Raw genomic sequence first — 72,089 nt, forward strand, 5'->3', positions numbered from 1 at the left:
GGCTTTTCTTACATGCTGCTGACCCAAATATTTTAAGAAACAAGAGGCAAAGCTATGCCCTGTACAAAGAGTTACTATAAACAATAACTTGATTTTGAAACTAAAGAGATTTTATAAGGCAGACAAAGAAAGGAAATGGCCTGAGAACAGTGCTATTGCTTGGCAATTGGCCTTCTTGTTATCCTGTGGAGTAGGGAATGGCAGAATCTACTGATTGTGAAGATTTGAGGACTATACAAAGAAATAAACTCATGGACTTATCAACAGTCGTCTTATGCCAGTCCAAAGATGGCCTTTAGCAGTTTTGTTTTATTCTTTTAGTATTTCTCTTCCACCATTATTACAATATAAATATGTTACAGAAAGTTTGGGGAAAAAAGAAAAAGGTCCTCATTACAGTATCACTGCCCTGTCCCCTCTTCTTAAGCAACTACTGTTATGTTAATTGTGAATCCTTCTAGAAAATAGCCAGTCATTTACATACATTTATATCCATTGTTTTACATATGGAGCTGTAGTGTGCTCATATTTACTTAACAATATTAGCACATGTATTTTTTCATCCTTCTCTTTGAAAGTTATCTTTATTGATTTGTAAAAATGATACACATCCCTCCAAAAGTGTGAGAAATAAATTTCTGTTGTTTAAAAGCCAAAAAAAAGATATATATCTATAGTAAATCACTCAAGTAATTAAAAAAGATAATAAAATTTCAAATTACTTAAAATCATTTCAACCAGAAATAATGGTTACTAACATTTGAATATCTTCACCGTAGATACCCTTCTATGTATATATAAAGGCAGGAGGAGGGAAGGAGGGATGGACGAAAAGGGAGGGAGGGAGGGAGGGAGGAAAGGAAGGAAGAAAGGAACGAAGGAAGGAAGGAAGGAAGGAAGAGGGAAGGCAGGCAGGCCGGTCAACAGATTGATAAATCAATTTATAGATATACAGATAGGAAAATAGGATTATGTTATGACAGCATTTTGAAACAAAAGCTTTAATTATGATTTTCCTTTAATAATGAGGAAAAAGGGGTACCCGGGTGGCTCAGTCAGTTAAGCATCTCTTGATTTCAGCTCAGGTCATGTTCTCAGGGTTGTGAAATCGAGCTCTGTGTCAGGCTCTGCACTAGGTGTGGAGCCTGCTTAAGATTCCCTCTCCCTCTGCCCCTCCCCCACTCTAAAAATAAATAAAAATGAAGATAAAGAAAGCCAAAGAACTATTTAACTTCAGAAAAATATTGTTTCTTCACAAAAATGAAGTGGTTTCTAAACTCTCTAAAAGAAACAACGTGAAACATTGTGTTGCATAGTATCTATTGACTCTCTTTTTGTGAAAAACATGTAAAATCGCATTCCTAATTTTACTACATATGTTCTTTTTTATATTGGAGTTTCAGGACAGTTACCTTTTGTTCTGTGACAGCAATTCCAACAGTTATTCCTTTTTATTTCTACATGTTAATAGTGCCAATGCCTATCACCAATCTTTTATCGTGGTTGCTTCGTTTCTAATTTTTAAATATTTCCTTTGACTTACTGACAAGATTAAAAAATTCAGTAGTTTGTTTGACCCTTTTTTTCCAAGAGGGGCTCTTGGTATTCTAGTATATGAATTGTTGCATATTTGAAAATGTTCATGTGTTGACCTTATCCTTGAAGGACAACTTACTTGACCAGACCTATAATTCCCAGCTCACATATTTTTTTTCCCTCAGAATTCTGTGGACTTTGTTCTATTGTGTCTTCTGGCATTGAGTATTTTCTGTATAGATTTTTGCAGACAATCTGACGTCTCTCCAATTAGTGATTGCTTTTTTTGTCTAGATACTCATGAAGGTCTTTCCTTACATTTGTGTTTTAATAACTTCACTAGGATTTACCTTAGTGGTGATTATTATATCATTTTTGTTTTGGACATGTACCCATTACATCTGAAGGTTCAAGTCTCAGGGAAACTTTCAGGAAACTGAAGATGCAAAGATGTTAAGTGACTTGCTCACTATCACATGGCTAATAAATGGCAGGGTCTAGATTCAAATCCTGCTGTCTGATACCAGAACCCAATCCCTAGTCCCCGCAGCAGTTTATCCTGATGAAGAACTGTGCTGGATATTTTCTCTCTAAGCCAGGTAGTCACTGACTACACACAGTTTACTCCAAGGATGTCTGCATTTGGCTGGCACTGAGTATATAGACAGTCCCTTACCATTTGCAAGTCACTGTCCAGAGAAAGGAGGACACAGTGGGTTTCAATCATTGTGGTACCGTATTCTTTTGAAGAAAAACGAAGCAGAGGGAAGAAATGGAAAGACAAAAGTAACAGATCAAAAGGAAGCAGAAAAGAATTACCAGAGGGCGGGGCGCCTGGGTGGCTGAGTCATTAAGCGTCTGCCTTTAGCTCAGGTCATGATCCCAGGGTCCTGGGATCGAGCCCGCATGGGGCTCCCTGCTCTGCGGGAAGCCTGCTTCTCCCTCTCCCACTCCCCCTGCTTGTGTTCTCTCTCTCGCTGTGTCTCTCTCTGTCAAATAAATAAATAAAATCTTAAAAAATCTTAAAATCTTAAAAAATCTTAAAAATCTTAAAAAAAAAAAAAAAAGAATCACCAGAGGGTGCAGACTGATAGAAGCAGATATGCTTCTTGCCACTACACATGTCAAGGACAGCAGAACAGAACTGGCTCCCTCTCCTGACTTCATCCTCAGACAACCTTTCCCTTTACGACACACTTCCCCCAACAGTACTAGGTTTCCTTAATTTCTGGGCTCGGTGCAGCACTACCAAGAAAAAAGGAGACAGTGTGCAGGTGTCTGATAAGGTCAGCCCTCTAGCAAACTAGCATAGATGGCAATTCACAAGATGTGTCTGAGCAGCACTGACCAGGTTCCATACCCAGCTCTCTTTGACCTAATTGGTCAGAGGCCCTGAAATCTCCACTTTGAGAATTGTTCATTTGGGGTGACATTCTCTCTACAAAAGGCCACTTGTTATCAGAAAAGGATAAGCTTTTCACTAGCCTTTGACCTACTAAGAGAACACAGTAGATTCACAAAGTTGGAAGGAGCTTTAGAGAACAGTGAGTCTACCCTCTCATTTTTGAGGCAAAGCAGCTGGAGCTTGAGTTTTAGATTAGTGAACTGTGAAATTAGAAAGCCAGAGACACAGAGACATGGGATATAGTGGCCTGAACACTTAGGAGCATGACTAGAGGAATACCTGAAGCAGGGCAGTGGGTGTTGTGGGTGGCCTGCCCTTTTACTGGGCAGGCACAGGTATCTCCCAGCTACTATAAGTGTTGGTTGCTATGGCTCACCCTCTGCCCTTCACTCCACCTTCTCTAGAAATTTGCTATGAACACAGGGAGCCACCCTGCCCAGGAGATTATGACCCCATCCAGGGCAGCCCAGAACTAATGACTGATTGAGAAAGGAATATAAAAGAATGTCCTTTCTTACGTTAAGGTGGGACCATTTCTGTGGTATAACTCATAATCCTATGCTCCCCATGGATCAGGCTGAAGCCTGATTATAACTACATCACTTCTTTGCTTATTTCCTATCACTGCACCACCCTGATTCCCCTACTTTTCCTTCTTTTTAGAGCACTCCCTCAGTAAACTGTATGTAGCTGAACTTGTCTTGAACTTTGCTTCTAGGAAAGCCAACCTAAGACAAGCAGGACACTGACTGGGAAGAGGAGCAACTAAATTCTTGGCTTACTTAATAACTGGCCTGAAGGAGACTGTTCGCAGAATAACCAAAGACTGCCCTATTCTCTCTTTTCCTCTCTCCAATGTTTCAGCCAGGAAAAGACCTACAGGGTCTGAAATTCATCCCTTAATATACTGTCATAGTAGGTGTGTGCTTAGGTCCAAAAAAGGGTTCAAACTTCTGTGTTTGGTGAGACAGTGACCATTCACTGAGTCTCCAGGACAACAGGTTTTAGGTGATGCCTCCAGTGTGAAGAATCCCAGGACCTTCTAGGGCTAAACATACAGCCCATTAGCCACACTGCCCCATCCAGTTTAGAGTAAAATGATTCATTCATCTCTGCTTTATTAATTAGTGCCCTGGATGGAAACTCTTCTACAAGTTGAGATGAGACACAGAACTGAAATACTTAGAGACAATAAGTATTTTATTTAGAAGTAAGACAATAACAGGGCCATGTTTGGGAACTGCAGGCTGGAGTTTTCTCTGTAAGTAAGAGGTGTCATTTCAAAGTTCAGGACTTCTCTTGTCCTGCCAAGTGACGAGATTAGCTTAAAGTTTTTCACTTTTTGCCTAGGGACAACTCACTGGGATTATCATCTTCCTCCTCCACTTCTTCCCTCCTCAGGAATCCTTCAGTTATACCCCTTCACCCAAGACACCCCTGTGATGCTGCTATATCCTTGTCAAATCAGTTCAGTGTGGTAAGCCAGGAGACACAATTAGTTCTCAAAAACAAGGGCTAAAGAGAACCAAATGATCCAACAAACATCAATCGGTGCCAGCCAAGGAGAATTACACAATGTCCTTTAAAATCTGTTGCTTCATCTTCAGTTGCTACCTTTGCTCAAAGGGGAAGCTACCTGGAGCAGTTTGATTGGCATTCTTAACTTATTACTATTATTAAAGATTCAATGAATGTTTTAACAGCAGACACTCTGACTCCAGACATTAAAACTAAAGATCACCACTGATTCAAGACATGAATATAATACTGACCCTCTTTCTTTTTGGCTATCAAGAATAAACATTAGTGAAATATAAGGTAGAGAAAGCTGGAGCAATGGCCTGAAAGCCAACCTAAAGTCAAATAGCCGTGCTCTAGCAGTCAGCAGGGGCAAGCATTCACGTCAAATCAGGGGCAGATCAGCAGCACGCTGTACTGCCCTGACAAAGAATCCCCAAGCCTCAATGGCTGAAAACAATAAGGGGTTATTTGTTGTGCAAGCTCTACATCTATTGCAAGTGAGCTGGGGACCCAAGCAAATAGGAACAGTCTCTAATCACTATGGCAGAGAATAAAAAATTACTCTGAAAACAAATTACTCAGGTTGGAAGGGACACATGTCACTTTTATTCACAACTCAATGGCCAGAACTGGTCTCAAGGATGGCTAGACATATTCAGGCAGGAAATCTAGTGGCTCTACCAGAACTGCATTGTGACTCTTAGACTAGCCCCAAAACAAATCTATTCATCTAAAGAATCTCTTACCATCGAATTGTACTCTACTCACAAGCACTGATGAAATCCCTATGATGTGCCCAGGACTATGCTACATATAATATAGGTCACGGAATATGCTTAAACATTTTATCTGTCTTCTGAAAGGTCCTAATATAATTGGAAGATGAATCAAGAAAAAAACTTAAAATTTTTTAAAGGAAAACAACAAAAATAACACAAAGTAGGGCAAAATTATATGCCAAATCATGTGATACACAAATCAAACTTATCACATTGCTCCTTTTTCTCTACCTGCACACAGAAAACTTGATCTGCTGCATCAGTACTACATCCAACAGAAATACAATGCAAACCACCTTTGTAATTTTAAATTCTCTAATAGCCACTTTACAAAAAGCAAAAAGAACAAGTGAAATAAAATTTAATCATATTTTATTTAAACCAATATATCTAAAATATTATTTCAACATGTAATAAACATTAAAATTACTAACGAGAGGCTTTATATCCTTTCTACACATTAAATTTTCAAAAATTCAGTGTACATTCTATACTTACAGCATATCTGAGTTCAGACTAGCCCTCCAGTGCTCACGAAACTAATGGCTATTGTGTTGGACAGAGCAGTCCTATACAACAACCAACATTAACATACATACTGCTAACCTGTGTGGCCAAGGCTTTTTTTTTAAACTGCTGGCACATGCCTGAAGATTTTTCTGGACGTTTAAAATGATGGCTTTTCTGGGCACCTGGGTGGCTCATTTGGTTAAGCGACTGCCTTCGGCTCAGGTCATGATCCTGGAGTCCCAGGATCGAGTCCCGCATCGGGCTCCCTGCTCAGCAGGGAGTCTGCTTCTCCCTCTGACCCTCCCCCTCTCATACTCTCTCTCTCTCAAATGGATAAATAAAATCTTAAAAAAAAATTTTTTTTTTAATGATGGCTTTTCTTTATGGCCTGTATTAAAGTAACTTAAAGCAGTTAGGACTGCATAGAGTGTACCAGGAAGGGAACACTCATCCACCCAAAGTTAAGGAATTTAAGCAACAAAATAAAAAACATGTTCTACCAGGGCTGCAGGGAAGGGGTTAAGGGGAAGGGGTTAAGAAGAGGGGCAGGAGTGTTGAGGATGTGCCTAATAAAAAGCTGCTTGTTGAGACTTGTGGGAGTGTAGCCCTTTTCTTAAAAGGTTAAACAAAAAGCAGAACCACTGTATTTCAGCAGACTAATTACTAGAAGTGACTTTGACCTTTTCCGTTCCTGGAGATTTATGCTAGAACATTTTCCTTTGACATGGTGCAGGGCTCTTTGAATGAGTGTGATCAGGTGTGCTTGTAGGGGAACTCTTTTTTTTTTTTTTTTTGCATAAAGGCATGTCTGTGCTTCCCAACTGTACTCAGAAGAGTCATGCGATGGAAGACCCAATACCAGGGTGCTGTCTGTCAATTCCTCTGCAGCAGCCTCACCCTTCTGAGAACCGCATTTACCTATACAGTTGAGGAAACACAGAAAGAGACCATTTCACAACGGAAACTTCTGTTGACAGTGAGGGCTGTGGAAACTGAGCCTTGAAAATTCTACCAGAGGCCAGTTAACCTAATAAAGCTCTTGACATTAATAGGTTTAGCTGGTGGGAAAGTTTGAAATACCTTCTTAAAGCCAACAGGGTCCCTGGGTGAGCTATACTCTTTCAGGTGGTTTTTGCTTTGGGCCCTAACATGCCAATTTCACACCAGATGGCCCATGGCTTCAGGACAGTCATTTATCCTTCAGTTCTGGTTAATTCTGATAGGCTCACCCTTCCAAGCCAGGTAGACAAATTCACTGACCTTAGCTGTTGACTGGCTTGGTTTCATTAGTGCTAATGAAGTAAAAGTATCTTGGGGTGCCTTGGTGGCTCAGTCGTTAAGCGTCTGCCTTCAGCTCAGGTCATGATCCCAAGGGTCCTGGGATGGAGTCCCGCATCGGGCTCCCTGCTCCACGGGAAGGCTGCTTCTCCCTCTCCCACTGCCCCTGTTTGTGTTCCTGCCCTCGCTCTCTCTCTCTCTCTCTGTGTTAAATAAATGAAAATCTTTAAAAAAAAAAAAAGTATCTCTATAATATCCGAGTGGATTTGTTAACCGACTGATTCTAGTTGCCTTAAAATGCTTGCCAAACAAAAGAGGGGAATCGGGTAGAGACAGGTCAATAGACCCAAATACTTTTTCACTTCCAGATACACAAGTTGAAAGGTAAATCCTGTTTTGTAAATGGGTCATGGGTGCCTCTTTATAATCAAAGTTCTTGCTTGCATCTGCCACTACAGATGCCAGACCTTCTCTTCTCTAAAAATTGTCCCTTTCAGATGGAGCCAGCAAATCTTATTTTACTGTAATGTACATATAAATCATTGGTCAGTCTTGACCCTTATAGCCACCTTCTGAAACCTAGACTCAGGTTAATTGGTTTGTATTAATAACCTTGCTTAGCTATAATGAGAAAGATGAAAAATATTTATTTTGGAAACTCAGTTGGTGTTAGAGGTCACCAGACCAACCTAGCGGTTGGACTGATGGAAAATATTGGTGATTTAGGATTCTTTTGACTTCCTTACTTTTATTACCTATTTACCCACTTATTTTACTGAAATTCTGGGGTTGAACACAGGGCAGTAGCTTCTTTGTTAATTATCCACTGGTAAAGGGCAATCAAACCTGATGATAGAAAAAAAGTAGCAACGTCCTTTTCTGATTTTGACATTCAACATATCCAAGCTTTTGCAAAGACAAATGGAAGCAATGTTACTTTGCTACTAGTTCCATTTTTTAGATCCACTCCTAAGAAGCTACTGAAAAGAAACTCTTAATCCAAACAAGAATGGAACAATGATGTCTACACCCCCCCACCCAGGGATAAGCAGAGCATATGGCTATTTATAATACGGACAACTGACAGCAAGGGCTTTAAAAAATGCTTTCTCTCCTGTTGTCAGTTTTGGAATGGAGTTGGAGGCAAGCAAAGTCCTGATAACATTGGTGTATTGTTCCTGCGGGTCCTAACCTCAGCAGGCCACATCAGTATCTTCTGTCTGAAGAAGTCGCTCTCTTTTCATCAAACACATTCCAGAAGTCAGCAGTAAAAGCACTGATGGGGGAGAGCAGATTGATCCATTAACTCTCACCCAGTTCCTTGGCTGAACCCTACTTCACATTCCAGTTATAAAGATTTGGTGAGTTATCAAACAGGAAACAAGCTCTGAAAGGAACTGCATTTTCAGAGGTTCCGGCCAAGGCTCTTTCTTGTTGTCTGCGTATCCTGGAGAGGATGAGAGACTCTCTTCCCTAAAACTTCTCTAGACTTCTCCATTTCTGTGTGCCTAAACTATGTGGGGACCTTCTGAAATGCATATTCTATGTACTGGTAGAGGCTAAGAGTCTGTATTTCTGAACTCCCAGGTAATACTAATGCTTCTTTCTGGTCCTTGGGCCACATTTTGAGTAGTAAGGAGCTAAAAAATGCTTTGGGAATCTGACTGAAGTCAAGATAGCCGCATTTCCACTCATGTGAGCTTTGGCTTCAAAAGTTATCCAACAATGCATCTTATGTGCTTGCCCAGTGACATCGGGTCGGATGCAGTGTGAATGAACACATAAGAAACCATTAAGTGGGTGGTTATCCAAACACCTACCACTCAGTGTTGTGATGAACCACACACTCCAGCTTTAATCCCCACAGTCTCAATGAGAGGGAAGAATCCAGGCAAGAAAAGTGTGTCTCCAAGGTGAGAAGACAGACAGAGGAAGAGAACTTTCCTACTAGCTGTATTCAATTCAAAGCTTAAAGAGGAATGGTGATTATTTCCCTTTGGCTAAGCTCTGCTCCAGGGTGACTTTAAAGCTCAGGAGGCATTACAGGTCGATTTAAGTGGACATCCCTACTGGGGTGTAGCCTTTTAAGGCACCATTCCATGTGACTAAAATGAAGATCAAGGTTGTGATTCAAAGCACAAAAAGTCCTGCCTTAACAGATTCAAACTTGTGGCAAGTTGTACCTTTTCACATAGCCCAGGTTTAGCTTCTCTCTCAACTGAAGGGCCTGGGGTGACAGCAGAATTTAATTTTAGTTTTCTCCAAGTCGAGTGACCTCCCTACCCAGAAGTAAACTCTCTGAGAAGGTTTGCTATCAGGCAGAACAGCCATGTCATTGTGGACATCATACTTCCCTTCTACAAATTTCATCTTCTTTTCTGTAAAATTGGAACGATGAAAACCTATCAGGGCGCCTGGGTGGCTCAGTTGGTTGAACGACTGCCTTCGGCTCAGGTCATGATCCTGGAGTCCCGGGATCGAGTCCCACATCGGGCTCCCTGCTCAGCAGGAAGTCTGCTTCTCCCTCTGACCCTCTTCCCTCTCGTGCTTTCTGTCTCTCATTCTCTCTCTCTCAAATAAATAAATAAAATCTTTAAAAAAAAAAAAAAAAAAGAAAAAAAAAAAGAAAACCTATCAGCACTGCTCTGAGTCCTAAGTAAACTAATGGATAGATCAAGTATGTACACAAATTAAATAATAAATTAAATAAGCCAATAAATGCACCTGTCCTGCCAATTGTGGAAAAAAAGTAGGACATCTTTATCTCCAGAGAAGCTCAAATCCTGTGTGTAAGTCCATTGCTACTAGGAGTAGAGCAAGCATTAAAAATACTGAAGGATTTCCTTCAGTGGCTAATTGGATGGCTAGGACATATTTTAGGAGAGAGAAAACCATAATTTAAAGTATCCTGACATCAATAAATATTTCCTTAGCATTTAGCTGTAAAAGCTCTGAATCCTCCATCTGTTCAGAAATTTCTAATTTCAAAAATAATACGGTGCTTCAAGAGTTTGTGAATCCATACGAATGTCAGGAAGACCAAGGGCCACTGCAGTTTTCCACACTTAGGGAAAAGTGTACACTACTCTTGTTTCTTTGTGGAACAAAGAAAGAAGACAAGTTGATCTCCATTACCCCTTCAGCACCGTGTCCCTTAATTATATTTGGAAGATTCTCAGAAAGAGCACTAGTTCTGATCATGGGGTGAGACAGGCATTGGGGTGGGCCACTGCCCAGCTACCCAGGTAACACCTTCCATGTTCACTTGGCTGCATTCCTAAATAACTACAATGCACATCCATTGCAACCACTGTTTTCAAGCTCAAAAGATCTTGGGAATCATAAAGAATTGGACTGAGTTTATTGCTAAATGATTGCTGAGGTGGGTAGTAATTCCTCAAAATAAGTTCCAGATAAGCACTGAATTGAAAATCAATTTCTCTTTTCTATTCACCTCTACTCTGGCCTAAACACAAATGCCTCATGTAGATGTTCTACTCCCACCCCTTTCCCCTACCCTTACAGAGGCTCCATTCTTCTCCTTTTACTCTTCTACGCCCATTCCAGACTTCCTGCACTGAAAGGACCAGGGAGGGCGACATCTAGTTGTCTAGGAAAAAGGCCACTAAGACAATGTGCAAGTAAACATCTTAAAATAACAATAGCTTTGCCTGTCTTCCACCTAACCAGTCTCCTTACTTCCACTCCATTCCATCCTCCACTGTGAGGCCAGAATGATATTTTCAAGAAGCAATGCTGATTGTGTCACTCTCCTATTTAAAACCCTTCACTGGCACCCTGCTGACCCTGAAATAAAGTCTGAATGGCACACAAAGTTCTTTATGATCTGGCTTCTGTTTATCTTCCCAGCCTTGTCTCTCAAACACCTCCCACCCCTGCTAGTACCCAATTCTCCACTGGTAAGCTCAGATGCACTCTGACCTGCCTTCAAACACACACACACACACACACACACACACACACACACACACACACACACACACACACACACACACTGCCACTTGTTATAGTCTTTCCTGTCCTGCCCCTCTCCCCCAACATGGACTTACACACACACACACACACACACACACACACACACACACACACACACACACACACACACACACACACACACTGCCACTTGTTATAGTCTTTCCTGTCCTGCCCCTCTCCCCCAACATGGACTTACCCTGTGGTTAATTCTAACTCATTATTAAGTTGTCTACTTGAACATCACTTCCTGAGATCAGTGCCTCTCCTATGTATTTCTGAAGGTGACCAGCACTGCTTGCTAACTGTACACTCCCTTTCTAAGCTACCCTTTTATTCACTATTATATTCTCAGCATCTAGAATGCTATATGTTACATAATAAGGGCTCTGCAACTATTTGCTGAATGAATGAGTGAAGTACTTTCTATATACTAGAGCAGAGGTTCCCAAAATATGGTCCACAGACCAACGGTATCAGCTTCACTTGGATACTTAGAGCTGCAAATTCTTAGGACACCCTGAAGATCTACTGAATCAGAAATTTTGGAGGTAGGGTCCAACACTATTTTAGCAGACTCTCCTATGATTCTGAGGCATGCTTACATTGGGAAACCACTGTCTTAGAGCAGTGATACTCATCTCCAACTGCAGAGATGAATAAATGATATTATTTTATAATTATCTGGGATTTTTTTTAATGCTTCAACTATCCCCCCTAGAGTTTTTTATTCAATTAGGTTAATGTGGATTCTACAGTACTTTTTTAAAGCTAACCAAGTGATACTGATACGTATCTGGGGTTGAGAATCACTCTCCTTGACTTTACATTTCCTATCTCTAGCCCTACCACATACACATAAAATTACTGATAAAATGGGCATTGGTTTAGTGCCACCCCACCAGTGCCTCTAGCCTCCCCCTGGATAATGTGGTAAGGATGCATCAGATCCAGCCTAGCAGCCAAAATCTCACTATTCCAAGTGTGGTCCCTGGAACAAAGTTTGCATCCCCCCCCTCAACCCGCCGAGGGTAGCTTGTTGGAAACTAAAACCTCAAGCTCCACCCAGACCTGCTATATCAGAATCTGTATTTTAATAAGATCCCCAGATGATCTGTGTCCACATTAGAGTTTGACAGACACCAGCCTAGGAGAGAGAGCATTGAGCATGGTTTTACAGAGTACAGCAGTAAAATCATTTCTTGAGGTCTTTTTATAGTTCAGGTATGTAGCAGCATATAGTCAAAGGTATTCTGCCATTAGACTTTTCAATAAAACTTCTTGTCAGGGCCAGAAATTAACTCTCAAGGTCAAATGGCCTCCTTGGTTAATAGCATAGAAAGGACTTCAGGCGTCTTGGCTTCTGTTGACTGTCGGGTAGGTTATTTCTACATAAAAGTGTTTGAAAACTAGGCCATCTAAAAAGACCCACACATACATAACTCAAAATAATGAATTACGGGTGCTTATAATCCAGTCACATATACTGAGTCCTTGCTATGGGCCAGGCATCATGCTAAGTACTCAACACATATTAATTTATTTAATCTTCCCTACAAGCTCATGAAGCAGGTGCTGTTAATTATCCCCATTATGGAAATGAAGGAAGCAGAGGCATGGAAAGTCAGGCACAGCTTAGGAGTATGACCCAGAACTGACACCCAAACCCATCTTTCTCTGGAACCTGTGTTATTAACCACAACACTATGTTCAACAGTTACTCTAAAGGAGAAGGAACAATGACCCCAAACAACTGTTTTTTTAAACATTAGTTTAAAAGCCCCTGACTGTTCCTTCTACAATTAGAAGAGCCAGAATTAAATAGAATGGTTGCCGTGCCAACCCACAGAAGTCAAATATAACCAGGCAGCAAATTAGAGTAAACATTTAGGAATCCCTTGCATGTGGCACACGACTCCACCCACCCTTCTTGGCACAAGCCAGGATGTTGATTATATGGATCCCGCTGGCATTTCATGTCCTCATGCAAGTCATACAGAGTATCCTCCTTACTGCTGAATGTGAACATGACCAGACTTATTTGAGTAATTTGGCACATTATGGTGATGACTCAATAGTGCAGACAAGGGCAAGAGCCCCAGCTTATGCATTTCTCCATCCCCCTTACCTTTTTAATTCAATCACCCCGTGTAAATGGACCCAAACAAGATGATTGGCATGATGGTCAGAGCTGAAGATCAGTTCCTAAGGACTAGGATTTCTTGAGGATAAAAGTAACCAATTGGCCTGGAGCCATTAACTGCAACTGGTTAATAAGCTCTGGGAAATGTACCTTATCTAAACAGTTTTTGCCATGGTAAGATAAAACAGAGAAGGGAGGAGAAGGAAACTAGGTGCCTATATTTGGAGCAGAATTTATGCCCCACATACGCCAGTCGATCAGTTTGGCTCATCTCTTCTGGCATTCCATTCTACTGACTGTCCCCCATTAACACAGCGGGGTTTTCACACGTTAACCTAATTTGTAGGCATGGGAGTTTCCCGTGAAAATTCCCTGAGCACAGGTCAGAGGTGGAAGCCTCTGACCCGTGAACATTTATATGGTCCTTCTTTGTACTGGATCAGAAACACTAGTGTTGCCAGGCAGCCTCTGACCAGAGAACTGCTGGGCCGTGGTCACGGGACCTCAACTGATGTATATGCATAGAGTAACTCTAAGACATTTCATATCAGAGTTTGCGGCCCTGGGAGCATATTCTTAACTCAGAACCTATTATTATCAATGCCTCCAATTCACTCTCTAATTCACAACTTGCTTTGAAATAACTAAAAGGATCATTCATAACTTCATAAACATTATTACTAAAAGAAACTTAGAAATAATCTTATCTTAGTTCTTTGTTTTTTATAAATGAAGAAATTAGGGTCCAAATTACTTGACAATTTTCCAATTTTATGTAATAAATGACAGAGCCAAGGGTTTGGGGCTTCTGACTTCCATGCCAAGTGCGAGTTCTACCACTGGGTTAGATCAAATCTAGCTGTTCAGAATCATCTAAAGATCATTTAAAGATACAGATCTCCCGGCCACATTTCCAGATATGCTAATTTAGTAGAAATCTGGACAAAGCAAAGCCCAGGAATCTGAATATTTTGATTCATGCTCAGGAATGGGCTAGAGTATGCAAAGTAAGTTTCAGAATCAGGATTTTCCTAAGTGTATGAACAAAAATCACGAAATATTCTTATATCTTTGGGTTATCTGCACTTATGATTATCTCTAATCAACCAAGGCTTCCTACATGTTGACCTTCCCGAGAGTGAATTTTTCTTTTTATCAGAACATCCATGTGATCAAAATAGGGCCATTTCTGTGCTCATAAGCTCAGAAAAGTAAAAGGACTATCTAAAATCCCATAGTTAACCAGTGATAAACCTAGATTTGGATCAAGATATTCTGCATGTACTTTTGTCCTCCTGATTTATAGGAAATTAGGATGCAAACACAAAACTGATGACAGAAAAAAAAATCTCGGAGCCCCAGTGCATGAATACTCCACAGCTCTGGGGACTTTCCTCTTACCCCCCTTTCCCCTTCCTCTCCTCTTCTCCCACAGGACGCTGAAGATGCCACGGGGCATTCATACTAACTTTACTTATTGGAAGACCATGCCTTAAAAATGACCCACTGGTCAATGTAGGTGGGTTAGGTAAAGGTGACCACCACCACTCACTGATCGCCAAAAACTACATAATTTCAGTCAGTTTTGAAAGTCCTGGAGACCACACTCATATCTTTAATGTAAAATCTTTAGTCATTTATTTCTATATTTGTTTTATGTGATAAACCAAGCAGAGTGAAATGTTTGATAATGGAAGCATCTTAAAAGCAGAAGATTACACAACTCAGTAGTGTTTGTTATGAAGAATATCTTGGGATAGACCGGGATTTGGGGGGAGGTCCTAGATTCCCATCTCTGTACAGGGACTTTCCTCTGTTCCATCTCCTTGGTCTTTAGGAATTCTTTCAGAAAGAGATCAGGAACACATTAACACCAAGGAATTAGGGACTGATGACAGACTGGAAGGCAACAGCCCTTAGCCTAGCCTCGAGTCATGGATGAATATTCCATTACCATTTCATTTCTGACTTCCCTTTCTTTTTTTCCACTTTGGGACCCTGTCACCACTTACTAGCATCTTAGCCAGGAGTTAAAACCTCATCTAGCAAATCTATTTGTTTTGTTTTTTTCTGGTTTGGGGATCTATGGAGTTCTGCAGACCCCAACTATTCATACAGAGTTCCAAGGGTCAGAACAGATGACTAAAACTAATCCAGTCAATGCATTCCCTTCCCCAGCAAGAGTGACTGGTCCAAAGTCCTGCACCTAGGACAGGCCAATCAGAGTTAATCACAGGGCTCTTTTTTGGAGAGGCAAGGGAAATGTGAAATTCTGGAGCCAAATGCCTTCTCTTCTGTGCTGGTTGTGAATAGAATAACGAGGCATGTAAAGCTTCCAGAGCTGCTGGGCTCCACACTGGGGCCGCAGGAGAGGCAGAACTCATTTGTATTTGGATTGGTAGGAATTTTAACTTTCAAAAACTCTTCATTTTAGCCTATTTGCATTATCATATTTATTCTTTTTGTCTTTCTCTTTTCCTCTTTTTGACATCTATCTATCTAAATTATCATATTTATTCTTTTTGTCTGTCTCTCTTTTCCTTTTTTTGATATCTAAGCTGTAGATATGATGCCCCTTGACCCTAAAGCCTTCATCATGTATCTATGAAAAAGGACATTCTTATTTTCATACATAACTGTCCAAATAACACCTTTCAGAGAAACTTCATTTTTTCTGTTAATGGAACTCACTGTGTTTGTGCATATTGCGTGGAAGTTCTAGGTATAGTCTTTGTGCATATTTTGATTATCAGCAGAATATACGGTTTGTAAAAGTAGGCATATACTTATAATATATTATGTTATTACGTGAGGAAGAGAGAGGATAACGAATAGTTTTGGAAAAAATGCAGTCTGACAGCCTATTCCCTACATTCCCCCCAAATACTGACAAACGGAGGAAGACCAGGAATTCTGACTCCTATCTTAAGATGGGTGTGACACATATTTACATGCATATAATCAAAAAGCAGCTATATTTCACTGTACTCCCCAGTGAAAGGGACAGGATCAAAACATTAGAAACGGGTTTTAGAACCAAAAGGAGAGATCGGTAAGAACGATGGAACGGTGGCAACAACATAATAGCTGAGTGGTAAAGTTCTAAAAGGTGTGGACTAGGAGTCAAGAAGCCAGGACCCTTGTCCTAGCCGGGCTACTCTCCATGAATGATCTTTGGTGAGATGCCCTCACTCTCTGGAGTACAGTTTCTTTATCTATCAACCAAGGCAGTTGGACCAGATGCTCTGTAATGCCCCTTCCTGCTCCATGGGTCTCTGGAAAGTTCCCATCTACATCAACCAAACTCTCATCAAATGCCAGACTGAGCAGCAGTTCAGAGAAAGGGACAACTAACACATAGGGCAACACTGGGAGGTCCCCTCTGACAGCCAGGGGTGGGAGGTAGACTCACGAGGAAGAGGAAGGAATCTGGCAAGTGGAGGGAGAAATAGTACATGCTAAAATGGAAAGCAGTCCAAGCGAATGCACAGTCTCAGAACTGAACACAGAATGTTATTGAAACAGACCTGCCTGAATAGTCTCAAAGTGAGAGTTGAGGCCTGAGTGGACAGACACTTCATGTGCAACAATCAGCCTCTCTATTGTGGCTACTTTTCGGACCATGAACACTTTCACTGATTCACTCTGCAATGATGAATATGTATATAAAAGAGTCAATGGATACTATATACCTGGTAGCTTCCAATGGTTTCATGAGAAATATTTTTACTTCATTTTGTGCTTATTATCTATATGGGAAGTTGCCTTATCTGTACATACCAGCACCCCCACCCCCCACCTGAATTATCTATCTTCTCACAGATAAAGAATACAGCACTGTTCAGACAATTCTGGCTTGTGCATTGAGTATTACTGCTACTGGTGGTTGGTTTTCTTGGCAGTGGAGATTATGCCCTTTGTTGAAAACTGATCACAGGTACATTAGCTCCTTTAATTTTCATTAGTTCTTTAGGAAGAGCTATTATTTTCCCAGTTTTACACATGGTAAAACTGGGCTCAAAAAGAGTTTATAAACTTGCCTAGAGCTGGGATACAGATTTAAAATTATGCTTTTAACTTCTGTGTTGATTTATACACAGTATTTTCCTTGATCCTTGTAAATAATGCTTCTTTGCTGACATAGATGGGGCTTAGGAAGTGAGAAAAGAATCAGCTGTCTTCCAGAATCCCTCCCCCAAGCAGGCCTGTCTAGCACTAATCAGACTGTTGATATCAACTTCAAATACTATGAGCATGATTTATACAGGCAAAAAAAGGTGATAATTAGAAAATGTCAATAAGCTGGTTACAAATGTTGCCAGCTAAACAATATTATGAAAACCATTACTGAAAACTATTTGCAAGTAGTTTGAGATGCCTTGACATGGATTTGGGACTTTGTATATATTTGGGACCAGAAAGGTTATTTTTATGTATCTTGGCAATAAAAAAGAGAGAGAGAGAGAGATTCAAATGCATTTTACACATAGATCATGAACCAAGGTTATGTATGGGCAGCAGAAAGTATGAAGAAAAGGAAATTACCTAAAGGGGATGGGTGATAAATTCCACATGCCCCCTGGGGTAGTGTTTGAATGAGTATTATTTAATGGTAGTACTGGTTATGGGCATGTGTGTACTTGGAGAATGTGCATGTGTGTGCATACACTTTGAGGGCTTTTTTTTTTTAATGTTTCATATCCTTTGTAGTGTTTTAAACTTCTACAGACTTAATGGAAGAAGATTATTAAGTCTGCGTGTATTTTGGGGAAGAGTTGTAAATTGTTGGTAATGGTTGTAAAGTTTGTTCTTACTTGTAAACAGGGTTCCCTTTCTTTTTTTTCCCTCTTTCTCTCTCCCTCCCCTCCTATCTTCCCCCCTTCCTTCCTTCCTTTTGATTCACTTTCCAAGGTGGTGAATTCTATTCAGTGGAAAATAAAAGTGACCAGAACGTGGTCTGCAGTAATGCCCCAAAGTAAAGGGCCATTCAGTCTTTCAGAAACATCAGACCAAATCCAGAGATGATAAAAGAATTCAAAGATTGCATTTTATTTTTAATCCAACCAGGAGATTTCATTACCTCCCTAATGGAATATTCTATTGTAATTAGAAGACGTGGGAATCTTACACTTATGTCTTCAATATAAAGAAAGTCAACTTCAAAATACCCATTACTGAGTTTTTAAAAATTTAATTTCTATTAACCAGAAACTGATAGGATTTCTTTAAAGATTTATTTGTTTATTTATTTTTGTAGAGAGAGAGAGAGAGGGAGGGACAGACAGAGAGGGAGAGGAAGAGAATCTCAGACTCCCCGCAGAGCACAGAGCCTGACATGGGGCTCAATCTCATGACTGTGAGATCATGACCTGAGCGGAAACCAAGAGTCGGACAAGCGCTTAACCAATTAAGCTACCCAAGTGCTCCCGATAGGATTTTTTTAAAAAAAGACTTCAAATGGGATTTTTGAAAATGAAATTGTATTTTTCTACTGTTTTTTTATGGTAATATTGGAGATGTATTTTTACAGAATAATTTTGCCCATGATTTGCTGAACTTTACCAAAATCTGTATTAGTTTCCTATAGTTGGTGTAACAAATTACCACAAATGCACTGGCTTAAAAACCGTAAGTTTATTCTCTTAGTTCTGTGGTCCAGAATCCCAAAATCAGTGCCACTGGGCTAACGTGAAGGTGTCAGCAGGGTTGTTTCCTTTGTGAGACTCCAGCTGCCTCAATGCCTTGCCTTTTCTAGTTATAACCTTTATATACCTCAACTCAATAACCCCAGAAGGCTGGTACAGTTACTTCCACTGTTTTACAGATGAGGAAAATGAAGCACCAAATGGCAAAGTGACTTGTTTAGAGTCACGCAGAGACAGGGAAGAGATGGAATTTGAATACAGTCAAGGTCCTGGAGTCTGTACTCTAAAGCCCACACTTCTTTTGTTCATAAAATATTATCAAACTTAAAACCATAGAAACCTTTAAAAATTGCTTACCTAAAGAAATGCTACTTAGGATTAAATTGATATAATATTTTCAAATAATGCAGGGCATATTTTCAAATATGACACAGTTGTTTTAAATATCTAAATTTTAAAAAAAGATCTAAATTCTAAAGGATATAAAATATAGCAGTTGTAATAACATTAGCCAGAAGGTCATTTCCTCAATATTAGCCTTAATCGTAAGACAAATTTAACTGGAGCAATTGGAAAAATAATAAAAAGCTCCAATATAAAATATTGTATTACCTTTAAATAGACAAATGAGTGATTAAATGCAGATATGTGAATAAAGCTTATTTATTATTATTTATATACAAACTGGTGCTGTTAGTGTGCAATAAGGTAGTTAATTTTCCTTAAGCAGGTCAGAGTTTCTACTACAATCCTGTCTGCACAGTTAATTTGAACATGATTTATTTTTTCCTCAAAAAGGATGGTAACATCAAATTGTCCTGGTTGATTTATCACATATGCGGAACTCAGGGTTCTAGTATTCTTGGCTATACTGAAGCCGTATTTGTCCATTGGATTGTAAAGGAATTCTGACAAGGTCATTTACAAACAACAACAAACCAAAATCTCTTTCTTACTAAACCAGTAGACAGTCAACATTTTGGTTAACTGTGTATATATATATACTTCTTTGTGAGGAAACAGTGGCTATATTTGACTAAGTTCTCTGTAATAAACTTCTAAATCAGCTCTCAGCATCTTCATTTATGGCATTCTGTCACCTTCTTACAGTATAACTCAGTCCCAAACATCTCCTGTTGTTCACTGATTCATCACAGTAAGACCTGCTATTGGATCCGGTGTTGTGCTTGATGCTGAAGATCAGTAAGACGTGAGCTCTGTTCTTAAGCAAGTCACAGACAAGGGAGGAAGTCACTGAGAAGACAAACACCGTGTATCGGCTAGAGCAGAATCATGTACAGAATGCTATGAATGCTTGCCAGGAGTATTGCTTAAGGGAAGTTTGGGAGCCATATTTTCCAGAATGAGTAGTAGTATTGAGGGGCATGACATCTTCAAGGATATGCCAGGAGCACAGTGTGCCCTCTAGGGTTGGAGGGGTCAAAGGGGGACAGATGATGAAGATCTTTTTTCCATGCTAACAAGTCTGAACTTGACCCTAAAGGCAATTAAGAACCATGAAAGGTTTTTACATTGGAGTATGACTCCACCCACTTCAATATAACCCACACCCAGACAGCTTCTGCTACCCCAGATAAAACTTCTCTACACCTCCATTATATTCTCCTCCCTGAAAAATCTTCCCAAGGTAGTTGAAGAAAAGAGATCCCAAAATTCTTCAATTAACATAGGTCAGCACACAACACTTGAGGTTTGAAGGCCCATTAGCAGGGTTGTTACTTTCTCTATCTTGCAGTCTTGGGGCCCAAGAGGGCTGAAAACTCTACTCATCTTCAACCAGAACAAGTAGCTTTGATTTGTTATATGTATTGATTTTCCTCTCTGAAATTTCTTCTGGGAAGAAAAGAAACTTGACTGCTGAAATACACATTCTCACACCATCCTGTCAGTGGCAAGGCGAAGCACCCCCTAAAGACCTGGCTTCTAGTTCTCACTCTACCAACTAACGGTGTGACCCTTGTCAAGTGGTTTGAAAGCTACATGTAGATCAATTTTTTTTTCATGGTTCTATAGAATTCTAGAGCAGGAAAGGACTTCAGAGGCCCAGAGAAATTAAGTCTTGTCCGAGGTTAGTGCATAGCAGTGCTGGAGGAGACTCCGGTTCTCCAGGTAACAAGCCTAGAGCTCGTTCTACCATTCTCCATCTCCACACTACTTCTCCCCACTGCTACTCTTACTGGCCTGTAGCCACCACCATCATCTGCCTAGACCACTACAGTAGCCTCCTCACTGGTCTTTCTGTTTCTAACCCTGACTATTCTCAACAATGGCAGCCAGAGTCATCCTATTACAACTTCTGGGCTTGAGACCTGAAATAAATGAGATCTGTATTCTCTCTCTCTCAAGGGATCAAGAGATGAGATGAGTCGGAATAACTCTTTGAAATATGGAAGACAGTGCTGTGGTTTTATCTGTAACCCAGCAGTTAAATAAAATAAACCTCCTTCAGAAGCAAGGTGAGGCTCCTTGGCCTCCCCAAATATTCTGGGGGGACCCTCTGATCACTCATCAATTCCTCCCTAGATTCCCTCTTCTGTGATCACCTCTAGGGAAATAAAGAATGCAAGCTTTGCAGAAGGGCAGCTGGCCCAGTCCCTCCAAGCCGGGGAAAGAAGTACCACGGGGAAACAAAACTGAATACTGCCATCTACTGGGAGAAAAAGGCACACAGTGGAGAAAGCTCATGACGCCAGTAAGGATGACAAGAAATCAGAAGTGACAAAAGATACTGCTTGAGCTAAGCTGCTAAGGGGGAAAGAGGTAGGGAAATGAAAGGAAATAACAAAGGCATAGGTGGCATAGTGGAAGCCAAGTGCAATGGATAAACTTAAATGGTCCTTAGATGGCAACTTTCCCACTTACTCCATTTTGTAGGGTAGAAAGTAGAAGTCCAAGAGATTTGAATAACTTGCTTGTGGTTACTCAACTACTAAGTAACAACACCAGAGCTATAGCCTTTGCTCAATCCTGGTGCACTATTTTATATCACACTTCCAACTGAGCAAACACATAAACAAATGCAGAGACCATTATACCTACATTTTTGGTTACTTGGGAATGAACTATGCATCTATCTATCAATCCAGGAGTACATATAATTACTCACATTCCAGTGAGGTGCAGAAAGTACTCACAATGGCTAAACGAGAAGGAGGTGAGGAGTGGCACCGAAATCATTTATGGATGATATGTATGGAGAGGAAGTAGGCACACAGACAGCCTAAGACTTGAGACGGAAAGGCGCTGCAGAATTGGGAGGTGGAAGGAGATGAAGAACTGTGCCTCACACAAACTTCTTATCAACAGCATTCACTGGAGGAAGCAGTTTCCGCTGGTTATTTTTTGTTCTTAGATGAGTACTAGTGACTTGGACTAACCTCAAAGTGACTGCATTATCCTCCAAATGGAGAAGAAAATCAGGAAATCTCATTGAACCGATGTTCAAAATATATCCGGATGATGGCCACTTCTTCCCACCGTTAGCACTCTGGCCTGTGCCACCACCATCCCCTGCCTGGATCCCTGCAGTAGCCTCCTAGCTAGTTTTCCTGCTTCTAAACTTGGCTATTCTCAGAATGGTGACCAGAGTCATCCTGTTACAACTACTGGGCTTAAGACCTTCCAAAGCTCCTTGCCTCCAATCTCACTCATCAGCGAGTGAGAGTCCAAGCCCGTACAATGTCCTGCAAAGCCTCACACAATAGGGATACCATGTCATCCCTATCCTCTCCTCATTGCTTTACTAGGTTCCAGGTACACTGACCTTCCTGCTCTTCCGCTAATCAGATGAAACCCCTCTTTAGGGAGTTTCCACTGGCTGTTCCCTCTGTTTGGAAGGTTCTTCCCCTAGACATCTACAGACAACTACCTCACTTCCTTCAATCATTTGTTCAAATGTCATTTTCTCAATAAGGCCTACCCCCATTTAAAATTGCAAACTCTTAATCTGTTACTGGGCTTATGGAGTTTTATGGCACATTCAAATATATAAGTACTTATCATCATCTCTTACAGTTCGTCATCTGTCTCTCCTGGTTATAATGTCCGATTCTTGAGGGGAGGGCTCTTTACCTCTTTTTTGACTGTTGTGTCTTCTGTTCCCAGAAGAGTGTCTGGCACATATTAGGCACTCAATAAATTTTTGTTGAATGAATAAATGAAATAGAACCATGAAACTTGTATCAAAGATAAAGTTGCAAATGATTATCATCTACACCATCCTCCTAAGAACAAAACTACGTAAGGGGTCTTTTAATCAAGTCCTTTCATTTTGTAGGGAGAAAAAAGAGGCTTAGGAAGACAAAAGGACCAGGACTTGGTGACATGTCTTCTGACCCAACGCCACGTGTTCTTCCATCCATTTTTTCTTGTCTCTTCAACGATGCTGTCCACTTAGGACAGTAAAAATCACACATTTTGCTTTTGGTCCTCCATGATATAGTCCAAATTCAATAAGTAGCAAACTTTCGTTGGTGGATATTCAGAGAAGTTTAACTGTATGCTTTATGGAAGTCCAAAACAATATACCAATAGAGTGCTGAGTGTTGCTCTCCCATATACTCATCTGGCCCTTCAGAGAAGAGTGCTTCCTTTTTCAAACCAAAGGAATTTAAACCTCAACTCACAGGGCTGTTCTAGCTCGAGTTCAGTCTTCTCATAGCAGACCATACATTAATCTTCAAAAGGACAGTCCCCCAAATCTGAATTATTCAAGTCAGGGACAAGGTGGAGGAGGTGGTAAGGCTGGAGACTGATAGTCCAGGGTGGACACTGGGATTCTATGCCCAAGATCTCTCCACCAATCAGAGAAGTGAAGTAAGAATTCTTCCTGGTCATTCGGGGATAAGACCAAATAAATATCTCCCAAACCAATATCTCAGGATACTAAAGTCTACATTAAGGAAGAAATACATTTCCCTAATGTAATGTAATTGGTCCAGATGCTGCCCACAATGGAAAGAAAGCCTCCATGTGAAGACAAGTAGACTCCATTTGTCTAGCCTCTAGCTTCTAAGCTATGATCTGCAGCCTAGAATAGTATTAAAAGTGATGTCTCTTGTGTCAGACTGGGTGTGAGTCCTGCCCTTGAATCTTACTGCTGTGTGACCTTGAGCAAGCTGCTTAATCCCTCTGTGGTTCTACATTCTTAAGTGGAAATAATAATGGTACCACCCTCATAGAGTTGTTGGTTCATAGATTGAACAAATTAATGCCAAGCTCTTGTGAGAGCACCTGATCATTGCTAAGTTCTCAATAAATGTAGCCATTATTATTTTTAAAAATGGCAATCTATTTCAGCATTGGTTCGCACATCTTTTGGCTGATTCAGTAGATCCTTCTAAATTACTAGTTTTCTGCATTGTAGGTACAATTATATTCTAAGTGAAGACTTCCCCTCATCATTCTCTGTAAGGTAAAATGAGCCCAAATGAGGGTTCATGATTCTCCCTCAGAAAAGGCAGTTTTCTCTTCCAGCAATAATAATTTAAATAATTGAAAAAAAATAATGCATCTAGAATGCACTGAACACTTAGTATATATCAGGCCCTTGGCTATGACTCTTACATTATCTCATTAGGCATCCTCATGTCCTATGACCTCTAACTTTTATTATTCCCATTGCACAGATGAGAAGACCAAGACACACAGAAGTTATTCACCTAGCTAGAAGGTTTGGTGGGGCTGGCGTGAGTGCAGGCTATTAAATCTACTGGAGCCTGCTGGCCTCAGTTCCACAGGTTAGTGGCAAAGCTTCAGAAACACTCTTCTGGATCTCACCCCTTCCGCTTAGGTCAGATTAAAAAAAGACTTTATTTTCTAATCATAATGAAAGTTAACATTTCGATGCATGACTACAATTGATGACCGAGAGGCCTTTACTAAGGGAGTACTTGGAATTCAGCTAGTGCCCCATCGATCAGAGAAGCCAGGAGCTGGTGTTCCCAGGAAAGTGAGAAGGGTAAGGGAAGACCTTTGGGCAGTGATCTTTGGTGAAGAAGGAAACTGAGGCCAGTGCTGCTGGAACCTGGGTGAGAGCCAGGCTCTGAGAGGTTCTCTGAGGGCTCTCCCTGCCTGTGGGAAACAAGAGGAAAAGAGAACTTTCTGGTCCCTGCTGACAGCCTGGTGAGAGATGACCATGGTTCCCCCGAAGCAGCCTAGACATGACCATGGCTGAGGTGTGTGAAGACCACCCAGAGGGAAAACACAGACGTTTTACCAAGATCAAGGGGGATTCAAATTGGCGAAAAGAGATGGAAGAGGCTGAGTCTCAAACTCCAACCTCTTCTCACTGAGCATGTAAACCAGGCTATCAGCTAAGAAACGGCTGGGCGAGGGAAAGAAAAAAGGATCTGGGTTTCACCATCTTGAGTTGTGTTTTTGGACACATAAAGTTCCGGGAGGGGAGGAGCATGTGTAAGGAGAGCTCTGCTGCCTGGGTGGGCTGGGCGTGGTTAAGGAAACAGTGATTGATCTGGGGAAAAAAAACTATGGGCAGAAACTATGCCTCCTCAGAGAAAATGGAGGGGAAGGGGAACCTCTGAAATGACCCAGGAGAGTGAAGCAAGGTAGCTGCTTTAACTGTGTAAATGAAATGGGCATTGGCCCATTGTCCTGGGGGAACTACCCAGGCCAAAGCTCGTATAGGGGAAGCGTCAGTAGAGAGAGAGCAAGTCCTCCTGGGCGTGGTCTGTACTTCCACATGGCTAAAGTGCCCATGGGAGGAAGGTAGAAATTGGATAAACACCACAACTGTCAGGAAAGACAAAATATTATCTCCAGTAAGACAGATAAGACACATGACTTTGATTTGCCACATAAACTCCTTCTGTCCAAATTCCACTCCCTAAGTGAAGCAAAACCAGGAAAGCTAAAGGCCATAAAGGATGGCAGGTGACTCTCTCATTCTCAAGAGGTAAACCAGCCACTTAATTCATGTCCCCTTGCATTCTGGTTCTTCTAAGATCCTGTTTGCTGGTCACAGAATGTTCGGGCATAGGAAGGAAAGGATTTCCGAAGTCAGGTTGGGTTCAGATTGTAGATGACCTGGCAGAGAAGCTGTGTTTATTTCAGAGGACAATGGAGCCGTACACAGCTTTGACTGCATCTAGCACAAACAACTCCAGTAGGAAGAAGGAAGACACAAGAAGCCAGGAAACCCCTTCGTAAGTTGGTGGCAGTACCAAGCCTAGACGAGGAAGTGGGGACCTCTGCCCTGGGTCCCTCCTTTTAGCGAGCTCAACTCTGGTCTTTCTGTGGCTGAACCCCTCCCCACATGGCAAAGAATCTGCAGGGCCAAGTGGATGTACCCTCTAGGAGCCCACACCTCTCCTTTCAGACCACACCCTACGCATCATGGAACCCGAGAATTCCTTGACCAAAGAGATCTGCACCTGCACTCAGGACCTGCAGGGATCTCTTTCCAGGTTCTGTCTCCTTAAGGGTGACTCGTGTGTACAGGTACAGGCCCGAGGGGCGACAGGAGACTGCTATTTGAGGAGGGGCTGGGAGGGCGAGATGGAAAAACAGGAGAGGGTGTGTATACACGTGTTGGCCCTCGCATGAGGACACAGCCAGAAAGTAGAAAGACAAGGAGGTAGGCCACAGACTGGGGGGCTCCATTTTACTCTTGCTCTAGGCTCAAAGTGTGAGGGGCAGGCCTGGCTGGCAAGGCCACTTGTGGAAGGTAATAAGTGGATGAACACAGGACGGCCACAGTAAAGGGATGTTGTAGAAATAAAATCTTACAGCCTGGCTGCTTGCTGGGGGCTGCCCTGCCCCTGTGTGGTATCTCTGAGGCTGCTTTTCAGGTCCAGTAATTACAGGTCTGGCCAAGGGATGGGATGGGGTGGGGCTGAGGTAAAGTGGGTGAGGTCCTTTCGGAAAAGGTGGTTAAGTGTCTGAGGCTGCAAAACCCAGGCACTGGCCAGGTACAAGGAACAATGTTTGGCAGAGAACAAGGGGTGGGGCCACTCCTGGCTGCCAGGCCTGGCCAGGTGCTGGTTCTGCTGCAGACATGTGGGCATGTATTCCCGCACTTTCCCTAAGATGAGCCATTCTCTGGCTCACTGCGGGTGAGGGCTGAGGTAAGAACACATCTGGGGATGCAGCTGACCTTTAGGGAGATGACCTCATCTCTGCCTATTACATGTGTTCAAAGTGGCTTTGGGAATCGCAGCCTTTTGCTCAGAAGCTATTTTAATAGTGTGATTCTTAGAAGCATCCTTGGAGAATTACAACCCACACCACCACAGGCAAAGTTTCCCTGCTTTTTGGGAGACAAAATGCTTTCCACCAAGGGAATGCAGGTTGAACCACATGCCCTTGAGGTTTCTTCCAAGGCTGAGATGCCAGGTTAGTTGCTGTCCTGGCCTTCTTTACCCAACTGTCCAAAATCTTTATCAGTGTTTCTCTACTGGCTTAGCATGCCTAGAGAGAGGAAGTGAAACTAGTGAGTCATTGTGTTGCTACTGACAAGGCACCCTGATAAATTCTGCGATCGGAGGCAGAGGCTGATAAAGTAAGATTTGGAGCATTTTCGTTGGTTCCATTTAGACTAATTAGTACGTTTAGATCATCTTTTCTATGTAAGACTGTGGATGATTATAAGCCATCTTCAGTCTAGTTTGTGTTAAGATGCCGCACAAGGAGAAAAGAAGTTAAACCCTGAAAACTTTGTAACACAGAAGATTCTTTCTTTTGGAGATTATTGTAGATTTGGCATAAAACCATGTATTGAAATATCCCGTCTTCATGGGAAGATTCCTTTGGAACTCTCTGATTCTAGACATGCCCTAGGATCTAAAAGCAGAAAGGCTAATCTTGTAGACCAAGACAGAGACTCTGGAGAAGAAGGAGCAATAAGAATATGCAGATCCAGGGTGAGGAAGTCCAACTTCAGGGGAGAAAAGAGAGGAAGCAAAACTTCTCAGAGGAGGTGAGCAGTGACAGAAGACTTTTAACTACTACCAAGTGGATGTGAGGTTTTTCTGCCAAGCAAAGAAATGCAGGGAGAAGCAGCCAGAGGCCTTAGTCCCTGGACGATAAGATTATTTCTTCCTGGATTCACTGGATCTTCATGATACAAAGAAAAGAAGTAAAGTGATGTGGCCACTGCCTTGGTAATGTGGGGACAACTACCCCTCTCCTGATGCCTGGTACAGTGACGGGGAAGGGCCTGCACAGCGGGCTTGGGCAGTGGCCAACAGAAGTCTTTGTCAGAGCATGGGGCACAGCGCAGGATCCTTAGCAGCATGGTGGTAATTACAGTGTTCAAAGGAGGCAGCTATGGTATGCTGGCTGACAGAAGTTGCCAGAAAAAATAACTAAGAGTGTACTATTAGTTGTAGAAGGGCAAGGATTGAGTTCAGATTCCCACAGAAACTGGTAATGAGACGAGGCTTTGAATACAAGTAATTTCTTTGGAAGGTGATGGCAGAAAACATTGCTATAGGAAAAGGAAAGTGATACAGGGAAAGGAAGGTAGTCAGTTCAGGTGCCCTGCCAAGCAAATTACCATTGTGTGCAACTGAAGCTCAGTTCCACTGGGCATCTCTGGGAGCTAATGTAGAACATACACCTCAGGGTTATCTTGCTCAAGGGGCAAGGGAGTATCCACCAACTGCCATCAGTCATTGGTTGAAGGTTTCTCCTAGAGAACTTTAATTTCTCAGCACTTTTGGCTTGTCCTGAACCGGTGATATTTTTATCAAATTCCTGTGGCCATCCATCAGACAGTTCCTAGTCATGGTGGCATGCCTTCTTCTTCAACCAACTCTCTCTCTCTGGCCACCCTTGAAAAAAAACATCTCACTTGATTTCTTACAAGTATCTACTCTGCCAAGTGAGTTAGCAGGATATTTGTTAGTCAAAAGAAGTATAGTTGCAAAGACAGAGGTCTTAGGCTATTTTCAGTTGATCTTAGATACACAACCTTCATTCATGGCCATCAAGCCACTCACTTCCACCCAGACCCTCAGTTAATGGCCAAGCGCTTTAGAGGAGTTCCACATTTAATCCTCACTCAATTCTACAAGTTAGCTGCTACTGGAATGATCACCCTCGCTTCAGAAATGAGAAAAACATGACTTGGGTTCAAGAGCTTCCCAAAGCTACAGCAGTTCACCCCAGGCCTGTTTCCTGATCTAAGATTCTTAATGACCATATTCTCCTGCCTCCAGTTACTCGCAGAGAATGCATGTTTCCATCACAGGATGGCACAGACACATTTGATGGACTTCAAACAAAGATGACAGAGAAACAATAAGAGTTGTTCTTAGAAAACTATAAAAGTTTTATAATTTTTATAATTTTATAAAAATTATAAAATTATAATTTTATAATTTTATAAACATGCATAAGGAAAACTGCCCAAATCACAGGTGTCTAGCTAGCCGAATTTCCACAAAGCAAACACACACTGCAGGCTTCCACAACGAGGACATGAACCCAGAACATCGCCCCTTCCATTTTCCACCATCCTCAAGGCAGCCACTATCTTGCTTCTAACCCCATAGATTATCTCTGCAAGATTTTGAACTTTTTGTAAGTGGGATATATTGCACTGTGTGAGAATCACCCTATTGTTGCATATAGCTTTAATTAGTTCATGCTCATCGTCTCATATGTAAATATGCTATAATTCATTCATCTGCTCTGTGGTTCATGGACTTCTGGGTAGTTTTTAGGTTGGGACTACTGCACATAGTAAATTTATGAAACCCCTTGTACATGTCTTTTGGTGTACTTACGTCTGTACTGTTGGGTACGGATGTAAAAATGAAATTGCTAGGTCTGGGTATGTACGCCTTCAGGGGAAACTTGGGATGCAAAAGTTAGCATTTCCTCAATGAGCTCCCTTCTTTTCAGGATCTGACTGCTCAGATAGCACTTGAAGGCCTTCACACCCATGATTTTTGTATTTTATTCAGCTTTTATAGATTTTTATCAGCAGGGCATTTGTATGCCACAAGTTCCTCCCTCATATAGGAAGCAAAAGTATACTCCTTATACATTTTAATAATTTACATATACGCATTTAATTTTGTGTCTTGTTTATTAAGACAGACTAAGTCTTACCAGAAAAAAAATCTAAGTATAAGGGATATTACTGTTACTCTGTGACCATATCTCTCCTTACTCCAGCTTGTTGTTTGGATTGTATTTTCCACTGTCTTTAGAAAACTGTTCACAGTCTGTTCTGTAATTTCAGATTTAGAAACAGACATATGTTGGAGTATAGATGTTAAACACAAGCACCTTTCACAGTGGCTATTGACCATTAACTGTCCCCAAATCACTGCTCTTTAGCCTCTGGCCTTTCATGGTTCCTCTGGCTTGCTACTCTTTCCCATGGTCTAGGTCTCATGTTTAACCCCTTTTTGTATGTCAGAATCTGGCAATTCGGGGGTGGGGGGGTGACTACCTGTGAATGTGAAAACACAGATTGCTGGGTCCTGCTTCCAGAATCTAATTCTGTAGGTCAAGTGAGGCCCCAAAATTTGCACTTTAAACAAGTTCCCAGGTGAAGCTGATGTGGCTGGTCCAGAAACCACATTTTGAGATATGCTGTTCTAGTGCCATCTCTATTTTTCTTGAGTAATTGTGAACTGTTTTTAAAAAGAAGTTATTGTGTCTACCCCAGCTGTTTCTAATTTCCTCATGCTGGATTGCGCCCATCAACTGGAGAGTGATAAAACATAGAATTTTAAAGGGGCTGGACCCATGTTCCTTCTGCATCGATTTTAAGAAAACAAAGCAATGGTATAAATAGTTAAACAGGTCTTTCCCCAATAACTAGGAATCAAAAGCTCCTTTTCAACTCAGAGTTATATTTAGAGGAGGTTTCTTTAAATTTTGGACATATTTGGGAGGTGGGGAGTTAAACGGAAGGTTCCTGTATGACTGAAATCTCCCTCCTTCCATCATTTAAAAAAATGTCATTTATGACTGCAGGCCTGTGAAGCCAAATTTATTTATAAATCTCAGTAGCCCTCAGGTTCTGGGGCAATCTAAAGACACAAACCTTTCTTTGTTTTTAGGTGAAGTATCTGCTGAATACACATTTTATGCATATTTGTCCAGATTTAGTCAAAGCAACACAAACTCTCAGCTATCAGGAAGTGTACTGTGATGTACAGTAAGAAAAACAAACATGAGGTTGACTTCACACAATGGCATTCATGGCATTTTGTCAACTTTTAAAACTTTAAGGTACGGACTATACAATAGCAGCCTCAGGTTTTAATACGCTGCCCTTAATCAAAGCCCCGTCTACCCGCAGTGGAAGTGGGGGGGTGAAAGAGACTTTTCCTTTGCATCCGAGGTGAGACAGGCAGGGCTGTTGCTTGGTTTCACTATGCATACTCAGGGCAAGGCAGTTTCCATGTAAGGGAAAACTGCTGCTTTTAACAGAAGATAAATTAAGCCCTCAGGTTAGGGTGAAGCCTTTTAGGTCAGAATTCAGATGATAAAAGAAAACGGAGGCTTCTCCAGTTGTGTGAGAGGACTGAGAGAGAGGTGAGGTTTATCGGCTTTCCTGCTCTGGCGCTAATGAGTGATAAGGAGCTCTAATTTGAAGACACCCGGGAGCTGTTAAAGTGTGAGATGCAGACAATTCATCAACAGAGCAATAATCTTCTCCCCACACAAATGGAAAAACCATTTTGGTGTCTTCAGAGTTTTTCTTAAAGTCTGAGGGAAAAACCAGGGAAATGGAAACTAAATTTTATAACACCTTGTGTGTGCCAGACAATATTCTAGTTCTTTATCAAGGGTCAGTCATCTGATATAATCCCCATAATAACTTCTGCAATATGGTGCCATGTTTTCAGGTGAGGGAACTGAGGCACAGAGTAGTTAGATGATGTAAAGTCTCTGCCTCAGTTTCCTCATCTGTAAACAAGGGTGCTCAAGGAAGAAATAGATGTTTAAACCCACAGCTACCTGATTTCAAACCCATTCTTCCCCTACTAGCAATGATATATCTATATATATTTTTAAAAGATTTTACTTATTGAGAGAGAGAGAGAGAGACTGCGAGCAAGCAGGGAGAGGGGCAGAGGCAGAGGGAAAGAATCTCAAGCAGACTCCATGCTGAGTGCAAAGCCTGATGCAGGGCTCAATCTCATGACTCTGAGATCATGGCCTGAGCCTAAATCAAGAGTTAGTTACTTAACTGAGTGAGCCACCCAGGTGCCTATATATATGTGTGTATATACACAATAAATACACAGTATGTGTATACACACACTCGTATATATAATATACCTACCTCTATATATTTATATCTATATTTGGACATAAATCACCCAATTGGTGATTCTTTTCAGGGAGTGCATTTCAGAATTTCTAAGCAAAGCACAAATAGGTTCAAAAAGACCTGAGGTGATTCTGAACCACCTCCTTGATCCAGGGCATGCCCTATTGCTTTCTTATCCCCTGGACCAATTGAAAAATCATTGGATAAATAACAAAGGTACTTTAGTGAAAAACCACTGGGGTGGGAATTTGGAAATTTGGGTCAGCGCTGTCACTGATACCTGTCACTTTAGGTAAATGACTGAACCTATGTTCTTCATTTAATCAATATCCATTTACTGAGCAAAGATTCAGTAATATCTCTAATGTTGCAGGCTCTGTACAGATAGATGTTTGTATAAGCCATGCCTTCTACTTGTAAGTTGCCCATAGTCTAGTGAGGAATCCAGACATGTGAACATGTTTGACATTCATAATTAAGTCTGAAGGCACAAATTCCTATAAGGGGTTATAAGAATATGGATCCAACTCTTGCCTCTGCCTGGATGGCGTAGGAATCAGGAGAGAGGAGAGGACTGAAGGAATTTGCCAGGCTGATGCAGTGAAGCAGAGAGGGGAGATTCCAGGGTAAGGGAACCACATATGCAAAGACATAGGGTTATATGCATAGATCTGAATGCCATGTAATAGAACTGAATCATAAGGGACATGCGTATCATGCTAAAGAGTTTGAACTTTCTCCTGCAAGGGACAGTGAGACATGGAAGTTTTTGTAGGGCCAAGAGGTAGCTAAATTTGCGTTTAAGGAAAAACAGCAGTATGACAAATGAATTCAAGGGAGATGAGACTGGAGGCAAAGAAACCAATTACAAAGCTGTTACAAAGATTCAGATAAGATATGATGTTGGCTTGATCTAGAAAAGGTGTGTGCGTATGAGAGGGGTAGTGGGCAGGGAGAGAGAGGTGCTGGTTCAAAACATTCTTAAAGTAGACTAAGCAGACAAGTCTTGGCAGTCAACATAATTAGAGTAATGAGAATGACAGCAGAATAAACTCCATGAGAACATGAATTATATTTGTTCTCCATTATATACGTTATGTATGGTGTGCTTGCCATGTAAGAGTTGCTCTATAAACGAAATGAATGCATGAATGACGACTGCCAGAATGTACATGTATATGTATAAGAAATTGCATATGTATTGGGGCACTTGGGTGGCTCAGTCGGTTAAGTGTACAACTCTTGGTTTCACCTCAGGTCATGATCTCAGGGTTGTGAAATCAAGCCCCATGCCGGCCTCAGAACGCAGCAGGGGGTCTGCTTGAGATTCTCTCCCTCTGCCCCTCCCACCTGTGCATGGTTGCTCTCTCAAAAAAATCTTTTTTAAAAAAAGAAATGCATATGTACTGATACATGTATACATCATTTACATGTTGATATCAACTATGAAGTACTGCTGAATAACAGGAAATTTGGACTGAACTCTAAAGACCTCCAACATCCCTTTGTCTTCCATGTTTATAATGCATAGTATTTTAGTTCCACTTGGTTTTAAGTGCAAACTAAATCAGTTATTACTATTATCAATATTACTAATTGCAATGGATTTACCAAAATATTTCATAATTTCTGTGCTTATAACCAGATCTTGCATTCTATTTCCTTCCTACAGAATCGTTTCTTTCTTACCAAAATGCATCCTTGCAGTTTGTTCAGAAGGGCTGTGGATTTTTATGAATGTCAAGCTCTGTTTCACCTTCATCTTGAGTGAGAGTGATGGTCCAAGTAGAATCTAAGGTTAACAGTTAATTTTCTTTAACACTTTGAATATATTAGCCCATTATCATTTGTTGCTAATGAGAAATGCCCCTTGTCTGCAATTGGATTCTACCACCCTGAAATTCTCATCTCTACTTACTTTACATTTGAGACTTGTGACTTTGTCATAAGCCATGAAAATAGCCAGGTAGAGGGGTGCCTGGGTGGCTCAGTGGGTGAGCATCCAATTCTTGATTTTGGCTCAGGTTATGATCTCAGGGTCATGAGACTGAGCCACGTGTCAGGCTCTGTGCTCACTGTGGGAGTCTGCTTAAGATTCTCTTTCTCCCTCGGGCGCCTCGGTGGCTCAGTTGGTTAAGCGACTGTCTTCGGCTCAGGTCATGATCCTGGAGTCCTGGGATCGAGTTCCACATCGGGCTCCCTGCTGAGCAGGGAGTCTGCTTCTCCCTCTGACCCTCCCCCTTCTCATGCTCTCTCTCTCTCTCATTCTCTCTCTCAAATAAATAAATAAATAAAATCTTAAAAAAAAAAATTCTCTTTCTCCCTCTCCCAATGCCCCTCCCCCCCAACTCGAACTCTCTAAATATACATACATACATAAAATCTTAAAAAAAAATAGCCAGGTAGAAAATCAAAAAGCTTAAGGCTATGCATGTGTGGGGGAGCAGTGATGGAGAAATCTCTGAACCTTCCCCTCATTTTGCTGTGAACCTAAAACTACTCTGAAAAAAATTAAAGTCTTCAAATTAAAAAGTGAAAAACCTTAAGGATTTATCTCAATTTCTGAGAAACATTAGAAAAGATAAAAATATCTTGCCAAAGCATTTAAGGCATTCCATATGCAGAATATTCAAATCCATGGCATTTCCTGTGGTGGTTTTGGTATGGAAGAAGCAGTTTAGACACTGTTATAATACCAAAAACTACTGTCATATTAAGTAGATATTATTTATCAAAAATTGTGATTTACATATTTTGTACTTATTTCAAACTGTAATTAATTATTATTACCCAGAATCTAATTACTGTCACTAACATCAGTGGCACCACCCCAGTTTTACCTAGCATCCTTTTTTGTATTATTGCGGAAGCTTGAAAACTGGATTCTTGTCTCCTTTCATTTTATTCCCAACCAGCAGCCCGAGTGATGCTTTAAAACATAAGTCAGTCGACTGCTCAAAATGTTCCAATGGTTTCCCATCTCATCAGAGTAAAAGTTTTATTTGACAGAGAGAGAGAGAGCGAACAAGTAGGCAGAGCAGGCAGAGGGAGAGGGAGAAGCAGACTCTCCCACTGAGCAGGGAGCCTGACGCGGGGCTCGAACCCAGGACTCTGGGATCATGACCTGAGCTAAAGGCAGTCGCTTAATCAACTGAGCCACTCAGGTGCCCCCAAAGTTAAAGCTATTTTAATGATGCACGGGACTCTACTTGATCAAGCTCCCTGTTGCCTTGCTCATTTATTTTTCTCTTCTCCTTCCCGACCCCTCTCCAACCATGCTGACCTTCAGGGTATTCTTCAAACTCATTAAACACACTCCAATCCCAAGGCCTTTGCACTTGGTGTTTCTTCTACCCTCCTCCTCCATCTTTGCTCATGGCTAACTCCCTTGCCCCCTTCAGATCTTTTATCAGATTTACATTATCAGTGAGGCCTGCACAAAAATTCCCATTCCAGTATTTCCCATCCCCTCCCCACTTTATTTAAACTCTTTCACTAGAATGTAAGCTGATCCATAGTAGGTACATGATAAATGTTTGTTAAGTGAACGTATAAATGACTAAATGGATTTTTTTTTTTCCTGAGCACTGTGCAAGCTGGCTTATACAGATATCATTTAATGCTCAAAATCATTCGGACATGTAGATACTATTATCTTCATTGTACAGGAGGGGAAACAATAGCAGAAAAATCAAATAACATTCCAAAATTCACTCAGCAAAAGCAAGAGACTGACATCATGACCAATGTTCTTTAAGCCTCTTCACTTTCCCTTGAGCTGAAAAGCTGAAGGTCAAGGTTGTCCTCCCAAACAGGGTGACATATAAAGCATGGCCAAATGAGGCACATTTCTAGAGCAGCATGTGAGCCTATGCAATACAATGCACAGCACTCTACAACTCAGCATAAGGGAAAGCAGACATCTCTCTCCTAGTTCTTATTACCATGCTGCCTGAACTCCAAATATCTGTCAAACATCTACATGACATAGATTAACCACCTTAGAAATATACCACATAATGTGTTATGTATATACGTTACAATTGCCTTAGAAAATAACAAGATAAATATATCACATATACGTATTTTTCCATATGTAACAACACACAGACCCATTTGTGTGCATATTCTTTCATACTCATATGTTATCTGTGCTTCAATTGACACTTAATGGGGTCTTGCTCCTTGTTGAGGGAAAGATATCACAGACCTTTTCTGATGTAGAAATGACCTTTTCGTCTGACCTGATTATAGACATTCTCTTGCCAACAACGTCTAAAGCTGTCTCTGGGCAGGATGTGTTGGGAGAGGAGGGCAAGGGAGTGAATTCCTTTCCACACTTGGCTGTACAACACCCTTGGGTCACACTGGGTCAAGGAAGTGAGCTGAGGAAGCATGTGACATTCCTGACCCCTTTCATCTCAGAGACCCAGTAATGATGGCATCAAGAAATATGAGATGTACATTCCATCACGCATTCAAGCATATATTGAGCGCCTACTGTATGCTCAGCTGTGTGCTAAGCACAATGAGGATTATGCTGCAGTATATGAAACATGATTTAATCATGCAGCATGCTATCAGAGAAAGCACATGATCTAGACAAGTTTGTCAACTTAGAAATTAACTGATAACTTGAATATAATCCAATAACAAACTGCATAACCAAGTTGCACTTTGGGTAGTCAGAAAATAATAACATAATTGTAGCCTAGAATTTTCAGAAAAGTTTTCATAGTGAAGGTTTGTCTCAAAAGACTGAAAAGTACGTGGATTTGCAAAATGGAAAAGTCAGGTTATTTCAAGAGAAAAAACAGTTTAAGTAAAATTAGGCAAAAATTAGTATAATTTGATTAGGAGAGAGAAATCCATTTGCCTGCTAATGAGAAGATTATAGGGATGCTTGAATGTCTGCATAAGAAGCTGATCTCCCACATTTATGCATTAATCTAGAAAATTATAACAATTTGCTCTGCAGTAGAGGCAAAAGACTCATTATCCTCCACCACTGGGGAAGTTCTAAAATGTGTTTCTAAATATTTCCCCTCAAGAAATATTTCCATGTAGATGATATCCACAGGAGTTAGAACACACCAATGATGTCATGCCTGATTCTTATTAAATATATTAATGAAACATTAATTCATTCCAGAACTTAGTATTATGATTGTCATAAGACAAGCATGAACATTATAAAAACCAAATAGAGGTTCACTTGATGACTGCATCCTAGTGGTTCCTGTAGCAAATTTTGGGGATATTCAAACCAAATCAATAACATCTCAAATTGCTGCTGTGGAGAATCATGGCTTGAAGCTGACTCTGATGTTTTAAATCTTACCTCTGAAAAACAAGGCCAATTCTGGCTTTCCCTTCCTATCTCAGGAAATGCTTTAGAATGAAAATAAGGAGAACAAGAGCAAACAGTCATGACTACTTTGCCATGTCCCAGACACTATGCTAAGCTACTACACCAATTAATATTTTATTTGATCTCCAGTTTACCTATGCTAACTGCTCCTGGATGAAATGCTATGGTTCATTTATGATCTTTGGTTAAAGAAGACTTCCCGATGGTTAAAAACATCAAATATTCATCCCCATCTTTCTGCTTATTATATGGAAGAGAAAACCTTCCCTTACAGTAGAGGATCACAAAAGGCCCCTAGGTCATTAGTACAAAGTCCTGAAATGTGGAAGATTTGGGAAATTAAGAAGCATTCACTGATGTGGGGAAAACTCTGGAAATGATTTTTTATTTTTTATCTAGTTGCAGTCATGGCCCAATTTTCTAAATGTTTGCCTCACCCCTGAAAAAATGAAGAAGGGATACATGAAGATTATGTAGTCTCTCAATCTTAGAAAGTAAGGTGCCCCATAGTCTCAGGCCTGGTTCTCTAGGGATTCCAGTGCACATGGCTTATTGCAGGTGTGGGGAAGATGCTCTTAAGAGAAGGGGAATGAGGGCGCCTGGGGGGCTCCGTCGTCAAGCGACTGCCTTCGGCTCCGGTCATGATCCTGGGGTCCTGGGATCGAGCCCCGCATCGGGCTCCCTGCTCCACGGGAAGCCTGCTTCTCCCTCTCCCACTCCCACTCCCCCTGCTTGTGTTCCCTCTCTTGCTGTGTCTCTGTCAAATAAGTAAATAAAATCTTAAAAAAAGAGAGAGAGAGAGAGAGAGAGAGAAGGGGCACGAGAGAAGCAGGATGGGGCAAGAAAGGAGAGGAGCTACAGTTTAGTCTCATCCCACGGGGGACCTCAAGAGGGAGGAGTGAACCACAGAGTTGATCCCACCCTGGGAATGACCTCTCCTACTCATATGTCAGTCGATGATTGGCCGTCATCTGTCCCCTTGGTGGGAAAAAAGTCATTTAACCTCCGATGCAAGGTGTCTTCAATTTGGCCAAGGGCAGTTTTCCAGAGAAAAGAGCAGCGATGAACCTTTAGCAGCCAACATTCACAGCAACTTGTAGACAGGTACACCAGCCTGGTGAAGGTGATCAAAGTGGGGAATCAATTGACAGCATCCACACATGCATTATTCTAGAACAGGGAGAATGGGATGTGCTTTACAGGGGCTATGTAGGCTCCCTGGAAAAAGCAGCACTTAATATTGAATCTCGAAGAAAAAATAAAACTACCATAAGCAGAGATCTATTTGGAAAGTTTCTTCCTTGTTCTTTTGATATTAGACAGTAAGCACTACAGCCATTACACATGAAATTCTGGCACTTCCAATTACTCCTGTGGCAGCAGCTAGGTGCCCATTTCCATCTTTTCTCCTTTTCCATAGAACACAGTCATAATCAGGAGGTGGCTGCCCAACCACAGGACACATTCCTTATTCTTCTTGTAGCTGGGTCTCACTCTGGGATGAATTCTCACCAATGAGAAAGAAGTGATAGTGACAAGACAAATGTATTCCTTCTACCCTTTCTTTGCCATTTCCATCAAATGCCTATGGGATGGCAAAGCTGTAAAGTAGTGGGAGCCTAATTCCTCATTCTCTGTGTTGAGAAGGACCATCTGCTAATTAGAACCACAGACATGAGCCATTATACATTCCATTGAATTAAAGCTTCTATTTGTCCTATCAGTATCTTAACTAATATTCATTATTAAGAAATTAACAAAAATCCTTTTGCCAGATGAAACTAGAAAACAGTCTCTCTTCTGATGCAGTAAGTATTTCTTTTCTAGTAGTATCTTGGATTTTGCTCACCTTCTTCTGTGTACTTCACAGTTTTGCCATGGGCTGGTCACTTCCTTGCACCAGGACACATTTGAAGTTATAGAAAATTCTGTTTCCCACCTATAGCTGTTCAAATTTTGCAATAAAGAGAGTGACTTTGTCTATGTAATGTGAAGAAGGCTTTACTTTTTCTGATACCCTACAAATTCCTGTTGTCAATGTTAGGCTTATGCCAGGCATGCCTCTATTTGTGAAGCCTTATAGTGCTTTGTAATATCAAGGTGGAGGCTTCTACATTTCGACTCCAAGTTCTTTTGAATAAGGAGAGGATACAGAGGGACTGGCCTGAGGAGGGAGTGTGTTTTCCTCCAGCATTTTGGCAAGAAATGCTACTTCCCATTTGTGGATCCTGCTAAAAATGCATTCCCAGTTAGAGAGATGCATTAGGTCTATGATACCTCCAGAGAAAGGAGTAGCTCAGGGATTTGACTGTTTATCAATTTTACAATCAGTGTTACACTATGTTGACATGCATTGAATACTATAATTCAGTCAGACTTGAGTTTTAAAGTTTCTTTCAAATTAATAGTGATTTCATCCTATTGTCAGAGAAAGGAATGTGACAACGTTGCTTTCAAACTTGGGTAGAAGCTAAGTAAACTGCATGCAGGAAAAATAATTAGAAATAGTTTAGAATGACAAATCTTTCACATTTATAAAGCTTGTGAGTAATTAAATGATAATGTCAATGCATTCATAAGTATTAACTTTAAATAGCAGACTATACCTGTAACATATGCTCACTCTAATAAAACAATGGTTAACGCAGGTCCATCTACTTGTAAGGTTTTGCTCAGACAGAAATGGAGTAGAACATATTGTGTAGCACTGACATCACAATCCTTGGAGATATGAGTTCATATTTTATATTTAATCCTCATGTAAATTTTGTATTTCATCCAGAAAGAAACAGGCACAAAGGAAATAAAGGCCAATCCATGTAGCAGGAGTTAACAAGGCGCACATGGAACCTCAGCCCAATGGATCTCTGATACCCACATTATTCTGAATATTTCTACTGGGTTCTAAAATTTACCAATAACATAAGTTACTATTACCACATATGAGCTAGGAAAAAAATCCAATCGTTTAGTCTTCCACATTAGAAATTCTCAGTAAAACTCATTAGAGTGACTTCTTTTGAAGTTCTAGAAAAAGAATTCTTTAACTAGAAGCAGATACTGTATTTTCTCTGTCCCATGAAGGACACTGTAATAGCAATTTGCATTTCATAAGACACCAGAGTTTTCTAACAGTTTAACTTAACCACGAATCACTAAAAGCAGGTTATGTTCTCCCCCCAGTTTCTACTCCTCCTTGTCACATAACTTATTCCTTCAGACCTGTTTAGCTTTGAAAAACATGTTTCCTAACACACAGCTTGTCTTCGTAAAAGTCTATTTGAGTAATCCATGGTGTCTGAGAATGTCCTATGACCGCTTTTTGACCCATTGACAGAGCTGTAGGTTTTACCATTTTCCTACTACAATGCCCTGGATAGCATTTCAAATACAGAGTCATGACCTTTATTGTTTGCCAGATGGGCTGTGAAATGTATGCTAATGTTCATAATAGGATTATACAAGGTTGTTTATTGTCTGAAAAATAATGTGAGCATTATCTTCTCTTCTCCCCCCATCCCCAACGGGTTTTCCCTTTAATAGGTATTAGGAAGTCTAATTTTGATTAAGTAAATATCAGCTTTCAGCTTTACAAATGATGGTTCATTTAGGCACATACTTTAATGGTATTAAGGGTGGAAAACAAGAAGAATTAGCCAGGTAAACTAAAGTACAAAGAAGGCATTATAATATGGATCCATGCATGGCAACTTGCAGCACGTACATATTTCATGCTAGAACTGAATACAGTGATTCAAATTAATTCAAATATGGGACAAAGGACAGTAGGTATGCTATGAATGTGACACTTAAAAATACAGAATACAGGGTGTGACCACGGTGTCACTGTCCTTCAAACGTTTGTTTGTTTTTTAAAAGATTTTATTTATTCATGAGAGACAGATGAGGAGAGAGAGAAAGGAGAAAGAGAGAGAGAAGCAGAGGGAGAAGCAGGCTCCCAAGGAGCAGGGAGCCCGATGCAGGACTCGATCCCAGGACCCCGGGATCATGACCTGAGGCAAAGGCAGACGCTTAACCATCTGAGCCATCCAGGCGCCCCTGTCCTTCAAATGTTTTGCTTTTTGCTTTGTATATACCCCGATGTGATCCTATCTCTTTTCTTCTTCTGGAACCCCGCCAAAAACAGATGCTCAGTTTAGGAATTCGGGTTCAAGCAGTTTATTCAGGAGGGGATTACAGGTCATACAGCAAAGGAATGGGAAGTAAGATGGGTAAGAAAGAATGCCAATAAAGGGTGTGTTATAGAGAGGGACACAGCTGTGGGCAGCTAGAGCTCAGTCCCAGTGGGGATCATATGAGAGGCTCTGTGGAACATGCCTACACTGAGGGTCCAGGAAAGGCAGGTATTTATTCACCAACAACTTTCCCTCATTGGTGGAGGTCCACTCCTGGAGCCTAACCAGGCCACGTGCAAGCCAAACATGCCCCAGCTGCCAGAAGGAACTATCAGGCAGAGAAATGCAGGAAGACATGGGTCTGCCTAGGAACTCTCTGAAGTGAACTCCAGTATAGGTTGAGGGAATGTGGGCAGGGAACCCACAGACTCTGTTCCACACGCCAAGGCCAGTGTGTCCCAGTGAATGTGGCTACGTCTGTGCTATGGTATGCCAGAACCAGGGCTTGGGGTCCAGGAGAACCCAGCTTGAATCCCGTTCTATCATTCATTTATTGCAAATAGTTTTTGTATGCCTGGTGCTTGGGCCATACTTTACTAGTATGACTTCTTGGGGACTGGAGCCTGGATATCTGTATCTTCCTCTATAAGACAGGTATGAGAGAGGTACTGCAAGGATTAAATCAGATTATAGTGGCGTGAAAAGTTATCTGGAATCATGCCTGGCTTATAACAAAGACACCACAGATTTTAGGGCCCTGCCCTCATTCTCCCAATCCTGTTTCTATGTCCACCTTCCTCATCAGTGATGCTGCTGATATGTCACAGATAGTACACCTCAGGGTTCCCCAAGACCAATTTCAAGTTTGATGATTCACTCAAAAGATTCACAGAACTCAGAAAAGCTGTCATATTCAGGATTATAGTTTATTATGGTGAAAGAATGCAGACTAAAATCAGCACAGGAAAAAGGTACATGGGGCAGAGTCCAGAAGAAATCAGACACAAGCTTCCAGTTGTCCTTTCCCAATAGGGTCATATGATGCACTTAATTTTCCCAGCAGTGATGTGTGCAACATGTGAGAAGTGTCGACAACCAGGGAAGCTCACCCAAGCCTTGGTGTCCACAGTTTTTATTAGGGGTCAATCACATAGGCATGGAGTTAATCTTAGCAACTCCAATCTGCAGCCCCAACAGATCAAACTGATGCAGTATGGCCCACAGCTCTAGGCATACGAAAACCATTCAGCATAAATCACATCGTTAGCATAAACTATCTGGCATGCCTTAAAGCCTTAGACATAAACAGACCTTCTTATCAGGCAAGATATTCCTGGGACTCAAAGGTTATCTCTCACCAGCTTGTCAAGGGTCAGTAATGAACACCTTTGGAATATGCAGGGTTTGGGCAATCCAGGACTGTGGAGTTAATGCTTTACTGCACGAGATGCCACATCCTCTCCCTGGCTCCATGTCATACTCCTTCTTCGGGAGCCCATTCTCCAGAACTATTTAGAGTCAGTTCTCCAGAAGCCTAGAGGTCTCTACAAAAGCCACTAGAGAGATACTTCTGCAGTCATCCTAACCCCTGCTTTAAGAATGACTATCTCAGCCCATAAGCCCGTTATCAGGGCTCAGCCCCTCTCCTGCCCCCACCCCCCCAAAAGCAGATAGCCTGAGTCCTCCCAGAATGTGAAGGTAGACAGATCACCTATGAACACATGAAGGCTTTTTTATTTTTTTAAAGATTTACTTGAGAGAGTGTGTGCACAAGCTGGGGGAGGGGCAGATGGAGAGAGAGCGAGGGATAGGGAGAGAAGCAGACTCCACGCTGAGTGGGGAGCCTAAAACAGCGCTCAATCTCACAACCCTGAGATCATGACTCAAGCTGAAATCAAGAGTCAGACCCTTAACTGAATGAGCCACCCAGGAACCCCCACATGAATGCTTCTATGTCTGTATGGTCCAATACAGTAGCCATTAGCTACATGTCATTATTGCATATTTGAAATTTAACTAAACTGAGGTGTGCCACAAGTGGAAAATGCACACCAGATTTTAAGATTTAGCACAAAAAAATGTAAAATATCTTAATATTTTAATAGTGATTACTAGTGGAAATAAATTTTAGATAAATTAATTGAAACATTGAAATTAATTTTATTTTCTTTTCCTTCTCATTATGGCTATGAGAAAATTTAAAATTACATATGGCTTGTATATTTCTAATGGACAATGTTGTTCTACATGGAAATGTGACACATGGGATATGAGGCTGTAACTACACTCACAGGTCTTGATTTCCTCTCTGGACAACGCGACCATGTACCGTGACTGTTGTATAAATATATCATGGAAAATCGCAGATGGAGACAGTTTACAGCTAATGACCCTAAAAGTTATCACCAAAAATAGCAATTTTATAGATTTGAGCATAGCTGACACAAATTTTTTTAGGCACACTTACCGGTGAGCATGATTCAAATCCGTGCCTCCACTACTGTACTCTACCAATTTCACAGTCATTTCCACCAAGTATTTGTAAGTAGGCTGTGCATCACGCCCCCCTCTGATACCTGCCCTTATTATTCTGTAGCCTTGAAGAGCTCCTGACTGTGGAGCTATCACCAGAAAAACCGTCAGTGAGATGCAGATGCACTTCAGACTTCCATTTCAAAAAGCTATTTGTACTCTCTCTACTCAACGCCATCTTTCCCCCTAGTAAAATCAGACTGTTGCCATGCATTACACACAGACTGAGAATTGCTCCCCCTTTCTCAAATATCCAGTAAACAGCAAGAGAAGACAGGAATTACAGGTAATATCTCAAATGATCCAGAGAGCAATCAAGAGTCTTTAAGAAGTTTCTTCAGTAAAAGGATAAAAATTGAAGAATCCACCTTATAAAACACTGGCAATGATACTGTTCACAATAAAGAGGAGTTTTATTTTATGAAAGACCCATGATGGTCTTTATTCAAGGATGTTTAATTTCTAAAGCCCCAAACCAACATGGTTTTAAGACAGGAGTCAAGAGCAGGATTTCACATCATGGTATCACCAGGGAAAATGTATAAAAAAAAAAAAAAAAGAGAGAGAGAGAGAGAGAGAGTGATTTCCAGAAAAAAAATGTAATGATTATAAGGCTTAATTTTTTTCCTATTAAACTGTGTTGGTCCACGATGAAGCTCTAGAACAGCACTGTCAAAAATACAACACAATCTAAAAAATACAACACAAGGCACAATGTGAGATATGTACGTAATTTTAAGTTTTTTATTAGCCACACTTTGTTTCAAAAAAGTAAACAGAGAGGTGGGGCGCCTCGATGGCTCGGTTGGGCGTCTGCCTTTGGCTCTGGTCATGATCCCAGGGTCCCTGCTCAGCAGGGAGCCTGCTTCTCCTTCTCCCTCTGCCTGCCACTCCCCCTGCTTGTGCGCTCTCTCTCTGTCAAATAAATAAATAAAATCTTAAAAAAAAGATAAATTTTAACAATATATTTCATTTAACCCTATACATCCAAAATAAATCATGTAATCAATATAAAATTATTAGTGAGATATTTTACATTCTTATTTTCAAACTCTTTGAAATCTAGTCTGTGTCTATCCACAACACATCATGATTCAGCCTGCATTTCAAGTGGAGAGTAACTTCCATATTGCACAGAACATTCTAGAAGTCACAGAATGACTTCCATATCGCAATAACATTCTAGAAGTCATAGAGTGACTTCCAAATTGCACAGAGCTGGAAAATAACCATCTTTTTCTGCTCTAGTAGTGGGTCTGGTAAGGGCCTCCCGTCTGCACATATTTTACTAAACATTAACAAATTTTTAGCTGAACACAGACTTAGAAAAACTGTATTATCCTTTGGTACCATCATTCTCTTTCCCTTAACTGTGCTTACTGAACATTTTATCAAATTCTTTTGTATATAATTTCTTGAATATATAACATCTTATTAAACATTTTAGCAATAGATTATAAACCCACATTAAACATTAGGAAATGGGTTCAGAGAAATCAACCTGCTTAGGGCCTCAGAGCAAGAAACAAGCTTGTGTGTCAAAACCTTGGTCTGTCTCTCAACTGAGATTTCCAGTGCATCACCCCAAACAGCACAGGAATGTAAAGAGTGATGGCTTGTAGCCAAGGTGAACCATTGGACCTAAAGTGACTCAGAAAAGCCTGGGATTAAAGGCACAGAGCTGTAAGGCTTTCAGAGCTCTCTCCAAAGGGAAAAGAATGAAAGCCCTTGGAAAGATCTGCAATTCCATTTGGGTCTTAGATCTTAGGATAAGACACAAAGCCACCACCTTACACTGGCGAAGAATGAAGCTATTATTTGTAAGTTATTTACAAACACATTTCAATTCATGAAGTCATATTTCATGTTAATTCCTGGGAACTTCAACTCCAACTCAGTCATTTTGAGGAACTGCACTGCTGGAACCCAGAACATCTCCTGAATCAGCCTAGTGTTTCCCGATATTTAAGGCCATCAACCTCATGGAATTTTTTTCACCCTTCACCAACCTGGAGTTCTGAGGCAAACTATTGAGGAAAGTAACTTGGTCACAGGCTTTGACCCCTGAAAAGAATGAGCAATTAACTGGTTGACTTCTTTATAAACCTAGAGATAATAACTAGATGTCCTACTAATCTACCACACAGCCTATTGGTTTTAGTCACTCCTGAGCCCACTTTGCTGACTTCAGTTATTTAATCAATGTCCCATAATCCTAGGACTTTATTTATTTACTGGTATATTATATATACATATTTTTTAAAGATTTTATTTATTTATTTGACAGAGAGAGACACAGCGAGAGAGGGAACACAAGCAGGGGGAGTGGGAGAGGGAGAAGAAGGCTTCCGGCCGAGCAGGGAGCCCGATGTGGGGCTCGATCCCAAGACCCTGGGATCATGACCCGAGCCGAAGGCAGACGCTTAACGACTGAGCCACTCAGGTGCCCCCAGTATATTATTTGATTGCAATTCAGCACTCAACCAAAAGTGCCACTAAGAAAAAAAGATATTTAAAAAAGCCAGACTAATGAACACAGTAACTACTTGGCCCTTTTTATCAGTGGTTTTCAACCTTGACTTCACATTGGAATTACCCAGGGAGTTTAAAAAAAAAAAAAAAAGCCTCGTTTCCCAGCAGAGATCCTGATTTAATTGGTCCAGGATGTGGCATGGGCATCAAGAATTTTAAAGCTCCCCTGATGATTCTAACATACAGCCAGGGTTGAGAATCACTGCTCTATATTCTCTACACATTATCCCTTAGTTATGTTAGCAGTGCAAGCTTAAGCAAAGTAAATGGACCATATTTCCTAAGATTCACATAAAAATGCCTTGAGACAATAAATATTCAATGTTATGCCCTTGGTTTTAACAGCAAGTAAATAAAAACATCCAGCCAAACAATATTTCTGCCGTGGGTATTTTGTAACACTGAAGATATGAACTAACATACATGATAAATTCTTCCTTAGATTAAATCCCAGGAAAAACAAGGAGTGTTTTTTTTTTTTTCTTTTATTTTTGGAGGAGAGAGAGAGAGAGTACTCACACGTGTGCACAGGTGGAGGGGCAGAGGGAGAGAGAAGGATAATTTCCAGCAAGTTCCACACTTAGCACAGAGCCCGACTCGGGGCATGATCTCAGGACCCCAAGATCATGACCTGAGCCAAAATCAAGAGTCAGTCACTTAACCAACTGAGCCACCCTGGCAGCCCCCCCTTTTTTTCCCAGAAAATGGTATACTTTATTAATCAGATGAGATAAAATGAGTTTTTCATTTCAAGTACCTGAAATATCTATAATTTTGTTCCTTAAAATTTTTTCCTTCAGAAAAAATTGCCTTTGTCATGTGTTATTCTCAAATTCATAAGCCACATCCACTCATTTTTGGAAGTAGATGGAGTATAATAAAGCATAATCCATGCTTTTCTCCATTGAATAGAATCATCTGTTAACTTTCCTCACATGTTTTGTTTTGGTTTGTTTTTTTGCCCTTGACCTTTCTTGTGACCCTATCTTTGTTACATTTTCTCCACTGTGCTCAAAGGTCACAAGGCGCAGTCCTTAGCATGCCATACTCTGGATCTTTTTCTCTTTATGTCCCTCACCATCTATGAAAGTTTAACTGTCCTGGATGTCAATTTCCTCCTAATAATGTCCTACATACTAAACTTCATGTCAGTCTGCTTCTTGTGGAACTCCATCTGGGGCACACCCATGAGGTTGGCACAAATATTATACCCATTCTACAAATGAGTAAACTGATACGTAGGGGAGATTAAATTACCTGCCCAAGGTCCTATAGTGAATAGATGACAGAACTATAATTTGAACCCATATTTGACTTCAGAGCCTACTGCCACAAGAGCATCACTACCAAACCATGGCTACCAAATGGGGTGTTTTCAAATACTTTAAAAATAAGCATCAGTGTTTTGTGTCCACCTCTAAGAAACCTCTGGATAGTTCTTGGGATCCACACCTCTAAAAGGAAGGGGAAGGAAACAGGACTGGACAGGAGAAATTGAGCGACAATGAAGCTCTAACAAAGGTCTCAGCCTTTGGAGATCTCAGGAACTGAGGTGGCCCCTTAATTGGGGTGAGAGGTCTAGGCCCTTTTACCCCTGGTAGTGATCAGTCACTGCATACAGGCTTCCCTTGCAAGGGGATCTCTTCTTGGGAGAAATACCTGAGGGCCCTTTTCTGCAACATTCCAGCAGCTGGGGAGTAAGTTTAAGTTCTCCATTTCTGAAGATCTTTAAGAAATATGACAGTCTTCACCCCACAATTATTCTAAGGAGACCACATCCCAGTGGTTAACCCAGAGACCCTCACCCTCAAAGACTACTGACCAGGTTCAACATGACCAAGCCAAGTAAACAGAATTTAGATCAGAACAGAGCAATCCTTTTTTTAGTAGTGGACTTGGTAGCAGTGATTAGGAGTGCCTGGGCATGTTGAAGAGACGAAGGAAAAAATGTCCTACCCTACAACCCAACCATGCCTCCGAGTTGCTGGGCCCTCATGAAACACCTGCTACCAAAGCACAAACTACTTGTGATGAAGCCTCTTCCTAAAAAATAGCAATATTCAAACAAACAAAATATTCAAATGAACAGTAAAATAAAAAATATCATACACCCTATTTTTTTCACCACCAGCTCTCAATTTCTTTCCCATCAATGAGCTATAAATTGATCAGGTTCAATTTGGAGGTTCAGCCTCAGAATACATGTCCCATGCTCCCCCCCCTCCCTTTCATAGATTAAAAAAAGTAGTCACATCCAGGCAAATTCTCCTGACACCTGAAATAGAGTTTTAATATAAACTAAAATTTTACCTAAGTATTTATCTTTCTAATTCTCTAGGAATCTTTTCAACATCTGGCTCTTGTTGCTATTGGGAATCAAAGTTCCAGCTAACAGAGAAGAATTTTGTAGATAGTAATTTTGGTTTTGGTGAAAGCAGCCTTGGGGGTCCTAGAAGATCATATCCCAGTGGGTACGAAACTTGCTTATCATTTGTGAAATGGAATTAAATTATAGGCTGCACATTGTTTCTGCACACAAAAGCACACAGAGCCCCAATTCCTTGCACATGAGCCCCAGCACAGGTGGGCTTCCACAGTGATGAGTGATGGCCAGGACCAAATGGGGGTGGCTTCTGGAGTCACTGCCACTATTCTTGGAATGGCAGTAAGTTTGATATTTTGGGAGGATAAAGTTAAACCAAACACATATGACAAAGCAAATGAAAATCATAAATAAAAAGATTAAAAAGAAAAAAGATGCCAGAGACTGTGACTGCTACTTTTTTAGACTCTGGGTATTGTTGTGTTTCTGTAAATATTTTTTGGCTTTGGTTAGGAATGCAGTTAAATTTCTTAGAAACAGTTTGATCTTGTTAAGTCTTGTTTAAGATTCATTAGCTGGAACCAGAGCCATGTTTAGTCTATGGCTAATTATTCTCCCACTATTAAGTCAGATCTTTCTGAGTAAATTATTCCAATACCCTGTGTGGCTGGTGGGAACAGCCACCATTTCTTGTCCCATATGAGTGCCAGGCACTATTCCCTCTAATCCTTTCAGAGGCATTCATCAGTACTGAGCACAGCAAAACTGATAAGCATTGTTGCATACTCAAGGCAGACCCTATGAGGATTTCTGGGGCACTTCTTTCATGCAGCTCTGTCCTGCACACACTAGCTGCTTTTAGTCTCCCTGGTCTCTCAGCTCTGTTTCTTCACCTCAGAGAGTCTGCCAGGCTTTGCTGGGTTCCTCCTGCTGTGTTATGGCCTGGAAACCCAAGGCAGTCATCTGGGTCAGGAGCAGGGTTTACCTCTTTTGTTTCTCATCTCTCAAATATCACTGTCCTTTGATACCTGATGCCCAATGTCTTTGAAAAGTGTTGCTTCAAATATTTTATTTGTGTGTGTGTGTGGAGGGGGGGAAGGGAGGTGGGGTGAAAGAAGAGGAGGGTTACTTCAGTTGGGAGGATAAACACAATTCTTGTTACTCCATCTTGGCCAAAAGCAAGGCCAAAAGCCAAAGCATAGTTAAAATCTAAGAAGCACAATTACACATATAGCATGGAATTATCTCCAAGCTATTTTGTTAAATTAAAAAAAAGGATCAGCACCGCATGTATATGTAACCATTTATGCCAAATACCACACACACACACACACACACACACACACACACACACACTGATACATGTATAAGCAGGCAAAAATTCAAAATAATATGCAAGAAAGTATAAAAACGGACTTTCTGACATGTATCATATGACCTCACTGATATGAGGAATTCTTAATCTCAGGAAACAAACTGAGGGTTGCTGGAGCGGTGGGGGGTGGGAGGGATGGGGTGGCTGGGTGATAGACATTGGGGAGGGTATGTGCTATGGTGAGCGCTGTGAATTGTGCAAGACTGTTGAATCAGAGATCTGTACTTCTGAAACAAACAATGCAATATATGTTAAGAAAAAAAAGAAGAAGATAGCAGGAGGGGAAGAATGAAGGGGGGTAAATCGGAGGGAGAGACGAACCATGAGAGACGATGGACTCTGAGAAACAAACTGAGGGTTCTAGAGGGGAAGGGGGTGGGGGGATGGGTTAGCCTGGTGATGGGTATTAAAGAGGGCACATTCTGTGTGGAGCACTGGGTGTTATGCACAAACAATGAATCATGGAACACTACATCAAAAACTAATGATGTAATGTATGGTGATTAACATAACAATAAAAACATTTAAAGAAAAAAAAACGGACTTTCTGGGGTGCCTGGGTGGCACAGTCAGTTAAGTGTCCTGACTCTTAGTTCTGTCTCAGGTCACGATCTCACGGTTGTGGGATCAAGCCCCGCATAGGGCTCTGCACAGAGTCTGCTTGAGACTCTCTCCCTCTGCCCCTCCCCCCCAAAACAAATAAATAAATAAATCTGAGAAAAACTGGGGGGGCTTTCTTTAGGATCGGCAGTGGTAGGAGACTCATTTTTCATTGTATTTTGGACTGAATTCTTAGCCATGTGATTATCTAATAACAAAAATTATCAGGAAAAAGTACTGCCTATTTTTCCATTGCCTCATAACAACAGTACACGTAATACTTACCTTGCTGTAAGTATAACACATGCTAGTTTATTAGATTATATCTAGAAGTCACCATCCCAAATGGCATTAGCTCTGTTTAATTCCATTCTTATTATGTCTGTTCTTCAGTTGCCCAGACATATGCAAAGGAACTTTTCTTAGAGGACAAAGCTCCAAGTCAGTCAGCAAGAATATATATAGTTCCTAAATCATTATTAATGCTAACCTATGGTAATGTTTCTGTTTTGGATAGATGTGAAATAAGTCAGTTTAAATGAAGAAACGAAGAATTTCTTCAGCATCCCTTTGTATGTCATGTTCCTTTTGGCTTAGTATCCTACCACTATGATTGGCTGTCCATGGGATGGACGCGCATCCTTTGAGTTTAAAAACCATGGGTGAAAATGAAGATTTCTAAGGTCCCTTAGCTCAGTTATCTGGTGCCTGTCTGATTCCTGTAAATATTTAGGCCTGAGAGGCCTGCAATGAAATATAAAGGATTAAAACAGTGCTAGTGGTCAAAGGGCAGGCCCAAGGATCAGGTCAAGATAAATATTTCACATATGGTGAACCACAGCTCTTAGTAATCTTAATCACATAATTTGGCACTGATTTCTCTCTCCCTTCCATTGCTCTCTAGTTGCATCATGGATGTGTGTCTTCTTTTGATCTAGAGCAGAGAAATCTTACTTCATGTTTCTCTAGTGTCTGTCCTTACAACTCTGTGCCAAATAGTAGACACCGAATATATGCCATAAATCTTGACTTCACAATAAAAATATAAAAGTGTCACCGGCCACTCTTACACAGAAAAAAGAGTCCCCTGAGAGGCAAAAGCTATTAATATCTAGTATCTCTAGGTATGACTGGCTTGGTCTGCTGGGAGGAAACTAAAAGAAGATCTCAATCAACCAATCAGTCAAATCAATCAGAACAGAAAGAAGAAAAAAGGCAAAAAGAAAAAAAGAGAGAGAGCAATGAGGGAATGCTTTTTGTGGAGAGAAGTAGTATAGCTCCTGGCAGTTGCCTCACTGCCTAAGACCAAGATTCCAGCCTTGCTGGGAACTCAACACTGCAGGCATCCTCCACCAGGATGGAGACCTTCCATGAGGTTCAATTATAGGCAGAATTTCTTAGAGGCAGAAAATTACTATAAAAGTGCTAGGAACTAGGAAAGCTACCAAGGACCCATCTTACTGTCATTTACATTTTTCAACCCTATATACTAAAAAAACTTTAGCCCAAAGAAAGTAAAATGTAAGAAATCAGCACACAGATGTGAAAGCCCAGTATAGAGTTAGGGAAAACCAGTTTATGACAACCATCACAAAAAGCCACCCAAAATCACAAGGATAAAATTTACATTTTTATCTTTGGAATAATTGGTCCTTTTCATTTTGTTTTCTGAGAGGGCACCCTTCTGCCCTGCAGTTATCTGATTAGGTAATATCTAAAGTGTCTAATAAGGAATATTTGCTATGGATTAACTACCTTGTTGTCAATGTATTTTCCTGCAGAAAACTGGGGACATTTCCTTTATAGTCAAGTATAAATGCAGAAACATCGTAGGCTGGAAGTGGTTAACATCTGATTCTGCCAGCCTTCAGGTCCCATATTCCCTGGAAGAGTATGTAGTCCATTCCCTCCTCTTATTTTTATTTTTATTTAAATTAAAAAAAATAACCTCTCTCTTCCACAGCATTCTACCCCATATTTCTGAATAAAACAGAAAGTAGGTATTAACAAAAAAGACTGGGAAATATTTTAAAATGCCTTCTTTAAATAAGCAAGGATTATGCAATAAGTGGCCTAGCATTTCTTGAAGGTTTTTTTCATACTTGCTCACTGATAGAGAGTAATTATACAACAGGTTCATAACTCAAGAAGGTGTAGTGGCTATGCCTCTAGACCCAGGTCTAGCTCATTTTGACTTCCAGGTGCTAACTGATGGGAACAGTGTGTGTGTGCAGCTCCAAAGAAAAGAGCTCCATGGAGGAGTCCACACAGCTAGACACCCTAGGCTGTGGGCAGGAATGACTCAAAATTATTTCAGGCAGAAAGGGAGGATGGAAAAGATAAAAAAGTGGATGCTGGGATGTGTCTGTAGACTGGGAAAGACTGTGGTCATCTAGAAGATGGGGTTTAAAACTTCATGTCCCAAATGCTGATGACCACCAGCAGAAGTTATCACTCAGGGCAATAGGGCATAAGGGAAAATTATATAGTGTAGGATTCACAGGATATTTTTGTACAAATGAAATCCAGTTACGATCAACAGCAATGATGGTCTTAATAGGAAAAAAAAAGAGTAATGCAAAATTAACCTGAGAGATATCTTTTATCTGATTACAGTGAAACTCCTAACCAAGAATAAATCTTCTGTCTTCTGGATCTCATCCCATCCCTCTACAATCTGTATTTTTTTTTAACAGCTTTGAGATATAACTCCCTTACCACAAAAATCATCCATTGAAAGTGTACAATTAAATGTTTTTAGTACATTCACAGAGTTGTGCAAATATCAGCACAATCTAATTTTAAAATGCTTCATCACTCCAAACAAGAAACCCCATATCAACTGGCAATCACTCCATCAAAGAACAAGAAAGAATGCTTAGCAATAAAACTGTGATTTTACAAAATAGAAATAACAGAAGAACTTGAGGAAATTTCAAAGACTGTAAAGCAAAATAAAAGTGGAAGTTATCAGTGAAAAGAAATAGAGAGGTCCAATGGCCAACAAATGAGTCCCATAAATATAAGACAAAGAAAGTGGTAAAAGGAAATTTTCAAATAAACAATGGGAAATTCCCTTGGGTTGAAGAAAAACTGAAGACTGAGAAATGCCAATGAGCCCCCAAGGAAAATAAATGAGCAATCCCCACACCCCCAAAAAGCCCGCATTTAGATATATCTTCAAGAAATTTCAGCACATCAAAAAAAAAGGAAAAAAAAAGATTCTAAAAGCTCCCACGTAGGTAAAAACACCCAGATCACACATAGTATAAATAAACATCCTGAATAATAAAAAATACTGGGGCAATGCCTTCAAGCCCCAAGGTTAAATGACTTTTGATCTGGAATTCAACAGCCAATCTTGTTATCAGTTGAGTGTGAGAGCAGAACAAAGACATTTTAATGCACGCAAAACATTTAAGAAAGCAAACAGCCTCCATGGTCCTTTCCTAGGAAATTACTTAAGGACCAGAAAATCCACAAAGAGAATATGGGATCCAAGAAACTATGGGACAATCCTGGAGAGGCATCAAGAGAGATGAGGTAACATGATGAAATCTGAGCAGACCTAGAAAGAAATTTAAAAATTAAAAAATTGAAAAGGAAAAAGAAAGAGGGAATGAAAAAGGAGAGAAAGGAGGGTAGAGAGACTAAATGAGAAAGAGAAGCCCTATAATATTCGGATATCCTGTATAATTAAAAACTTGCATTAATTTAGACATATTATAAAGACATGTTCTAAAAAAATAATTTAGAAATGTTAAGAAAAACAAAACACTGAATAAAATAATTATTACAATATTAAAAAAACTTTAGCTTTTTCACATCGGGTTTGCTGCCAGAACACAGGTGTCATGAAAACCACCACTCAACCTAAACCAAAACGGGAAAGGAAAAGACTCACATCAACATCGTCGTCATTGGACCCGTAGATTCGGGCAAGTCTACCACTACTGGTCATCTGATCTACAAATGTGGTGGGATCGACAAAAGAACGATTAAAAATTTGAGAAGGAGGCTGCTGAGACATGAAAGGGCTCCTTCAAGTATGCCTGGGTCTTGGATAAACTGAAAGCTGAACGTGAACGTGGTATCACCATTGATATCTCCCCATGGAAATTCGAGACCAGAAAGTATTATGTGACCATCACTGATGCCCCCGGACACAGAGACTTTATCAAAAACAGGATTATAGGCACATCTCAGGCTGACTGTGCTGCCCTGATTGTGGCTGCTGGTGTTGGTGAATTTGAAGCTGGTATCTCCAAGAATGAGCAGACCCATGAGCGTGCCCTTCTGGCTTACACACTGGGTGTAAAACAACTAATTGTTGGTGTTAACAAGATGGACTCCACTGAGCCACTCTACAACCAGAAGAGATACGAGGAAATCGTTAAGGAAGTCAGTACCTACCTTAAGAAAATTGGCTACAACCCCGATAGAGTAGCATTGGTACCAATTTCTGGTTGGAACGGTGACAACATGCTGGAGCCAAGTGCTGACATGCTTTGGTTCAAGGGATGGAAAGTCACCCGTAATGATGGGAATGCCAGTGGAACCACACTGCTTGAAGCTCTGGATTGCATCCTGCCACCAACTCGTCCAACTGACAAGCCCTTGCATCTGCCTCTCCAGGACGTCTACAAAACTGGTGGTATTGGTACTGTCCCTGTGGGCCGAGTGGAGACTGATGTTCTTAAACCTGGCATGGGGTCACCTTTGCTCCAGTCAATGTTACAACTGAAGTAAAGTCTGTTGAAATGCACCATGAAGTTTTGAGTGAGGCTCTTCCTGGGGACAATGTGGGCTTCAATGTCAAGAATGTATCTGTCAAAGATGTTCGTCATGGCAATGTGCCTGGTGACAGCAAAAATGACCCACCAATGGAAGCAGCTGGCTTCACAGCTCAGGTGATTATTCTGAACCATCCAGGCCAAATCAGTGCTGGATATGCACCTGTGCTGGATTGTCACACAGCTCACATTGCTTGCAAGGTTGCTGAGCTGAAGGAGAAGAAAGATCATCGTTCTGGAAAAAAGCTGGAAGATGGTCCCAAGTTCTTGAAATCTGGTGATGCTGCCGTTGTTGATATGGTTCCCGGCAAGCCTATGTGTGTTGAGAGCTTCTCTGACTCTCCTCCTCTGGGCCGTTTTGCTGTTCATGACATGAGACAGACGCTTGCCGTGGGTGTCATCAAAGCAGTGGACAAGAAGGCAGCTGGAGCTGGCAAGGCCACCAAGTCTGCCCAGAAAGCTCAGAAGGCTAAATGAGTATTATCCCCAATACCTGCCACCCCAGTCTTAATCAGTGGTGGAAGAACGGTCTCAGAACCATTTGTGTCAATGGGCCATTTAAGTTTAATAGTAAAAGACTGGTTAATGATAACAATGCATCATAAAACCTTTAGAAGGAAAGGAGAATGTTTTGTGGACCATTTGTGTGTGTGTGCATGTGTGTGTGTGTGTGTGGCAGTTTTAAGTTATTAGTTTTTAAAATCAGTATTTTTTAATGGAAACAACTTGACCAAAAATCTGTCACAGAATTTTGAGATCCATTAAAACAAAAGTTTAATGAGGAAAAAAAAAAACTTTAAGGGGAGATTTTCACTAATTAAAGGAAATCATATATATTTGGTCTTGATGTTAAGACTATTCTCCTTGGGGCACCTGGCTGGCTCAGTCTGTGGAGCATGCAACTCGATCACAGGGTTGAGTTTGAGTCCCACTTTGGGGGTAGAAATTATTTTAAAAATAATACTAATATAACCTTTTAAAAGAAGAATATTCTCCTTAAAGTGACCCAATCGTAATGCAAGTTCTGAGATCCTGCATACATGGAAATGTATTTGCTGTCACACCTGAATTATGTTCCACACATATAATGGAATTACAGTTTAGTTACACGCAACCTGTATGCAAAGCAACAGCTTTTCTTAGATCTTTGAGGTCATCTTTCTATTTTCTCTTCAAGTTCTCATCTATTTCATGCATTATTTGTTTCACCCAGCATCAGCTGTGTCATTCGTTCAACTGTTTTTCAGAAGTCCCATCACCAGCAACCATTTGTGTTGTATTTGTCACCCGTATCTGAAGTGAGACTTGTAAAACATAGGATTTTAGCTAAGTACATTACCACCCTCAATAATACAAGACTTCTATTAGTAAAGAGGAAAGGGAAATGACTATCATTTAGGCAGCTAGTAGTCTACCCATCTATATGCTACAAAATTAACTACACAGCTAGTTATACTTTTTGAAATTATATATGCTCATATATATGTCTGGATCTTTTCTAATAGGTTCAGAATCAATTACCATTCAGTGACAGTCTCTCAGGGGCTTTCACATAATCCTTAAAATAATTCTGTGAACTAAAGATTCTCATCAGTTTGCAGATTAAAATCCAGAAGTTCAGCATGATAAAAGAACTTGCCCAAGGCTATAAAACTAGGAAATAACGGAATTAGAACTCAAATGCAAATCATGGCGATTGTGATTTCAGGGTTATTTCCATGCTATCACCTCCTCCAGTAACCCTTCCTGCCACAGGTTAAATTTCCTTCTCAGAATCTGTCTTCAATGGAAAATTATATACATTTATATCCAAATGCCACCTCATCTACCTGCCTCAGTTAGCTCAAGCCCATTAGCTAAAATAGAAAATGTTCATCAATTTTACCCAATATTAAGAAAAACAACCTAAAGGGCCATAGATCAAAATGTAGAACAACCAGTCATAAGTACAAAAGACCTAAAGCTATGTCCTACAGCACAGAGAAATGTAGGAAGTGAGCACTTAATTCCTACTGACATAAATATCCTCTGCAATTCATGCATTTTTTATTCATTTTTTCAACATGTACTACCAATAAGGTGAATCTTTGTTTTCAAAAAGCAGCAAGACACAATGCAGCATGTCTCAAAAGTTTCTATAAATATAGATTGAATGCACAGAGATTGAATTCCTTGCGCTTTAGTACCCAGAAGCATCTGAGTACTCACATTTCATGAACACAACTTTCTTTGAAGCATTCCAATTTTTAATACAAAAATCAAATCAAATAGTCATGCATGGTGCAACTGGAGGGGAACATTAATTAAAGAAGCATATTTGTTGCAGCAGAATCCAACCTTAGAACAGCTGTCTGTGAAGTCTGCTCCAAGACAGATCTAGATTCTAAATACAAGATAAGTGCAACAAAATATGGAAGACAGGGTAAGATCTTAAGGGGGGGAACTAATAATGGAAGACTACCAGAAACCTGATGTCTTCAGAGGAGTAATTAATACTGATTAACACTAAGATCATTAGGAAAAGTGCTAAGCAACTTAAGAGTAATGTCTAAGACAAAAGAAACAGATATATAAGTCCCAAACATTAAACAAAATACTGCATCAGCCCTGTTAGAGATTGCATACAAAAATGAAAGCAGAGATAGGCGGAGCAAGATGGCAGAGGAGTAGGAGACCTGGATTTCGTCTGGTCTCAAGATTTCAGCTGAATAGGGATCAAACCATTCTGAACACCTAGGAACTCAACAGGAGATCAAAGAAAAGAATAGCAACAACTCTCTGAACAGAAAAGCGACCACTTTCTGGAAGGTAGGACGTGCAGAGAAGTGAATCCGAGGCAATATTCGGGAGGATAGACGGCGGGGGAAGGGCCTCCGCCGGCCGCTTCTGGCAAGTGATAAGAGCCGCAGAGCACAAAATCAGAACTTTTAGAAGTCGGCTCCGCTGAGGGACGTCTCTCCAGTGGCTAACCTGGGGGTAGAACCCTCACGGGACAGTGTGGTCTCAGGACCCTCGGGATCACAGAAAGACCGGGTGTGCCTGCGTGCAGCAGAGCTCCCAGGTATCGGAGCAGGGAAGTGGGTTGCAGAGATGGAGCCGAGGTGTGGGCTCCCAGCTCGGGCCTGCCATAAACTGTGATGGGTGACAGTTGGGCCAATGCTCCTCCAACAGGGACCCAACAAGCGGCAGAGCCGGGGAGACTCCCCTTCCACCCCCAGGGAGGAGCGGCACGGGAGCGCACCGCAGGGATCTGCTCGGTTTGGAGACTCCACACGGGGTCGGGTGCCAGAGATAGAAACGCTCGGTCACAGGCCGGGTGAGCACGGAATGCAGCCAGAGACCGGGAACACGGGAGTGACTGACTACTTTTCTCTGGGGACGCACTGAGGAGCGGGGCCCGAGTCCTTGGCTCCTCCAGGGTGGAGAGTGAGAGACCGCCATTTTCACTCTCGTCCTCCAAAGCTGTATGGAAAGCTTGCAGGGAACAAAAGCTCTTGAAAGCAAACCCGAGCAGCTTGCTTAGCCCGGACCAACAAGGGCTGGGCAATTCCGCCTCCAGCAAAGACATTTGGGAACCACAGCAACAGGCCCCTCCCCCAGAAGATCAGCACAAACAGCCAGCAAGCCAAGACCAAGTTTACCGATCAAGGAGAACGGCAGAACTCCAGCGCGAGAGGAATACTGCACATAGAATTCATGGCTTTTTTACCATGATTCATTAGTCTTTAAAAGTTAATTTTTAACTGTTTCTTTTAATATTTCTTTTTCCCTTTTTCAACCATCTTATCAATCCCTTTTTAAAAAAATTTTTTTTATTTTTCATTTTTAGTGTCATATTCTATCCCTTCATAGTAGTTGCCCTTATTTTTGGCATATATATATATATATATATATATATATATATATATATATATATATAAGTTGTTCTCTCTATAAAATTTTGAAATACAGTTTCTTCTAACAGATCAAAATATACCCTAAATCTCTAGTGTATGGCTTTGTTCTAGTCTCCTGCCTGATCACATTCTCTCCCTTTATCCTTTTTTAAATCCTTTTCTTTCTTTGTTCAAGCACCTTATCAATTCCTCTTTTAAAATTTTTTATAATTTACATCTTTACAGTCATATTCCATCCCATCATTGGATCAACCCTTATTTTGTACATATATAAGTCTTTCTTTCTTTAAAATTTTAGGAGGCACTTTCTTCTAGCAGACCAAAATACACCCAAAATCTAGTGTGTGGCACTGATCGATGCACTAGCCTGATCATATTTGATCATATTCTGTTTTTTTTGTTTTATTCTGTTTTTGTTTGTTTTTATCTTTTTTTTTCTTTCTCTTTCTTTTTTCTTTCTTTACCTTAGTTTTCCCCTGGTTTCAGGTCTTTTCTGATTTACTTAGAGTATATTTTCTGGGGACGTTGTTAACCTGTTACCATTTTGTTCTCTCATTCATCTATTCTCCTCTGGACAAAATGACAAGATGAAAAAAGTCACCTCAACAAAAAGAAAAAGAGGTAGTACCATGAGTCAAGGACCTACTCAATATGGACATTAGTACAATGTCAGACCTAGAGTTCAGAATCATGACTTTAAAGATACTAGCTGGGCTTGAAAAAAGTGTGGAAGTTATCAGAGAAACCCATTCTGGAGAAATAAAAGAACTAAACTCTAACCAAGTCAAAATCAAAAAGGCTATTAATGAGGTGCAATAAAAAATGGGGGCACTAACTGCTAGGATAAATGAGGCAGAAGAGAGAATTAGCAATACAGAAGACCAAATCATGGAAAATAAAGAAGCTAGAAAAAGAGAGATAAACAACTACTGGATCACAAGGGCAGAATTCGAGAGATGAGCGATATGATAAGATGAAACATTAGAATAATTGGGATCCCAGAAGAAGAAGAAAGAGAGAGAGGGGCAGAAGGTATATTGGAGCAAATTATAGCAGAGAACTTCCCTAATGTGGGAAAGGAAACAGGCATCAAAATCCACGAGGCACAGAGAACCCCTCTCAAAATCAATAAAAATAGGTCAACACCCCGACATCTAATAGTAAAACTTACGAGTCTCAGAGACAAAGAGAAAATCTTCAAAGCAGCTCGGGAGAAGGGATATGTAACCTATAATGGTAGAAACATTAGATTGGCAACAGACCTATCCACAGAGACCTGGCAGGCCAGAAAGGACTGGCATGATATCTCCACAGCACTAAACGAGAAAAATATGCAGCCAAGAATACTATATCCAGCTAGGCTCTCATTGAAAATTGAAGGAGAGATAAAAAGCTTCCAGGACAAACAAAAACTAAAGGAAATTGCAAACACGAAACCAGCCCTCCAAGAAATATTGAAAGGGGTCCTCTAAGCAAAGACAGAGCCTAAAAGCAGCATAGACCAGAAAGGAACACAGACAATATACAGTCACAGTCACCTTACAGGCAATACAATGGCACTAAATTCGTATCTTTCAATAGTGACCCTGAATGTAAATGGGCTAAATGCCCCAATCAAAAGACAGGCTATCAGATTGGATTAAAAAACAAGACCCATCAATAAGCTGTCTGCAAGAGACTCACTTTAGACCCAAAGACACCCCCACATTGAAAGTGAGGGCGTGGAAAACCATTTACCATGCTAATGGACACCAAAAGAAAGCTGGGGTGGCAATACTTATATCAGAAAAAATAGATTTAAAATAAAGACTGTAATAAGACATGAAGAAGGACACTATATCCTACTTAAAGGGTCTATCCAACAAGAAGATCTAACAATTGTAAATATCTATGCCCCGAACATGGGAGCAGCCAATTATCTAAGGCAATTAATAACAAAACCAAAGAAACACATTGACAACAATACAATAATAGTGGGGACTTTAACACCCCCCTAACTGAAATGGACAGATCATCTAAGCAAAAGATCAACAAGGAAATAAAGACTTTAAATGACACACTGGACCAAATGGACTTCACAGACATATTCAGAACATTCCATCCCAAAGCAACGGAATACACATTCTTCTCTAATGCCCATGGAACATTCTCCAGAATAGATCACCTCCTAGGTCATAAATCAGGTCTCAACTGATACCAAAAGATTGGGATTATTCCCTGCATACTTTCAGAGCACAGTGCTTTGAAACTAGAACTCAATCACAAGAGGAAGGTTGGAAAGAACTCAAGTACGTGGAGGCTAAAGAGCATCCTACTAAAGAATTAAAAAAATTCATGGAAACCAATGAAAATGAAAACACAACTGTTCAAAATCTTTGGGATACAGCAAAGGCAGTCCTAAGAGGAAAGTATATAGCAATACAAGCCTTTCTCAAGAAACAAGAAAGGTCTCAAATACACAACCTAACCCTACACCCAAAGGACCTACAGAAAAAACAGCAAATAAAGCCTAAACCCAGCAGAAGAAGAGAAATAATAAAGATGAGAGCAGAAATCAATGAAAGAGAAACCAAAAGAACAGTAGAACAGATCCACAAAACTAGGAGCTGGTTCTTTGAAAGAATTAACAAGACTGATAAACCCCTGGCCAGAGTTATCAAAAAGAAAAGAGAAATGACCCAAATCAACAAAATCATGAATGAAAGAGGAGAGATCACAACCAACACCAAGACATACAATTATAAGAACATATTATGAGCAACTATATGTCAGCAAATTAGATAACCTGGAAGAAATGGATGCATTCCTAGAGATGTATCAACTACCAAAATTAAACCAGGAAGAAATAGAAAACCTGAACAGACCTATAACCACTAAGAAAATTGAAGCAGTCATCAAAAATCTCCCAACAAACAAAAGCCCGGGGCCAGATGGCTTCCCAGGGGAATTCTACCAAACATTTCAAGAATTAATACCTATTCTCCTGAAACTGTTCCAAAAAATAGAAATGGAAGGAAAACTTCCAAACTCGTTTTATGAGGCCACCATTACCTTGATCCCAAAACCAGACAAAGATCCCATCAAAAAGGAGAATCACAGACCAATATCCTTGATGAACATGGATGCAAAAATTCTCACCAAAATACTAGCCAATAGGATACAACAGTACATTAAAAGGATTATTCACCACGACCAAGTGGGATTTATCCCTGGGCTGCAAGGTTGGTTCAACATCCGCAAATCAATCAACGTGATACAATACATTAACAAAAGAAAGAACAAGAATCATAGGATCCTCTCAATAGATGCAGAGAAAGCATTTGACAAAGTACAGCATCCTTTCTTGATCAAAACTCTTCAGAGGATAGGGATAGAGGGTACATACCTCAATATCATAAAAGCCATCTATGAAAAACCTACAGCGAATATCATTCTCAATGGGGAAAAGCTGAGAGCTTTCCCCCTAAGGTCAGGAACGTGGCAGGGATGTCCACTATCAACACTGCTATTCAACAGAGTATTAGAAGTCCTAGCCACAGCAATCAGACAACAAAAAGAAATCCAAGGCATCCAAATCGGCAAAGAGGAAGTCAAACTCTCACTCTTTGCAGATGATAGGATACTGTATGTGGAAAACCCAAAAGACTCCACCCCAAAACTGCTAGAACTCATACAGGAATTCAGTAAAGTGGCAGGATATAAAATCAATGCACAGAAATCAGTGGCATTCCTATACACCAACAACAAGACAGAAGAGAGACAAATCAAGGAGTCGATCCCATTTACAATTGCACCCAAAACCATAAGATAGCTAGGAATAAATCTAACCAAAGAGGCAAAGGATCTGTACTCAGAAAACTCCAAAATACTCATGAAAGAAACTGAAGAAGACACAAAGAAATGGAAAAACGTTCCATGCTCATGGATTGGAAGAACAAACATTGTGAAGATGTCAATGCTACCTAGAGCAATCTACACATTCAATGCAATCCCCACCAAAATACCATCCACTTTTTTCAAAGAAATGGAACAAATAATCCTAAAATTTGTATGGAACCAGAAGAGACCCCAAATAGCCAGAGGAATGTTGACAAAGAAAAGCAAAGCTGGTGGCTTCACAATTCTGGACTTCCAGCTCTATTACTAAGTTGTCATCATCAAGACAGTATGGTACTGGCACAAAAACAGACACATAGATCAATGGAACAGAATCGAGAGCCCAGAAATGGACCCTCAACTCTATGGTCAACTTATCTTTGACAAAGCAGGAAAGAATGTCCAATGGAAAAAGACAGTCTCTTCAACAAATGGTGTTGGGAAAATTGAACAACCACATGCAGAAGAATGAAACTGGACCATTTCCTTACACCACACACAAAAATAGACTCCAAATGGTTGAAAGACCTAAATGTGAGACAGGAGTCCATCAAAATCCTAAGGAAGAACACAGGCAGCAACCTCTTCGACCTCAGCCGCAGCAACTTCTTCCTAAAAATATCGCCAAAGGCAAGGGAAGCAAGGGCAAAAAGGAACTATTGGGATTTCATCAAGATAAAAAGCTGCTGCACAGCAAAAGAAACAGTCCACGAAACCAAAAGACAACCAACAGAATGGGAGAAAATATTTGCAAATGACATATCAGATAAAGGGCTAGTATCCAAAATCTATAAAGAACTTATCAAACTCAACACCCAAAGAACAAAGAATCCAATCAAGAAATAGGCAGAAGACATGAACAGACATTTTTCCAAAGAAGACATCCAAATGGCCAACAGACACGTGAAAAAGTGCTCAACATCGCTCGGCATCAGGGAAATCCAAACCAAAACCTCGATGAGATACCACCTCACACCAGTCAGAAAGGCTAAAATTAGCAAGTCAGGAAATGACAGATGTTGGCGGGGATGTGGAGAAAGGGGAACCCTCCTACACTGTTGGTGGGAATGCAAGCTGGTGCAACCACTCTGGAAAACAGTATGGAGGTTCCTCAAAAACTTGAAAATAGAGCTACCATTCGATCCAGCAATTGCACTACTGGGTATTTACCACAAAGATACAAATGTAGGGATCCGAAGGGGTACGTGCACCCCGATGTTTATAGCAGCAATGTCCACAATAGCCAAACTGTGGAAAGAGCCAAGATGTCCATCGACAGATGAATGGATAAAGAAGAAGTGGTATATATACACAATGCAATATTATGCAGCCATCAAAAGGAATGAGATCTTGCCATTTGCAACGACGTGGATGGAACTGGAGGGTGTTATGCTGAGTGAAATAAGTCAATCAGAGAAAGACATATATCATATGACCTCACTGATATGAGGAATTCTTAATCTCAGGAAACAAACTGAGTGTTGCTGGAGTGGTGGGGGGTGGCAGGGATGGGGTGGCTGGGTGATAGACATTGGGGAGGGTATGTGCTATGGTGAGCGCTGTGAATTGTGTAAGACTGTTGAATCACAGACCTGTACTTCTGAAACAAATAATGCAATATATGTTAAGAAAAAAAAAAAAGAAGATAGCAGGAGGGGAAGAATGAAGGGGAGAAAATCGGAGGGGGAGACGAACCGTGAGAGACGATGGACTCTGAAAAACAAACAGCGTTCTAGAGGGGAGGGGCGCGGGGGGGTGGGGTAGCCTGGTGATGGGTATTAAATAGGGCACGTTCTGCATGGAGCACTGGGTGTTATGCACAAACAGTGAATCATGGAACACTACATCAAAAACTAATGATGTAATATATGGTGATTAACAATTAAAAAATTTAAAAAATGAAAGCAGAAATATCAAGAAAAGAGAATTTTAAAACTGAAAACAAGATGTTAGAAAGATCATAAGGGTGCCTGACTTCAGCTCAGGTCATAATCTTGGGGTCCTGGGATCCTGCACTACTTGTCCCTTCTCCCTCCCCCTCCCCTTTGCACCTCCCCCCAAGCTCGTGCTCTCTCTCAAATAAAATCTTTAAAAAAAATTTTTTTTTAATTTTTTTTAAAGATTTTATTTATTTATTAGAGAGAGTGCGAGAGAGAAACAGCATGAGAGGGGAGAGGGTCAGAGGGAGAAGCAGGCTTCCCGCTGAGCCGGGAGCCTGACGTGGGACTCGATCCCAGGACTCTAGGATCATGACCTGAGCCGAAGGCAGTCACCCAACCAAAAATTTTTTTAAAAATGAATAAAAAATTAAAAGCGAACTTCATTTTCATTGTAATAAGGAAAAGGATACTACCAGAAATGAAAACTACAAAGAGAATATACACCAAAACAGTGATATTTGGATCCTAAGGAGAACCTTGGTGAGGGGGACATAGAACCCTCAGACACTGATCAAGAAACAGTATTCCTGCTTAATAAGGCACAGTACTGGAAGGCCTGTCTCGTGATTCATTGTTAGTAATGAAATCGAAGTCTGTGGACCGAGCATGGGAAAAGGCAGATAATGTCCCCCAAGAGACCCAACCCGAAACCAAAGAACAGCAGGAGAGGCGAAGCTGAAGGTAAAACAGACATGCCATTTCTAATTGTGTATGACCTGTCCTGGGAACCTAGAGGGACCTTCTGGAGGTGAGGCACTGCCAAGAAGGAGGAGAGAGTCATCCCCAGGTCACAGCACAGGGAGTGTAACTAGGTGGACATTGCTATGACCCACACAGAGATGGAGAGCGATGCGTTCCCCAGCAAAGAGTATTCTTAAAAAGATTCGGTGAGGAGATAATGAAGAAAACAAATCCAAATAGAAATTTAATGCTGTTTCACCTTCCTACCCATCCTCAAAACACATTTGAAAATAGCCTCACTGTCTCAAAGGGAAGTAATAATGAGAAAAGAACTAGCTATGAATTTATGAATAGAAACTACAAAGCAAAAAGAGGAAAGGAATATAAGTACAGATGAAGCACACACAGTCTAACAGAAACTATTTAAGGAATCGGACAAACAGATCTCCATACTCAAGCAGATTATAAACATGATTTCAAAAAATTAAGAAGGGCACAAAATATAGATAAAATATTCAAATAACAGGAGGAAAAAAGATTTTTTTTAAAAAATTTTTAAAAAGAAGAAATAAAGGGAAAAGAAAATGGAGCTGATACTTTTTTAAAAAAAAAATTTTGGAATTTACCCTAAGGGCATACAGCAAATGGAGAACAAGACCTTTACTTAAGAAAATCTACTACGTCTTGGTAAGAACAGTGAGAATTTGTAGTACTTGAGCCATCACCTGCTACTTCCCTACCTACCCCCAGTTCAATGTAACAAGAAGCTCCACTCCAGCTCACAGGCAAGATCTATAGTATCTCACATCACTAGGGCTAGCCCATCAGTATTTCTTATTCCCTCCCAATTTCACATTGCAGAGCCTAAATTGCAGGTGAGTTCAGCCAAAGAGTCAGGGGCTCCCCACATCCCCCCAGCCACCAAATCATAGGACAGAGTCTCAGTATCAAGCAGGTGCCTGAGAATACTGGGGACCCAATCACCTTCATCCCAGTTCACGCACAGCATGAAAGTTCCAGACCAGGAGAAGCTGAGAAGACCAGAGGTCCTGCTTCTACCTAGTGCCCTGCTGATGAATGAGGAATGCTATCCTAAGAAAAAAGACTGTCCCCACCACCTGCTCTGCAGCAATGGCTCAGAGATTTTGCCCAGGGGAGATGCTGGCCATAAGAATAGAGAGGTTCTATGCTCTACTCAAAAAAAAAAAAAAAAAAAAAAAAAAAACTAACATTATTTGAAACAAAGTACAGGGAAGTTCAAGCCTCTCCAAACACTCTTCACAACAGTGGAGATTTGGGTAGTAAACAATTAGGAGGAGGCTGAGAGCCCCACAAGAGCAACAAGCTAAACTAGAGGTCAGCTAGATTACCAGATAGAACCAGGGAAAGAGATAGCTAAGGAGAGCCCTCTTATGGTCAGAACAAACCTCAAAGACTGGCAAGACTGGCATAAAACTACCCCCTGAAAATGGGTCCAAAACTAATTGGATACGGTTGTAGTGCAATCTATGCCCCGGGGCATTGCTGAAAACAAAACAGCAATCCCTCCAACTAGAGGAGCTATCAGGTGGGCGTGCCCTCTGTGGCATAACACCAGAAGCTTCACAATGGGAGTGAGGGGAATAGACTTCACTACCGCAGTCCAGACCAGTCACCGAACAAATAAACAAGCCAACAACAACAACAACCGTGGAGGGGGGGATCAATAGCCTGAGTTGCTAAAATATATTCTTGAAAATGCCCAGTTTTTAACAACAACAACAAAATTATGAAACATTCAAAGAAACAGGAATGTTTCTTTTTATGTACCCCCATATACAGGGAGGAAAAAAGCAGACAACAGAAACTGCATGCAACCGGGTGTTATACACAAACAAGGAATCATGGAACACTACATCAAAAACTAATAATGTAGCTTTGCGCAGTGGCAGTATCGTAGCCAATGAGGTTTAGACGAGGCGCAATTATTGCTAATTGAAAAAACCAATGATGTAATGTATGGTGATTAACATAATAAAATAAAAAGAAAGAAATTGCATGCAAAAGGGAAGGGCCCAGATGTGACTTGACAAGGACTTTAAAAGTTACTATAAATATGTTTCAAAAAAGAAATATAGATATATTAATAATGTTGAAAGCCACAGTTCAGGAAATAAAAAATACCAAAAATCATAATTTAAAAAAAAAACTAGGCATACAGGACAGCTTGATGAAATCACACAGAACTAAAAGATTAAAAAATAATAAAAGACAGACAAGAGGTTTTACCATACATACATATCTAAATTCTCTGAAGAAGAGAATAAGAAAAAGGCAAACAAAAAAAATGAACAGAAATAGGAGAAAAGTTGCCTGAAATAAAGTAGATGTGAATCTTCTGTTTAAAAAAGACTTGTCATGTTTCAAGAAAAACTAATAGAAGCAACACCAGTAGTATGTGGTACAGTTACTGAACTTAAAGGAAAATAAAATGATCATATGGACAGTCACATTCTCTGAGTCAGTGAGAGAAAAATATAGTTTAACAATAAAGGTATATTACTCATAAAACCCTTCAATTTGAAAATTTCAAAATAATTTTTAAGATTTTATTTATTTGACAGAGAGAGAGAGAGAGAGAGAGAGAGAGCATGGCAGGGGATCAGCAGGCAGAGGGAGAGGGAGAAGCAGGCTCCCCGAGCAAGGAGCCTGATGCAGGGCTGGACGCTGGGATCATGACCTGAGCTGAAGGCAGATGCTTAACGACCAAGCCACCCAGGTGCCCCTGAAAATTTCAAAATAATTTCTAAGTAACTTAAGATAAAGAGGAACTTAAAATTGAATTTCTAGGTATTGGCAGAAGAATAGACAATGATCAATGAAATGGAATGAAGTTCGCAGAAATAAACCCATACATCTATAGACAATTGATTTTCTACAAGGGTGCACGGCTATTCAATGGGGAAAAGAATATTCTCTTCCACAAATAGTGCTGGGACAACTCAATATCCAAATGCAAAAGAATGAAGTCTTTACCCTCACACTCTATGTAAAAATTAACTCAAAATGGATTATACCTATATATAAGAGTTAAAAAGACAAAACTGTTAGAAGAAAGCAGGGTCAATCTTCCAGACTTTGGATTTGGCAATGGTTTCTTAAACAGAATACCAAAAGCATAGGCAAAAAAAAAAAAGAAAGAAAGAAACTGGACTTCATCAGAATTAAAAACTTTGGTCCATCAAAAAGAAAACTCACATAACAAGAGAAAATATTTTAAAACAATATATCTGGTAAAGGTCTAGTTTCCAGAAAATAAAAAGGACTCTTAAAACTCAACAATTAAAAAAAAAAAAAAAAGAAAGAAAAGCCAAAGAACCTAATTTAACAGTGGGCAAAGGACTTGAGTAGACATTTCTCCAAAGAAGATACAAATGGCCAATAAGCTCATGAAAAGATGTTCAACATCACTGGTTATGAGGGAAATGAAAACCGCACCCACAATGAGATATCACTTCACACACATGAGGATGGCTAAAATAAAGCAGACAATAACAAGTGTTGATGAGGATGTGGGGAAACTGAAACCCTCATACATTTACTAGTGGGAATGTAAAGTGGTATACGCTCTGTGAAAACAGTTTGGGGGTTCCTCAGTAAGTTAAACAGAGACTTGCCATATGACTCAACAATTCTACTTCAAAAGAATTGAAAACAGATGTTCAAAAACTTTTATATGAATATTAATAGAAGTACTATTCACAATAGCCAAAAGGTAAAAAAGCCCAAGTGTCCATCATTGGACTGATAAATGGGTAAACAAAATGTAATATTCATACAATAGAATATTATTCAGCTATAAAAGGGAATGAAGTTCAAATACATGCTACAACATGGATGAACCTTGAAAACATTAGGTTAAGTGAAAAAAATTAAGACACAAAAGGCCACATATTGTATGATTCCATTTATATGAAATATCCAGAATTAAGGGACATCCACTGAGGTCAGAAGGAAAGTGAGAGAAGACTAGACAAATTTCCATGTTCCGTTTTGTCTACATAATCAGACATTTGGAGTAGTTTGTACAAAAGATCCCTTCCAGGACAAGCATTTGTCATCATTCTGTACATTAGTACCATCACCATTAACAACAGTCTTTTTTTTCTTTCTTTCTCTTAAGAAATTAAGATCACCTCACATAGGAGTTCCATTTTATACTCTTAGCCTCAAAGAAACATTGGAGATGTGGGCAGACTGCAAATATGAATCTCATCCATTGTTAGGTGACCATGAGGTAGAGTAGTTGGTAATTTTTCTCATATGGTTTCTCCTTCTTCCCCCATGCAAGTGCTTCAATCTCTAAGAAACTTGCCTTCTTAAAAAAAAAAAAACAAAAGAACAAAAAAACAACAAAAAAAAAAACTTGCCTTCTTTCTCTTGATACTTTTCTTTACTCCCTAACTGCTTGAATATAATGGAAATATGAGCCTGACTTGAATGGTGAAAAAAGTCACTGTTGCCAAAAAAAAAAAAAATCACTGTTGCTTGGTTTATGCACTTGACAGCACAGAAATGCAAAAGGGAAAACTGATAAGCTAACACATTTTAGTTAAATCAGAAAGTCCATTTTCACCAATTCTACTCTTAGGAGGTCTATCCCCATGGGTTGCAGATCTTATAATCCAACAAACACCTAGCCTGGTACAAAGATAGCTCTGGATTTAGTCAAAGGAGACCGTGTGCCTCTACTTCATCCCCAAATTATCAAAGTCTCAACCAAGAGGTTGGCTTTGGTCAAACACAGAATGTTCACTTTTGCTGCCTCTCAGGAAAATGACCTAGTTTGTATTTGTGATGAGGCTGTGGAAAGAGCCTGTGGCTTCCCCCCTTTTACTTTTCAAAGGCTCTCTGACACTCACCAGGCTCTACAATAGCGCTCAGTTCCAACCCGTTAGATCTGAGACAACTTTACAAAGCCGCATGAGGAAGACAGAGAACAACAGTCCCAGTTTCCCTTTTGCTCTGTGGACAAAATAAAATAAAATTATCTCAGAGGGTGGAAAAACCACATGAACTCGGACTGCTCAAATGATCCAGCACATCCCAGACGACCTGAAACCAACAAGCATCATGCAACACTGGTTATTTATAAGACACAGTCAGGTCAGAAAAAAAGCAACCTAAGCTCATGAAGAAAGCCTGCACCACCGCTGGTGCCAGCCCGGTGCACTGCTCTGCAACGTTCTCGTGCCATTGTTTTGTGATGAATGCACACAGCTCGCGCAGCTTTTCATCGGCTCTTAAATCCACTGCTGCTCAAGCATGAAATATCTTTGGGTTCCATTAAAAAAAAATAAATGTGCTAACAAGCTGTTAAACCACATTTTACAACAAACGCATCAAACTGATGACTTAGCTTCAAAAATATGAACTAACCGGAATAATAAAGGCTTTGTAGAACTTGGATAAATGAAGTGATTACCTCACAGTGAGGGAAATCTGTGGGGCACATCCATGTAATCAAAAAAATAAGTTCCTGGTCCTCAGAGGAGAATTCAAAAACGCTCTGCCTCGCCTCCTGACAGTCCTGAGCCCAAAGGGTTTGGACAGGAGGAAAAACAACACAGGTACAAAAAAAGCAGCGGGCAGGGGTGGGAGAAAGAAAGAAATTCAGTCAGTTCTTTGATTAACAAGACTTCTTGCTGGACTTAAGTACAAACAGCTGCCTGGACTCCAACAGCCAAGCCTAAATCTAAACACTCCACTGTTTACATAACCCAAACTTAATCAAGCAACCATATAATCCACCAATTTAAAGTATCCCTAAGAGTTTCAATGTCATGTTGGTTTTCTCACAAGCCAGTCCGTCAACAAGCGGTTTTAAAAATGCTAGCTCTTCCAGCCCCATCTCCAGCCTTGCAGCTTCTCCGCATGGTCATCCTGCAGGGTTGTTCAGGGGAGAA

At 40.6% G+C, this 72,089-nt stretch overlaps 1 protein-coding gene and 1 pseudogene across 1 annotated transcript; both read left to right on the forward strand.

Moving 5' to 3' along the window:
* Positions 1–21,966: 21,966 nt before the first annotated feature.
* On the forward strand, positions 21,967–55,722 carry LOC113938471 (putative elongation factor 1-alpha-like 3). Its single transcript, XM_035729027.1, has 2 exons — positions 21,967–21,985; positions 54,995–55,722. Exons 1-2 carry the CDS (start codon positions 21,967–21,969, stop codon positions 55,705–55,707), a joined length of 732 nt encoding a protein of 243 aa, XP_035584920.1. The 3' UTR covers positions 55,708–55,722.
* Positions 55,723–68,057: 12,335 nt separating this feature from the next.
* LOC113938865 lies at positions 68,058–68,161 on the forward strand (annotated as a pseudogene).
* Positions 68,162–72,089: the final 3,928 nt, after the last annotated feature.

The sequence above is a fragment of the Zalophus californianus genome, chromosome 8 (genome assembly GCF_009762305.2).
Source record: "Zalophus californianus isolate mZalCal1 chromosome 8, mZalCal1.pri.v2, whole genome shotgun sequence".
Taxonomy (NCBI): Eukaryota; Metazoa; Chordata; class Mammalia; order Carnivora; family Otariidae; genus Zalophus; species Zalophus californianus.